The 72,089-nt window shown below is 31.5% G+C and overlaps 2 protein-coding genes across 2 annotated transcripts; both read left to right on the forward strand.

Moving 5' to 3' along the window:
• Positions 1-19,525: 19,525 nt before the first annotated feature.
• LOC127721099 (uncharacterized) lies at positions 19,526-30,069 on the forward strand. Its single transcript, XM_052227778.1, has 8 exons — positions 19,526-20,340; positions 24,047-24,206; positions 25,480-25,634; positions 26,451-26,621; positions 27,020-27,126; positions 27,623-27,771; positions 28,744-28,841; positions 29,939-30,069. The coding sequence occupies exons 1-8, from the start codon at positions 19,716-19,718 to the stop codon at positions 30,067-30,069; spliced, it is 1,596 nt and encodes a 531-aa protein (XP_052083738.1). The 5' UTR covers positions 19,526-19,715.
• Positions 30,070-31,672: 1,603 nt separating this feature from the next.
• On the forward strand, positions 31,673-60,052 carry LOC127721900 (leukocyte tyrosine kinase receptor-like). Its single transcript, XM_052228716.1, has 10 exons — positions 31,673-31,907; positions 33,087-33,177; positions 49,188-49,252; positions 49,643-49,772; positions 50,720-50,823; positions 51,169-51,261; positions 52,519-52,620; positions 53,219-53,353; positions 54,963-55,053; positions 59,856-60,052. The coding sequence occupies exons 2-10, from the start codon at positions 33,130-33,132 to the stop codon at positions 59,958-59,960; spliced, it is 873 nt and encodes a 290-aa protein (XP_052084676.1). The 5' UTR covers positions 31,673-31,907; positions 33,087-33,129; the 3' UTR covers positions 59,961-60,052.
• Positions 60,053-72,089: the final 12,037 nt, after the last annotated feature.

Here is a 72,089-nt window from a genome sequence, read left to right on the forward strand (position 1 = left end):
ATTATTTTTCCGGCCGAATCGATCGCCTCGCCGACCAAGGAGAGAACATATACAAAGGTGCTAGCTTTTCACCTGGAAGACAATTTTTGAGCCGCGAGTCGGGAATTTTTTAAAATCTAAAATATATTACGAATAGAAGAGAATACGTCAATGCAACACAAGGGAAAACTAGCCCAAAACATTTAGATATCAAAGTAACCAAAGGTAAAAACATCATTCAGTGAATATATACTGTCGTCATCAATAGTATATCAATACGTCAAGCTCTGAATCAATTGTTCACTTGATGCATTTACCTGACACTATGTTATGTAGTTAAATGGTTACTTAGTAGAACTACCGTTCAATTAAAAAAAAAACCAGCTAAGTAAGCAGGTGTTAGTAAAACAACAATATTGAAAACGGATGCAACACATGGTGCAGAATCTGCTTACCGATTCCGAAACCTGAAGTCAACAACTTTTTTTTTAGTAAGATCCATGTTCCATTTCACATACAGATATATATTGATGATGTTCTTTCCATTGACAATCCAAACTTTTTTGTTTGGATCCCATTAATATATCCTCTGAAACTAGAGATTAAAGAGCACACAGACAAAGCTTCCTCCGCATAATTTCTAGACATTTACCTCGCAAATTATCAGTACCAAAATCTATGACACACTATAAATGTTCCCCACCTTATCAGCAGTCATATACCAACTCCACTCGCGTATGGTGTTAACATATCTCAACTCATACTATATTCAAGAGCTTGCAGCTGCTACTCAGACTTTGCCAAACGTCATCGGTTAATTAATTTTTTAATAAGCTGCGTTGTATGTATGTGATGTATGTTTAAACCGTTTTGTTGCTTAATCCCAATTATTGTAACATTAGCCTATCATGTCTGTTTTTGTTGCTTACTCAATTAAGCTATGTAACGGAACTCTAAACAACTCTCATACAGAGGGAAGTTAATCTAGCTATACAACCAAGTTTATCTCACCATATTTTCGGAAAGTGCCTCTACCAAATTATTTTTAGTTGTTCCGTTGATTCGTATCGTTTGATATTGTCAGTTTTTATGGACTCCCCCCTGTTTGAATTTGCCTTGGAGTTCGGTATTTTTGTAAAATTTCTTGGCTAAGTGTTTAGTATTCTTCGTACTGTCTTCTTGAATTTTGTTCTGTTCTTTTCCTCTTTTTTTGCCATGGTTCTGTCGGTTGAATTCGGCGTATGATTTGTTATTGTCCCCTTTTTGTCTTCCGTCTTTTTTTAAGGGAAATCTCGTTTAAAGTATGTTGTATAGTTTTCTTTTTTTATTCTACTAAATTGAAAAAAAGCTTTTTTGTTATTTAATTTTGTAAAAGTGAAACCAGTGTATCATGCAGTCCCAAAAGTGAACAAGGTGTGTTTACATGTTAATCTGACTTACTTAAATGTAATAAGCATATGCCATGCCATTCTATAAGTTATATTAAGTAGAAAGTATAAATCTCTGAACCATAACAAAACTGGTAATGGGGTATAAAAATAGTAAATACAAAATCAGTATAAATTGTAGAAGAACTGTTTCATTATATCAACAGCCTATAATAATGACTTCTCATTATTATTTCATTGTTCGGACTGTACAGAATACTATTTCTATAAAACGCTTGCAAAAATGCCGAAACCTCGGTCTCTTGAATGGACAATCTCGAGGGGATTTGTTTGTAAAAACGAAAGCATATTTTCTGTCAATAGCAAGAACATTAAAATTTTTTTTTGAATTATTTGCACGGAGAAAAAGTGTGTAGCATAGCAGAAAAAATGTTTTGCACATTACATAATCGGAAATAATTTATCGCTATTCAAACTAAAACAAATCTTTATACATTGTATCACGTTCATTCAGTTGGATAGTCATATTTGATTTGACATTTTTCATGATTAAAACGCTTTTCTTGTATTGTACATGACCTGATATAAATGTCAGAAAAAGATGTTTTGAACATAATAGTTTACGGTTGCCACAAAAGATTAACTGCGTTATGGTTTCATAAAAGTATATATAAGTGATAACTTTTTGCAATACCAGCATCTGCACCCGTACGACAAACAGACGTTTTTAAATTAAAAAGTACAAATGACAAAAGTATTACATATCGAGAAAAGATAACGCTAGATATAGCTTGATGGGGATTTAAAATAAAATGAAAAGAACACGTTATAAATGTCAGACAGCCGAATCGTTGTTCTTGATTTACCTGAAGGAATGAAATAAAACAAGCTTTCAAATTAAAGTAAGGTCTAGTTAACATCCTTAAACTCTTTTGCAGTGGTGATGTTATTAAACCTACTATTACCTTACAATGTTTCATTTTAATAGCTTAGGATATTCATCTTTTATGGTGGAGGAGGACATGAGTTTTCATCTCGGAAAAACACATTATTTTCGAGACGTTATTGAAAAAACAAATTATTTTTCTCAATAGCATACAGGAACAAGACGTCTGTCTTGAAGATCAATGTCGTATTTCTTGTTACCACTCTTTTCTTTTAACAAAACCAAACTACTTTTTCTCTTTCATTCCCATGAAACAAACTATTTAATTTCCAATAAATATAGAATCCAAATGTTTACTTAAAAAGAAAACATGCACCTCCCCTCCCCCACCCTCAAAAAAAAAGAAAGAAGACAAAGACAATATGATGAACAAACGGTGCCTTACTAAATACTGGTAATTGTATTATCCTAACTCATAGCAAACGTTAGCATCTGTAAATCGTTAGTTTTAAAATGATTCAAGGGCTTTGCTATAAAGTAGTAAATGGAATGCAATACTTATAAAATCGTTGTATAAAAAATGATCTTTATTCGTACCAGCAATCTTTTGAATTGGTATTATGCAATTTCGTGTATCTGGTATCCGCGAATGCGTTTTATATAATATGTTTATCAATTACTTCAGAGTTAGATCAGGGTTACGAGAGATACCATTTTTAAATCATAAATAAGCTACTTCAATGTGTAATAAGCATTGATTGCATATCTCTGACCTAATTTCAAAGGTTTGTTTCTTTATAATATATTTATATAAATTCATTTGATCGGGATAACAATGGGGAAGGTTGAGTGCTTACGAACTTATTTAATCATTGTATATAGTTCAAAATGGACAATATCTTATATGCATCACTATTTTGCAATAATATAAGATATAATTGCTTTGTGATGATCAGTAAAAAGATGTATATGTTATTTTTTTCGTCAGCATATTGATTCATAAGAAAATTGCTTTTTTCGATATATGGTGTAGAAAGGCGAACGAAAAATTAGCTTACCTCCCAACATTTTGTGTCTATATCACATCTAGCTATCTGTAATGTTTGTTGATGTTTGTTTTTTGCTTGAGATTCTACTTCTCCGGAGAATTCGGATGTTGGAGGTTGATATGGTCTGTTGTACTTTCTAATTATTTTGAAAATTCTTAATATTCTTTTATGTATGATTTGTGGTTTGTCTTTAACAACTCTCTTATTTCAAATGTCTTCTTATATTATCAATAACGTTCTCCAGACATCTTTGCAACCCTTTTAAAACAATAAAATGTATCATTAATGTGTTTCTAATACAAAACCCTTTAAACATTTAGGTAATATAGTGAAAAAATGTCCTCTCATGTACAAAAAAGTATGCGTTTCTGTGTTAAAGTACAATATTGAAATTGTAAACAAATTAATTTGAACCTTGTGTTAACAATCTGTTCTAAGTGGGAATTATTACCGATAATAATAGTGATAACACAGTTTCGTGATAGTAATTAAAGTTGAATTGACCGCAATGAGACGAGAAATAAACAAAAGTATGACGATATCTAATAAGTCGGAATTATTACCATTCTTTATAGTTATAAAAAAAGTTGCTTGGTGGGCGTCCAAGTTGAACTGATCGCAAAAAACGAGAAATATATAAAAAAATCAAATCTTTATATGTTGACATATTATTGAACAATTTTCCTCTTATACATTTTCACATATGCGCTTCTGTGTTAAAGTACAGTATCAAAATTGTCAACATTTTAATTTGAATCACGTGACGACCTCCTGTTATAAGTAGGAACTATTACCGATAATTATAGTTATAAAAAGGTTTTTGTGGTTTGAATCCAATTTGAACTGACCGCAATTAGACGAGAAATATAAAAATACTAAATCCTATATCGGTATATTATAGAACTCCTTGGAGCAGAGTAATTACTAAGACATTAGGATTATTGGTATAATAAATGAGAGTTTTACATACGCCTGAAATTGGTAACAGAATACAAACCTTTTTTGTCAGACAAAAAAATAACAAAACGTTATCGATATTAGCATAACAATAATAACTTGTCTTGTGGTGAAGTAAGATTCAGTTTTTTTTCCATTTTTAAAGGTTACCTTTCTGTATATATATTTTATTTCATTTCGATAACCTGTATTCAATAATAACAAGTTATGGCAGTGAAATACTTTGATCATACTATCTGATTTGACTCAAACACTGCAGTACAATCAGTTATGGATTTCTGAATCACATTCAGGTTAACGGAAAAGACCAAGAACACTGGTAGATACTTTGCAGCTACACTACTCAAGTATGGAAGAAAACATGAAAAATTATGTTTGTTGCGGAAGTGCCTTTATTGTTGATCAACTCAAATAGTTTAACTAAAAAGGTAAAACTGATAAATTAGAAAAAGACTTCAATGAAGATAAGCTATGAAATATCTGAAGCAGTTAAAAATATAATATAAAAAGATTAAAGAGGTAAAGTCTAACAAAACATTAGTTTATTACGGTAGGTTCTTTTCTCATATCTAGGTGGTGTGATTTTGTCATTGATAGTCTCTCTTAAAGATGGAGGTATGACAATAGCTATTATTTGACCCCTTCAATCTTTTCAAAAGTATGTTATTTCTACTGATACATGAAACAGATGGCATAATCTATAAACACGAGTTCGGAAAAGTCCGTTGTAATGTCACTATGGCGTCACAAGCATGTTGCACTATACGTAATGATTTAGGTAGATCATCGGTATGAATTTTTTGTCCTATAGAATTTTCTTATACTTTGGCAAAACGTAGATTTAATCATGTTTTTTCAAAAATATAATGAAACGTGTGCATTACCGTGCTATTGTTCAAGGTAAGAATTTGTTTAAAGCTGTTTTGTTTTATTGCATCTGAGTGAATTGTCCAACTCATGTAGTGTCAAGTTTATTGAAGGTTATTCCAGAAATTTATGAGGTTAAAAATGAAATGGACGACAAACATTTGTAGATCCCGCGCTTTTCAGATACAATTTATCTGATCATAATTAGAGGGAAACCATAGATTGATTTGTATTCAACAACAGTTGTTTAATAGAAAAAGATATGCAAAACGCAGTTATTTGATATTTAATATTGATAGGAACATGTTTAAGAACTTAGTACACACTATCGCATTATAAATCATATAACATACAATTTCCGATTTCTTAATTACGTAACATATATAAAGCAAAAAAAAAAACACGTCTGTTAGAGCAACACAAAGGAATACAAATTAAACATACCCTGAAGACATTTTTTTTCATGGAGCAATTCAGGAAAAGCAATCATCCAAAGAACACATACTGACATTAATTATCAGGTCTATACAATATGTGAATCTCTGAATCAATTGTTTATTCTTATTACATATACCTGGCTTTATGTAATATGGTTGAATGGTTACTTAGTAGAAATAACTAAGCCGGTATTTAAACAAAAATGCAACAATATTGAAACAAGTCTGCTTACCCTTTTGAAGAACTGATATCAACCCCCAATTTTGGTGAGATTCGTGTTACTAAGAGTTACGATTTCGTCGTAGTGTTTAAATAGTATCAAACTTATTCATTCATTGTATATTTACTTGTTTTTTGTGTGTTGTCTTTTTGGTCGAGTTAAGCCATTTCAATTGATATTTTATTGTGTGTCTTTTTATGTTACACCACTGTTTCAGGATAGGATGAAGGTTAGCGCCTGTAAAAACGTTTAAACATGCTGCATTTTTATGCACCTGTCATAAGTCAGGAGCCTGTTGTTCAGTGTATGTCGTTTGTTGGTTAGGTTCATAAGTGTTTCTCGTTTCTCGTTTTCTATATAGATTAAACCGTTGGTTTTCCTGTTTGAATTGTTTTACACTTGTCATTTTGGGGCCTGTTATAGCTTGCTGGTCGGTGTGAGACAAGGCTTTGTGTTGAAGGCCGTACTCTGACCTATAATTTTCAATTTTTACACATTGTCACTTGGTTGGATAGTTGTCTCATTGGCACTCATACCACATCTTATTATTTATATTTATTTGTCTTTTCGTTATTTTTGCCATGGTGTTGTCGTTTATTTCCCCGGCTTATGATGACTTACTGTACTTTTCGTGTTTTCCGTCTCCTTTTTAACCAAAATTCTGTTAAAAGTGTGTCGTTTATTTTTTTTTACTTTTTTATTCTACTGCATTTACAAAAGTAAAAAAAAAGTTTTTGTTATTTAATTTTGAATTCAAACATGTCAATTGTACTAACACAATTTTCGTAAAACAAACATAAACCACTTGATGACATGCTTCTGGCATAGAAAATATTGCAAACACAGAAGGGAAGTCAAAGGAATCACAAGAAGTCCCAACAGCGAAACAAGGTGCGTTGACATGTAACTATAGCTTACTATAGTGCACTGTGCAATCGCCACACCATTCTAAAGTTATATTAAGAAGAAATTGTAAAACTCGGAAATAAAACAAAACCGGTAATGTGGTATAATAAAATCAACATAACAAAACAAGTTTTAATTGTAGCATTAAATTTTCGTCATATGGACATTCGTGACCTCTCGTTATGTTATTGTTTTATTGTTCTGCTGTAACAATGCAATTACTAGCTATCGGATGACTGTATAGAATGCATTCTATTTATCGCTTAAAAATGCAGAAACCTTGTTCTTTGAAATGGACAATCTCGTGGGGATATTATTCGTAGAAACGAAAGCATATTTTCTGGCAGTAACAAGTATAATTGAATAAAATCATCGAACAATAACAGTTTAAAAAAAATATTTGCACTGAGAAAAAGTTTATATCATAGCAAAAACAAATAGATTGCATATTACATAATCGGAAATAACTTATCGCTTTTCAAAATGAAACAAATATATACATCACGTTTATTCAATTGAATAGTCATATTTAATTTGACAACAGATAGAACTACATAGCTCATGATTAAAATCATCTCTTACATTGTACATGACCTAGTATTAATGTCAGAAAAAGATGTTATGAATACTATAGCATACTGCCACCACAAAAGATGAACTGCGTTATGGTTCCATGAAGGTATATATGAGTGAACACTGTTTGCACTACCTGCATATGCACCTATACGACAAAAAGGCGTACATAAATGTTAAAGCACAAATGACAAAAGTAATACATATAGAAAAAAAGTAACGTTAGATATAGCTTGACAAGGATTTGGAAAAAAGTATGAAAAGAACACTTTTTAAATGTTATGCATCCGAAGCGTTTTTCTTGATTTACCTGAAGGAATGAAATAAAAAAAGGCTTTCAAATTAAAGTAAGGTCTAGTTAACAACCTTAAACGCTTGTGCAGTGATGCCATGAAACCTACTGTAACCTTACAATTTTTCAGTATCATAGCTTAGGATATTCATCTTTTGTTGTGGAGGGGTACATAAGTTTTCATCTCGGAAAAACATTTTTTTTTCGAGACGTTATTAAAACTTTTTTTCTCAATAGCGTACAGAAACAAGACAGACATCTGTTTTGAAAAACAATGTAGTTTTTATTGTTATCATGGTCACCACTCTTTTTTTTTAACTAAACCAACAAATTTTTCTCTTTTCTTCCAAAAAAACCCAAACTATTTGTTTTCCATTTAATATAAAATCCAAATTTTTATTTAAAAGAAAACATGCCTCCGCCTCAAAAAAAAAAGAAAGACAAAGACAATATGATAAACAAACGGTGTCTTACTAAATTGTATTATCCTAACTCATAGCAGACTTTAGCATCTGGAATTCTTTAGTTTAAAAATGATTCAAGGGCATAGCTATAAAGAAGTAAATGAGATAACATTTGAAATTAAAGTTTACTGCAATATTTAGAAAATCGTATAAAAGAAAATAATCTTTATTCGTACCAGCAATCTTTTGAATCGGTACTATGTAATTTCGTATAGGTGGTTCTAGCGGAAGCGTTTTATATCATAAGTGTATCAATTATTTCGGAGTAAGACCAGGGCTACGGGAGATAACATTGTAAAATCAAAAAATGTGTTTATACTAGTTAGCTACATCAATGTTTAGAAAGCATTGTGTGATACAAAGAAGAGTAGGATAAATTGGTATTATAAACAGATTTTAGAGATGTTTAAAAGTTTAATTGCATATATCTGACCTTATTTTAAAGGTTTGTTTCTTTATAATCTTTTGATGTAAATTCAGTTGATTGGGATAACAATGGGGAAGGTTGAGTGCTTACGAACTTATTTAATCATTGTATATAGTTCAAAATTGATAATCTCCCATATGCATCTCTATTTTGCAATAATGTAAAACATAATTGCTCTGTGATATTCAGTAAAAAGATGCATACTAGTATGTAATGTCTCTGTTAGCATATTGATTCATAAGGAAATTCTAAAATTGCTTTACCTTTTTCGATATATGGTCTATAAAGTCGAACGGAAAAATAGCTTACCTCCCACTATTTTGTCACATCTAGCTATATGTATTGTTTGTTGATGTTTGTTTGCTTGATATTCTTCTTTTTCGGAGGATTCGTGCGTTGGAGGTTGATATGGTCTGTTGTACTTCTAATTATTTTGAAAATTCTTAATATTCTTTTATGTATGTTTGTGGCTTGTTTTTAACAACTCTCTTATTTCAAGTATCTTCTCTTATTATCAATCACGTTCTCCAGACATCTTTTCGATCTTGTTAAAACATAAAAATGAATCATTAATGTATTTCTAATACAAAACCCTTTAAGCATTTAGGCATTAAAATGAACAAATGTCCTCTTATGTAAAAATAAGTATGCGTTTCTGTGTTAAAGTACAATATTGAAATTGTAAACAAATTAATTTGAGCCTTGTGACGAAAATGTCTTATAAGTCGGAATTATTACCATTGTTTATAGTTATAAAAAAAGTTGCTTGGCGGGAATCCAAGTTGAACTGACCGCAAAAAAACGAGAAATATAAATAAAAATCAAATCCTTATATGTCGATTTATTATTGAACAATTTTCCTCTTATACCTTTTCAAATATGCACTTCTGTGTTAAAGTACAAAATTAAAATTGTTAACATTTTAATTTGAACCACGTGACGACAACTTGTTATAAGTAGAAACTTTTACCGATAATTAAAGTTATAAAAAGGTTTTTGTGATTTGAACCCAACTTGATCGGTCAGCAATAAGACGAGAAATTTAAATATACTAAATCCGATATCAAACTCCTTGGAGCAGAGCAATTACTAAGACCTTAGGATTATTAGTATAATAAACGAGAGTTATACATACGCCTGAAGTTGGTAACAGAATACAAACATTTTTGTCAGAGAAAAAAATAACAAAACGTTATCGATGTTAGCATAACAATATTAACTTGTCTTGTGGTGAAGTAAGATTCAAATCTTTTTTTTCTCAATTTTTAAAGGATAACTCTCTTTATATATATTTTATTTCTTTGCGAAAACCTGTATTCAATAATGACAAGTTATGGCAGTGAAATACTTTGACCAGACTATCTGATTTGTCTAAAACACTGCGGTACAATCAGTTCTGGATTTCTGAATCACATTCAGGTTAACGGATAAAAACCAAGAACACTGGTAAATACTTTGCAGCTACACCACCCCAGTATGGAAGAAAACATGAAAAGTTATGTTTGTTGCGGAAGAGTCTTTATTGTTGATCAACTCAAATAGTTTAACTAAAAAGGTAAAACTGATAAATTAGAAACAGACTTCCCTAAAGATTAGTTATGAAATATCTAAAGCAGTTACAAAAAAATTATAAAAAGATTAAAGAGGTACAGTCATACAAAATATTAGTTACGGTAAATTCTTTTTTCATATCTAGGTGTGTTTTTTGTCATTGATAGTCTCTGTTAAAGGTGGAGATAGGACAATAATCATTATTTCCCCCTTCAATCTTTTCAAAAGTAATGATTAAGGTAGATCATCGGTATATATTTCCGCAGAAAGAATTCGAATCTTCTTATACTTTGCCCAAATATGGATTTAGCCATGCATTTCAAAAATATAATTAAAAAAGTGTGCAGCATCGTGCTATTGTTTAAGGTACTAATTTGTTCAAAACTGTTTTTATTGCAGGTTATTGAAATTTCCAAATCATTTAGTGTCAAGTTTACCAGATGAAGGGTATTCCGAAAGGCATGAGGTAAGAAATGAAATGGACGCAAACATTTGTAGATCCAGCGCTTTTCGGGAACAATTTCTCATAACCACAAAACTAGAAAGGAAACCATAGATTGATTTGTATTCAACAACAGTTGTTTAGTGGAAAAAAATATGCAATGCGCCGTGAGTATCTGTTATTGATAGGAACATTTTAAAGAACAATGAATCATTTAACATACAATTTCTGATTTCTTAAACACGTAACATATATCATGAAAAGAAAAAATACGTCTGTTAGAGCAACGCAAAGGAATACTAATCAAACGTATCTCGAAGACATTTTTCATGGAGCAATTCAGGAAAAGCAATCATCCAAAGAACACATACTGACATTAATTAACAGGTCTATACAATATGTTAAGCTCTGAATCAATTGGTTATTTTTATAACATTTACCTGGTACTATGTAATATAGTTTAATGGTTACTTAGTAGAAATAAGTTAGCCGGTATTAAAAAGACAGTGCAACAATATTGAAACAAGTCTGATTACTCTTTCGAAGAACTGATATCAACCCCCAATTTTGGTGAGATTCGTGTTGCTTAAAGTTACGATGTCTTCGTAGTGTTTAAATAGTCTTTATTTGTCTTTTCGGTTTTTTTTCCATGGTGTTGTCGTTTTCTTTTCGTCTTATCATGATTTCTTGTAATGTTTGTGTCTTCCGTCTCTTTTTTAATCAAAATTCTGTTTAATGTATGTCTTTTATTTTTTACTTTTTTACTCTACTACATTAAAAAAAAAAGAAAAAAGTGTTTTGTTATTTAACTTTGTATTCCAACATGTCAAATGTATTAACAAAATTTTAGTTAAACAAACATAAACAACTTGGTGACAGGCTTCTGAAATAAAAAATGTTGCAAACACAGAAGGGAAAACAATGGAATCGCATGAAGTCCCAACAGTGAAACAAGGTGCGTTTACATGTAACTATCGCTTACTATAGTGCACTGTGCAGTCACCACACAATTCTAAAGTTATATTTAGAAAAAATTGTAAAACTCGGAAATAAAACATAACCAGTAATGTGGTATAATAAAATCAACATAACAAAACCAGTTTTAATTGTAGAATAAACTTTTCGTCATATCGACATTCGTGACCTCTCGTTATTGTTTTATTGTTCTGCTGTAACAATGCAATTACTAGCTATCAGGTGACTTTCTATTTATCGCTTAAGTATGCAGAAACCTTGTTTCATTGAAATGGACAATCCCGAGGGATTTTATTTGTAGAAACGAAAGCATATTTTCAGTAAAGAACAAGTACAATTAAAAAAATTAGCGAACACTTACAATTAAAAAAAAAGATTATTTGCAATTAGAGAAAGTTTGTATCATAGCAGAAACAAATAATTTGCATATTACATAATCGGAAATAATTTATCGTATTTTCAAACTAAAACAAATTTATACATCACGTTTATTCTGTTGGATAGTCATATTTAATTTGGCAACAGATAGAACTACATAGTTCATGATTAAAAGCTTTTCTTACATTGTACATGACTTTGTATAAATGTCAGAAAAAGATGTTTTGAATACTATAGTATACTGCTGCCACAAAAGATGAACTGCGTTATAGTTCCATGAAGGTATATATAAGTGAACACTTTTTGCACTATCAGCATAAGCACCCGTACGACAAACAGACGTTCATAAATTAAAAAGCACAAATGACAACTTTAAAGTAATAAATATAGAGAAAAGATAAAGTTAGCTTTCGCTATAGCTTGACGGGGATTTGGATAAATCATTAAAAGTACTATTCATAAATGATATGCATCCAAAGCACGATTCTGGGTTCACCCGAACACTGACGTAGGAATGAAATACAATTATGGTCTTTTAAATTACAGTTATGTTTGGTTAGCAATACTAAACCCTTTTGCAGTGAATTGGAAAAACATATTATTACCTTATAATTTTGCATTGACATAGTTTAGGCTGTTCATCTTTTGTAATGGAGGGGGACATGAGTTTTTATCTCTAAAATCCATATTGTTTCGCGACTTTATGAAAAAAAACTATTTTTCTCAATAGCATACAGGAACAACAAATCTTATTTAAACTCAGTGTGGTATTTATTATTCCCACTTTATTTCAACGGTACCAAACTACTTTTTTTCTCCTTTTCTCTTATGAAACATATTATGATATTTACAATCAATATAAAATTCTAAAAAGAGATGCCCCCCCCCCCCCCCCCCCCTCCAAAAAAAAGAAGGAAAATACAAAAAGATGAACAAATAGTGCGTTACAAAAGATGAACAAACAATTTACAAAATTGTTGTAATTTTATTATCCTATCTCATAGCAAACGGTAGCATCTGGATATCTTTTGTTTTAAAATGATTCAAAGACATTACTATAAAGTAGTAAATGCGATACTAATTGGAACTGAAGTTTACTGCGTTTCTGTGAAGATCATCGTATAACAAAACAAATAAACTTTAATCGTACCACCAATCTTTGAATTGGTATCATGTAATTTCGTTTATCTGGTTTCCCCGAATGTGTTTTATATTATACTTTTATCCATTACCTTAGGGGCGGACCAGGATTACGGGAGATAACATTTCAAAATCATTAATGTGTTTATACTAGTTAGGTACAATAATGTTTAATTAGTATTTTTGCAATACAGAGTTGAAATTATCTATGTTACTTGGAAGCTCAGGATATATTAACCGAAATAGTTAGCATAAACGGATTTTCGAGATGTTTAAAAGTTTCATTATTGTACCTTAGGTCTACCTAATTACATATTTTCAATGTATCCGTTTCTGTGTTAAAGTGCGATATTGAAACAAATTACTTTGAACCTTGTGACAACAAGTTGTCAAAAGTGGGAACTATTATTGACAATTATAGTGACAACAAAGTTTCGTGACTGGATCCAAGTTGAATTGACCGCAATGAGACGAGAAATAAACAAAAATATGAAATCCTTTTTTTTATCGACATATTATAATCTTTTGAGCAAAGCAATTACAAAGAAATTAGGTTCATGGTATAATAAATGAGAGTTTTTTTATATTTTACTTACGTTAATTGGTAGCAGAATAAAAATCTGTTTTTTCACAGAAAAAATATAACAATACATTATCGATTTTAGCAGAACAACATTAACGTGTCTCGTGTTACCAGGTTTAAGCAAATAGCTTTCATTTTCGAAAACCTGAGTTCAATAACACCAAGTTATGGCTATAAAATGTTCATGGTCACTTATTCTGATTTGTCTTAAACACTGTGGTACTACTAGTGCTGGAGATCAAATTCAGATTCACGGATAACGACCAAGACAATTGGTGGATACTTTGTAGCCACAGCACTTCACTATTGAATAAAGTTTCGTGTGTTAGTGACGTTCCTTTATTTGTTCATATATGACAAAATTTCGTTTGCTTATATGATGTTGTACCTTTACTGTTGAACAACTGAAAAATTTCAAACTTAAATAAATAAATTAGGAACAGACTACACTAAAGATAAACAATGAACTATCTTTAGCAGTTTTAGAATCTTTAAAAGAAAGAGTAAAATCTAACAAAGCATTAGTTTATTACGGGAGGTCGTATCTAAGTATGTGTTTGATCATTGATAGTCTATGTTAAAAGGGGATGTAAAATACTAGACATTATTTGCCCCTTTCGATCTTTTCAAAAGTAAATTATTTCTGCTGATAAATGAAAGAAAATGGCATAATCTAGAAACGTCAGATATGAAAATTTCGTTGTAATGTCTTTCTGACGCGTTAAACATGTTGAACTTTATGTGTTTACGTAAAAAGGCCACTTTGTCATGTTTAGTAATAGTTACTGGTAAAATTAATTTTTTGACAAGGCTTACCCAAAAAGATATTGTGCTCAACGTAACATCTGTGTATACGAAATCTTGAAAAAAAAGTGTTCGGGTAAAGCATTTGCTCATATCTAAATATAATTGACAATATTTCAAAAGAGACTAGTATTGGTAAATTTTGGAGTGTTGAAAAGGAAAATGTCATCGCAAGATCGAATTAACTAGAAGAGAAAAATAAGTATAGATCTGAACAAACAAACGTTTAAATATTTAAACTATAACATTTGAATACAAACGATGGCCGTTTGCTGATAACATTATTTAACAGGTTCGTTATTATTGCTTAATGAACAGATACAAACTAATCTAAAATCATTGACAATATCATGTCATATATATTTAGCTGCATCAATGCTTGTGTTGTATTAAACGGTTAATACTTAAACTTGATCAAACATAAAATTATCGATTCACAATTAATTGCTGTATGAAAAAAGATAAAACATTATTGAAAATATTACTATTTATATCTAGAGAAGTGTTATCTCAAAATATCTTATCTTCTAACTCTCATTTAAAAAAACACACATAGTGATCACAAAAGCGTCCGAGAGTCCCCCGATGATGTTCATATTAATCGGTACAAGATCAATAATTTTTTTTTTGGTTCTATTAAATTATTTCATGAACATCCCACAAGAACGAAAGAATAAGATCGTAAAAAATAATGTTTTTTTCTGCTTAAGATTACAATAAACCAAGGGTCATAACTCCTGTAAACGTAGTCAATCGGCACTTACAATCGAATTCTTGAAAGACCTCGATGATACAAGTTTCATAAAAATCAAACAAAAAGGTAGTTGAGAGGCTGCTTACAATGCAGTGTTTAATAAAAAGTACATTTCAAAGGGCAAAACTACTTTAAAAAAAAGCAGATTTGCACTGATTTTTTAACCCGTCCGAAACATATCTGATAGAGATAGTTGATAAAAATTTCAAAAGGATCTGCCAAAAAGTATAAAAATGATAACGTTTACAAGACTGAACGGATGCACAAACTCACCAACACGTGGACGGACGAATGAATAAACGATCAATCGCATCGAATTTTTAATTCCCCGCAACGCGTTGCATGGTTGGCAATAAAAGTAATTTATAAGTAAAACAATGCATGAATTATTCGAACTACTGAATTTGTACTCTTTTAGAAGAAAGCTGTTTGGAAGACGACTTCTGTAATGTTGTCATAATGTGTGTCCGATTTGGTTGTTATTCTTGTGTTTACAACTTAATACAGTAAATGCAATATTTCGTCGGTCATACGATTAATAATTCAAGCAGATTTCCAAGAAATGGGATAAGACTTCTTGATCAGAAAAAAACATTCAAATGAAATTGTAAACAATGTTTAATCGATGTAATAGGACTTATAGCACTGAATGCCTCGCACCTGAAATAATTTAAATGTCTGAATTGCTTTGTCCATAGACGGTATGCAAATGAACATCTCTACGCAAGGTTAAATTAGAAATATAATCAATGAACTGAACTTAATAGTACCAATATGTTAACATGTTTTATATATGTTTTAACTAAAGGACAATCATTCAAATATCCCAGCTGAAATAAAATGGCTTAACCAACATTTAAAATTCGTTCATCATACTTCTTATGTGAAAGATTAGCATGGAAACAGATTGTTTAATGTTGAATTATTAAAACAATATGATTAAAGTACAAGCAAATCGATAAAACAATAAAGAAGTACTTTGTGTTTCCTTTAAAATAAAATCATACATGAACAATGTTTGTATACGATAGTAATCTTGAAAAGAATTAAGAGTTCAGAAAACAAGATATCTTTGTAAAAGATGCGTGGATTGTTGCTTAGTACATTACAAAAACCTAGTAAACCGCTGGTAAATGAGTTGTTAATGTGGTTTATAAGGTATGCAAATGTGCTTTATATTTGCCTGCAAAGACTATTCGAACGTTGCATATTCGTGTTCACTATAAATACACAACTACCAGTATCGCATTGTAATTGGATTATTAGTAGTAATTCTATATGTGGAAATTAACCAATAACGCACATGATTTAACATACAAGATTACATCACGGTCTTTATTATGCCTCAATTCATTGCATGATTATATGTTATCATGGACAACCATAAAAACGCAGGTTATTTGTAATTTTGTAATATTTCATGCACCTGTTATCTAATGTACAACGAAGCCATCACTTTTCTTTTTAATGGTATACAATTGGAATGATGTATCATATAATCAGATGGAGTTGCTGTATATAGTCAGTACAACAGCAACACAGAACAAAATTAATGAAGGAGATAAAGAATGAAACCAACATTTACAGTTTTTACCTACATCCAAGTGTCTATGCAATAGGTCAGCTTTTAATCGTCTGGGGTCTAGAAAGAGAACAGCTATTAAAAGAAACTATAAAACATCTGCCAATAATACCAAATTCCATAAAAAACAAAATCATTAAAATTAACATAAGGCATTCATTGTTCAGAATCATATATTTGTATATAATATTAAAATAATTATTTAGAAATTTGCAGATGTTGGTTTGTTGAATCGTTAATAAAAACAAAAGGGAACACACAAACACATATTTAATTGTTCAGATTTTATCAGAATTCTCATGGAATCAATACTGCTGCACTTACATTGTGTTAGTGTGCTATGGCCATTTTTTTTTGTATTCTTGTCTTTCATTTTGGCTAATGTGCTTTGTCTTTAGAATGTATTTATGCCATTCTTTTTTCTTTGTTCATATGGTTATTTGTTTATAGTTATTAAGATTATAACACAATGTTGACTGCTATACCCTAATTTGTGACATTTTGTAAATATTGTGTCTGTTTGGTTTGCTCACACATTGTTGTCAATATTACTGAATTCTATGCGACTGTCATATAAGTGAGAGGTTAGCTATAAAATCAGGTTTCATCCACCATTTTCTTTACATAAGGAAATGCCTGTACCTAGTCATGAATATGACAGTTGTTTTCCATTCGTTTGATATGCTTGAGGTTTTGATTTTGCCATTTGATAAGAGACTTTCCGTTTTGAATTTTCCTTGGAGTTTGGTATATTTGTTATTTTACGTTTCTTTATACTGGTTCGAAGAATACAATCGAAAATTGCTCTCCATTTGACAAGTGATATTTGTATTCAGCATTGTTTATAAAACGTTGGATATTTTTTTATTTCTTTTTATTGTGTCATGTACCCAAAACACTAATTAAAAAGGAAGCCATCATGAACAATTAACGATCGATCGTACATGCTTTGAAATTAGAACATTAAACGAAGTAATAGCTTCATTCACACTACAGGATAACCAAAAAAGATTAAAGTCTTAAAATTCACCGTTATATAATTCAGCATGCTAAATGCACAATAACACCTCTTTCTTACTGTATTCAATCATCTATCAAAATTTGGAGTCAAAACAATTTTAAAACAAAATCCGCAAGGGCGATTTATATTATCACAAAATTGTTTTTTAGATTAAATTTGCTCTTACAGCAATTTCTAGACTCCATATTTACTGTCCAGAAAATTAACAAGGCATTGCATGCTTATTATTTGTTTTATCAATACCAGCGATAAAGATCGTCATGACTTTTATGGATATTTAGTTTAATAACTTCTATGATTTTTTCAAAAATAAAATATTATGATATGAAAATTAAGAGTGTTGCAATATATTTAATCCGTTACTTAGATTGTGTTATGCTCAGGGTATCAAGAGTTTCTTATTCATCAGGCTTTTCTAAATTTTCAATTTTCCAATATCTTTAAAAAGTTGACTCTATTCTTAATATCGTTAGAATAGTATTTTTTTATTTCATTTAAAGTAAAGGTATTTATCTGTCTATCATGTATTATATATAAAGGCAACAGTAGTCTACCGCTGTTCGAAATTCATAAATCGATTGAGAAAAAAAAATCCGGGTTACACTATAAAACTGAGGGAACACATCAAATATAAGAGAACTACGACACAATAGAAACACAACATTAAAATGTAACACACACAGAAACGAACTATAATATAACAATGGCCATTTTCCTGACTTGGTAGTAGACATTTTCGAAAAGTCATCTACACGGACACTTATACCGACACCGATACCTACACTGACTAAAAAATTAGAGGGACCGTATCAAAATGTCAAAATACACTAAAAGAATTTAATTTAACATTTATAACTATATTAACGAGGTAAATTATATTTAAAAATAAACGCATATATTTTTAATATGGCGACCCTGCAAATAAGATGGATATCCCAAAGAAGAAAAAGACTCCCCTCGTAAAACTTTGTTTGACTCAGCAGAGGTAGAAAAAAAATGTAAATTCATTATTCGTTAGTTGGTTTTTTATCTAATTTTTAATTCAAAATCTGAGCTAGAAACACAAAAAAATGTCGACTGTTCGGCGCAAAACAGCAGTAACATGCATGGATACATGTCAGTAGTTTAGTATATTGAGTGTTGGCAGTGAAAAATAGTCCTTATTGGTTTGATTGCTATAAATATTACTATCGTATAAAAGATTTTAAATGCAAATGTAAATTGATTTCAAATCTATTGGGTTAAGCTTAATCGCATAGCATGTCGTCTACATGCCATTTCGGTTAAATGTCGTCTCCATATCTTCTGTAGGGATGACCCGCGCTGTCAGCTTAGCTCTTGAAAACCGATAAATTTATCCACTTGGCATAATTACGATCCGTACATGACAGTTGTGTTTTAAAAACAAATTTTTCTACTAGCTATAAAGCATCTTATGTACTTTTATGCCTTTTGTCAACTAAAAACTATTGTCTGGTTGGTTGTCAGGGGGAAATTTTGAAAGTTAATAAAAACATTAAAAAAAATCTATTTAAGTATTATGTGGAAGGGCAGACTAAACATTTGCAGAGGTTGAAGAATAATTAACCTAGATTACACACACAAAAATGTTTTGTACGATCAACTATTAAATGTATGCATAATAAAAAAGCAACAAATCAAAGTTTTTGTACCAAACAAGTAAGAGGTCACCAATTACAAAAGTTACTAAAATAATCAATATCCACCATACCGTGGAATATAATCAACTGTCAATTACTTTTTAGGTTTGCTGATTGGTATCTTATTAAAGAAACGCCAATACTATAACCAGTCAATTTCTTTTATTGAAACTCAATGATAACCGACAATCAAGTTGTAAGATTTAATTGTAATATTTAGCCGTTTTGATGGATTAATTTTATATGATAAATTATTATTTAATATTGGTGTCAATTTGAAAGACGTTTTAGGTCGACTTCATACGAATTATATTTTATCCTTGTGAAATAATTATAATTTGTTATCAGATTTATGTGATACGGATACATCCGTGAAAAATGAAATCGTTTAAAGTAGCGTTGATACTATTTCGTTTAATTGTTATATCAGGCAGTCAAGGTAGTAATCGGACAGACCGATTGAAGGACAATGCCAAAATAAATCTGTCGGATGTAACAACGAACTCTGTTATAACACTATTGCATTTGGAAGAGGAAAAAACAAAGAATACGAACAAACCTACATTGGTGCAGACACTAAATTATATAACTGATAGCATGAGTAAGGTTTACATGGGGGAGGTTAAAGTTCATAATGAAGCAGGTGGATTGACTTTACGGGAAAAATTTGATAATGGAATTTTTCAAGTTAGATGTTCACATTCTGGCTTTTATGATACGTTAAAAAATACAAAGCCAAAATATACACACAGGAAGAAAAGTACAAAGGAATGTGACAATACTGCGAAGGAGCAATGTTATTCAATTATGACTGCAACAAAACAAGTTAACATTTTAAATGTGTGCCGACAACATTTTAAAGGATTATCTGTCGTATGTTTCCGAAACTATCTAACAAGTTGTGCATTCCCATTTGATATAAATGTTAATGTAAATGAGATGTTTTCTCAAAAAGCAGCAAATACAGCTGTGAAAAGAAATATAACGGCTGTGACAATTGAAGGTAAGCTTATACGACTTTTTATTTTTGGATGATATTGTTGAATTATAACTTTACGAATTTATAACTGCTATGTCGAAAAACAACTTACACTTCCAAACATTCAACATTACGAGTACAAAAAACTTTAAAAGAAAATCATTCTTAACAAACCGAAAGTAATGTACGTTATCTCTTTTCTGTATCAAGAACACCTGGAGAAATAAGTTTGGAAGCAAAAACTATCAATAACAAGATCTAGAGTAATATATATTCAACAATTATTTAAGCTGTATTGCATCAGGAAAAAATAAATTATGGTGCTCACTCAGTCAATCTTATCGTCTTAAAACAATACTTTCTTTTGGTTTTTTTTTGTTTTTTTTGTTTTACTTTAAACATATGTTATCATAAAATTCCTATAATATATGGCAATCCTTAGCAGTACAGGGACACTTGCTCTGGAACCATGTTAGTATGTATATGCTACGGTACAAGTTGGAATTCAGTAGGATCTGGAATCCCCCTAAAACAAATTGGAATTCAATTATATACAAACTGAAATTGGAATTCTGATTTAAACTAATCAAAATCCAGTGTAATTACGATTTTTGCAAGGAGGATTCTGGTTCATACTGAATTCGACTTTTGTACGGTAACATAAACACCAATTACTGTTTGCCAGGGAACATACAAGAAGAAATATTTTTGTATATGTTTTTACACTTAGAATTGCAATAAGTGTAATTGTTTGTCCTCTAACTCGCCATTTTAATTAAGATTGAAATAATAGTAAGTGAAAATAGTTATAAAATACAGGACTATTAGTTTTCTGTTTTCGCTAATAATATTTGTGCAGTGCAAACACATTAAAATTTAATAGATTACAGATGATCATATCCCTTTATGATGATTAATGTTAACCGTACCGTTTGAATGGCAGGTATGTTATGCCACGAGTGCTTAAACAATTGAGTATTTTTGTAAATAAGTTAAACATGTGTATTAGACTAATTGTGGTGAGTGAAATAGTTTTATTTCCAATAGCATTATATATCTTATTTTGTTGGGAATGTTTCTATACAACACAATACATAACTGTTTATCAAGTAGTAAATATTTGAAATGTTTAAATAAACGTCTTCTATTATTTTAATTCTAATACATGGAAAAAAAAACTCTGATTTCATGTTTTCCATGCACACTATTTCCGATTTAGAAAAAAACCCACTTTCCTTGATGTTTGACATCATTCATAGTTGTCCAAAATTACCCATTAGAAGTGCAATATCAGTTATCATTATGTTTACATCACGTTTGATATTCATACCCAGGACTATATTCTGAAATATTGCTTTCTGCAGAAACGAGTCTTTCTATGATATTTGAATATATACATAAATAACTAATTTTATCAATATTATAATATTTGTTAGTTATGCCTTTCATGCAGAATGATTCAGAGTTTGAGGAAATGATAAATGTTAACGTGTTGGACAAATTCAGGGTCGCTCTGAAGAGATTGTGCAGATAATCAATAAGTTAAGGCCAGTTTTCGTAACTAGAATTTTTTCACCTTATTAAGTTTTCACATAAAATTCGTGATATTTGAATTATTCTACTAGTATAACATATATTTATTATGTCTTGTCCAACAAGCGTATAAAAAATGCCTTTAATTTCGTTGATATTAATTTCGAGACTGGAGATAAAAAATCGCTATTTATAGTGTACCTACATGAAATATCGAGGGTTAAGTGAATATGTGTTTCAAGTCACAGGAGTAATTTTTAAACTCAAAATCTACATCTGATGCAGGTATGATAGGAGACGTTTACTCTGTCAACGCACCCAGTCAACTTCCTCTGGAGTTCATGAAATGTCATCGGTGTTTTTTTAATCATGACTTGTATCTTATCTTTTTGGTTGATTAACAGGATTTGAATATGAGTAAACTTTATCATTTCTTTTGATAACTTAAAAGTGATAGTGATTACATTCCTTCTAGTGTTTGAATGTATTGGTTCTCTAATTATTGATTCTAAAATATATCTTATAGCGTAAAATTCTCTTTATCGTGAACAACCTGGTAGATTTTAATCAAATCTAGAACTAACCTTTTTGAGGAGCATGATATAACAACGTTTTAAGTTCAAGTACTTCTAATTCTTTTTTCATCCCAAGTTAGTTTCATGATATGTATTGTTGCTTGAAAATTGGCCACTATTTATAAACTAGAAAAGCATTTGACGAGATCAACAAACACAGCGGATAAATGCATTGAAATGAAAATAAACAATCAATGACGAGAATGAGACTTTGGTCAGACCTACATATGCGACAGGATCTCAATTATTCTCCAGAGCAATCAACCCTTAAACATAATTATATCAGTGCACTACAAATGTTATTCATAAAAGACAGTACAATAACAACCTTGATAGAAATTAACTGTTCCTTGGACTCGCTGAAAAAAAAACAACAAACAAACAAAAAGACGTTCGGCAACGAAATATATTATGCCTTTGAAAAGCCAAGCAGTGACCACAGTACTCACAAAAAGCTCTCACACATAGGTGTCGTCAGCAGTGACGAAACAAAAGATGTTTAGCAATGCTTTCTGTAAATGTGTGAAGGCAATTTAAAACAGAGCGTAAAACAAGTTAAACATCTAGAACTGGGGAGACATGAACTTAAAAAAACACAAGAAGCAACGACCTATTTGAAACAAGTATTCCTATTATATTGTAAATAAAATCACGAACTATTTGCATTCGAATAATTCGTATAAGTAATCATAGCCTATTTGCATATTTGTATGTGCCATAAACATAAAAGTAACAATACACATATATTCATAACAATAACATACAATTCAAACTGCGTTTATGTCTGTAACAAATGTTGACATTAAGGAAACTTAATTCAATGAATTTGTAATACTTTGAAAGTTATTGTTCAAACAGAAGGACGGTTTATTTACGTTTAACTGCTCAATATACAGACATGTAAATTTATTAAGTTTATCAATTATCAATAAACTATGTTTAATGTGGTCTTATTTGTGTATGAAATTCTAAATATCAATAATTACATCTCAAAAATAATTATAAAACAGATAATATTGAACCTTGACGATTGTAATTAATATCATTCTATGTCACAACACCATATGTTACACTGAAGATAAAAGGAATTTCAGTGAATATAATAAAAGGTTACCATAATTGTCCCCTGATTTCAATTCACATACATTGATTTCGTAGGCTGATCCACTGCTTGCTTAAAACAAAGACAGTGACATGTTTATTTGCTGCTTATTCTCTACGCCATCGGTATTTTTGGTTTCATGTAAAGACTATTTTGTTCAGGGTTTGGATAAGGCTCCATGGTGTCTGCTACTTTGTGATCTGGTACAGTTTAAATCACAAATAGGGTAATACTAAAATGTTAAGAAATAAGAATGTGTCAATAGACCAAACAAAATAATTAGTTGTAAAAGCAAACACTGCAGCATAGGCAAACAACATTCCACAAAACACAATAGAAAACTTAATTGCAATTAGGAAAACTTTTAAAACTTGATGTACTACTGCGAGGGTTAATACACTGATACTTTGGTGAAACGATTTTCACTCAAATTTAGAAGTATTTATTCGCAACCTACAAAGGAGACAATCACAAGAATCTGTTTGCATAATCCTTTTAATTAGATATTTCTTTATTGCAGGAAAGCGTAAGAAATTAATCCTGACAGTATCATCTCCAAACTTTTATCAAACATCATCACAGTGTATGTTGACATTTCAAGTATATGGTGACTTCGACTATGAAGTATTGATGATTCTTAATAATGAGACGACAGTACTTTCAAAAGGCTATGATATGAGGTATACACATAACAAGTAGAAAACACTGATCAGGTCCTTGGTACCTTAGTTTATGATAAATTTACAAATGCATTCTTGCAAACTCATTGACGTATTTCCGCCATCTTTTATTCATATATAGACACCTGTTAGATTAAGAGCCTTACATGTTGTATATACATTTGATAATGTTTGAGAATTATATTGACCTGTAAATGTCTTTTTTTTGTTTTTTGGATTACTGTCTCATTTTCAATGACTTTACACATCACATGTGAATGTGATGAAAAGATAATGTAAATCCAGTGAGAGATTACTTTCTTCGAATAATCTACCTGAAGCTTCTAGGAATCAAAACTCCATTTAAAATAACAAGAGCTGTCAAAAGTTAATCAAAGGGTAAAACTAATAAGCTTCACACCCAGCATCCAATACATTTTCTAATGATCAAAGTCGGCAATGAGTAAAACTTGGTAACGGTTATAATCAACAATTGGACAGAAGAAGATTTATTCATTTATTTATTTACTCATTTGGTAACGTTAGCAAATCATTCATCGATTGCTATTGATTAATTTTAATTCGTAAGATATATTTTCGTAGAGTTCATGTGTATGCCGGAACCAAGAATTAAAGTGTTAATGAACAAATCTCCTGTCGACTTGCATGCAGTGTTTCGAAAATTTATTCCGATCAACTGTCTACGAAACATAAGTTTTCGTTTAATCAAAACAAAATGGTACCAACTAAAATAAATGAATCCGCAGTAATCTATAAAATCTCTTTATCACAAGAAAGAAGAAAGAACATAACACAAACAGAATCACTAGAAAAGTACTTTGATATTTTAAACGAAGTCAACATTTTCAATAACTGCAATCGATGTCATAAAACATGTTGAATAGACAGTTCTAAAGCTTTCTTTGAAATCTTTGTTTACTACATACAATTAAACTATTTCAATGAACAATCATATCAAAGACTTTGGTCAGACATTGCATATCAAGTGTCTTTAAAAGAAAACTATGTCCATGTTTTTCATTTATTAGTTTTCAGTTTTCTTTTAATTGGATATATCTTAAATTTGTTTTATCATGTCACTATGTTTGTCGACAACACTTATCACACTTAATTATGACCTTCTACTGGATAAACTGATTTCGATAACCGTTGAGAAAACCGTTTATGTGATGAGAAGCTCAATTGTATTGGTAATTTTAAAGAGAAAACAGCTGTGAAACCTTGTTATATTAAGCTCTGTACTATTCTGAGAATAAGTCTTTTGTACTTGTAGGGACAGTGTTATCCAACAAAAAATTGGTTACATGGTAACACGATTCCGGATTTTAATCAGACTTAAAATAAGTGGTAGCCAAATGAAAACAAATGCTCTCAACTTAACTGAAACAATGATGAATAATTGTTCCCAGGATTATAAAAGAAGATTAGGTAAAAATTGACAAACAACAACACTTTATAATCAAATAAAATGAAAGCGTACGACAGGCGGTCAAAACAAAACATAATTTGTATTTGTCGTTTGACCTTTTTGTATGAATAGAAAATATAAACATGTCATGTTACAGAACATAATTCATCTTGTGAAAACATAGGAAGAATTGTCCTGTAGCAGTTCATATATAGAAAAAAAAATAGAATATGCGACACAGTTATTTGTGATTTTTACACATGAATCAACCCGCAATCAAAGAACATGTCAAAATGTCCTGTCGAATAGACATACCCCACAAAACCCCCCAACAACATATTGTTCCATTATACGACCTTTACTGCAATTATCTATAAAAAAAGAAGTATAAAGACCTTAATAAAAAGTTTGTTTTGTTTAATATTCATGATGTTTTCATTTCCATTAAATCTTTGTGGAAAACGATACTTTTTAATACTGGTTGCATATCATTTGCCTTTCGATTTATTCAATGAGTTAACGTACACTCGCGATTTATTCAATACGTTAACGAGTGTAACATCGCGATTTATTCAATGAGTTAACGAGTGTAACATTGCGATTTATTCAATGAGTTAACGAGTGTAACATCGAGATTTATTCAATGAGTAAACGAGTGTAACATCGAGATTTATTCAATGAGTTAACGAGTGTAACATCGAGATTTATTCAATGAGTTAACGAGTGTAACATCGTATAAGCAAGAATCTCTAATTTGGTCAAAATGTGTGATTTCTAACTATATGCATCAAATATGGGTTATCCAGATTTATGTACGTACATCTTTTAAATATCAGCGGAAGACATAAATATGAAATACAGGGGATGTAGCTTTGAAGATGGGTTATGTCCATGGATAAATACAACAACCAGTGACGAAAGCTGTGAATTCAACGTTGTAAATGGTCTATATGTAGCAGAAACAAGAATAAGAGCTCTAGCTGACAATAGTCTCAATTCTTTTGTAGGTATGTTCTTCCAAATTTTATAAAACGTTTTTGAAAGAGATATAAAAGATACCAAAGGGTCATTCAAACTCATAAGTCGAAAATAAACTAAAAACGCCATGTTTAAAACATGAAAAGCGATCAAATGACAAACAGCAGTATACAACAAGCTATAACATTACAACTTCGTTCATAATATCGTATGAAATTTTGAAGCACCGGAGTGCTTTCTAGTACACTGTGTAAGTAGTTTTTGATTTTCCCTTAATACTTTTATGCGTGAATTATTGATTATCAATTTGTTTAATGCACAAACATTCATAAATATACCGTAAAGCGTACAGTGTACATATCGTCACGTTTTTAAACGTAATTCAATAACCTAGGAATAACCTGTAAAATATATTTTTTTTTTCCAGGACACTTTCTTTATGTTCATGGTTGGACTATTTGTGAAAGAAGAAGTGCTTCTTTTAATTCAGTAGTAATGAATTATGTGGCAGGTGTTATACATAATACTTGTAAAGTATGTATACCACATTTTTTATCGTTTCTCTTTTATCAGACTTGAATTGATATATATATATATAAAATAGAAATATGATCATCCCTAGACTTCTCCCAATCAGCGATGAATTCTATGCTAAGAAGTGGTATCTGGTTGACTTTATAAGTACACAGGCAAGTCCTGTATGTGCGTTATAAATTCCTTTCAATAAGACTTTGAAGGGTTCGTAGTTGGAATGTTTCAACTAATCATTTATACACCTTCCGAAGATATCCTCATTTTCATAGGCAGTCAAAAATATAAGCAGTAAGGGTGTTTTTCTACATCACAGTTCCTTCATACAAAATATCTTACTTCATTTTTTATAATTTTTTTTCTCTACCATTTGACGCATTCAACTCACCATCAAAAGTAACCATCATACAACAAACATTTTTCAAACATACCTATCCCTAATCGTTGTTCAAATGGAAACCAAGAACATGACGCTGACATCTTTTCGTTCAATTTTTAGGTACAATTTGCTGTCATTGGAACATTACTGTTGAAACTGGCGCTGATATTGCCGTTAACAGGAGAAAGAATACATATTTGGAACCAAAGCTTGACAATAAAATATTGGACCACCATCTCAGTTCAAATCCCGGCTACAGAAAAATCTATGTAAGTTTTGTACAATCAACCATCCCAATAAAAAGAGGAGGTACAATCTAAACAAAATGGAAATAAGGTACTATCAAGATTTCCCAAAAGATAAATCTTTTCAAGATATCGACCACCAAGAGTCTTATCGTGATGGATAAGAAAGCCTTTAAAGAAACGGAAATTTATTTTTGCATTTTTTTCCAGACGTTTACTGAATTTAGAGAGGAATTATTGACATTATATTAGTCAGGATTTTCCTGAAAATAGTACATTTATTGCTAGAGTGAAGCAGTTAAGTGTCACTTTAATGAGATTTTTTGCTAGAATGTATGCAAACACAGTTTTTAAAATAAATATTTGTTGTTAAAGTTAATCCAACGATTGATAATTTATTGGATGTGTTACAAATAGACCGGCTGATTAAGACATGAAGCTATTACAACGTAGTTTTCATATTCATAAGGATGATTGAATGTTGGTTGCTTAACGTCAAGTGATAAATAATTCATGCATGTTCAGGACAAGATCAAAATAACAATAAATACAATAGGTAGGTCATGTATTTGACGCCGTCCGGGATAACGTGGGGAAAATTTCGACTGCGACAGGAAAATGAGGGTATATTGGATAGGGACAAAAACTTGGCCTTGCAACAAGTTACTTACGGACCCCTCGAAGAGTTGTTGCAAAGGTTTTTAACGTGCAGAAAGCGTGACACTTTCTCTACACCGAAGCATCGAATTTAACGTCCTCATTCTGATCAAACGTGGCTGCGTACTTGATACATCCCGCACAGCCAAACGGATGCAACACTTCAGCGAGGGTTTTACTGCCAGCCGGAAGAAGACCAAAGCATAAAAAGGATGAAAAAACAACATATACATTGTCGACGTGTGTCTCAATTATCTTATTATAAGACATTTCGTTCGAATGCCATATTTTGTTTCGTCAGCGTGTTTTTGAAAAGAGCCACAACTCTTTATTTTTCAGATTTTATTTACAGTTTGAGACTGTAAGGTCTATTGATCTATATAAGGACTATATTGCTATCGATGATGTATCATTTTCTCAAGGATGTACCTTTGTAGGTCAGTATTTGTTTAATGTAAAACAGTTAACAATCATTTAAATGCACACATAGCTTATACATGAATAATGTTCATATTAACAAAGCGGCCACACTAGTAAATTATTAATTTTTTTCAATTTTGATTTCTGTCTTATTCACAAATCACAGCGAAGATTCTTATTTGAAATAATACATGAGTTGGTTTCATTGCTAGATAATACAAGCATCAATGAAAGTTACGAAACGAACCACCTTACGTAATTGCTTTATATTGTTATGTTCACCAAGGAATTACCAAAGTGAAATTGTACTAGAACTTGACAAGTTTCAACTGTTGAACAGTTGAACGCAATTTCATTATAAGTGTACCATTGGCAGCGGGCAGGTGTGTCAAAGTAGTTCGAAGATTTAAGGTTAATTTAAATGTCAAGTAAATCTAATTTGTGATGTTTGTAACTCATTATTTATTCAATATATATATTACAACCTTGTAGAAGGAAATCTGTGTATGTTCTATTAGAAAATAAAATAGCTCTTCATAAACTTAATGCATTAGAAGCGTTTTTTTTATTAACCTTCATCAGGAACGTTTCAAGCCGAATATTTGATGGCCAAGAATGAATAAGAACAGAAAAAGTTGAAGATTTATATGACCAAAAAGGACCTACAATAATAACCGAATCCATCTAAGGTCAATAGTTTAGTTTCTTAATAATTTTGTGATTCATAAAAGGACAGTTTAAGAAAGGTATGTTATAAAGCATGGTAGTACCGAATTAATTAGTGCTTAGCTGACGATACTCTCGAGAACTTATGGTCCACCAGTAGCAGGATCGACCCAATGCTAATAAAATTGAAAATTACACCTTAAAACTTGAATACGTCGGAGGTGCTTTTCTGGATCTACCTTCTTAAGAACAGCTAAAAATTTCGCGATTTAAATTTGGGATCTCATTATTTGAATGCCCAATTTCCAAAAATCGAAGATCGAAATAATTATTATTGTATTGTTGTCCATTTTGCACCAACCGCAATAATAAATGTAATCAAGCATTTCTGAATTAACAGTAACGGATAAAATGTATTAATTATTTAAATGTATACCATATATTACAGATTCATCTAGCGTCGATATGATAGAGGTTAAAGAAAACAGTGATGCATTGTCCCTGGAAGTAATTATCCCCGTGTTTGTGGGTGTAGCATTTACCACGTTGGTTTTAATTACAATAACAGGCATGTATTGAAAAGTGAAGTTATATAATTTGATTTTACATAAGGATTAATCTTTGGGGTTTAACAAGAAAATTATGGGGTTAGAGAGGGGGTTACACAGACTGTACCAGACTCCCTGCCACTGGAAGAAAATACCTGATTTGAATGACTAAAACAATACACAGATTTTGCTTCACCAAAAAGTCAAAGTGAACGTCTTGTATCAAAGCGCTTAGCAGCAAACCAGAACAAAGTAAAACTAAATATAGTATATGTTGTGTTTGTGTCATGTTGAAGACTGCGTGTCGAGATGAACAACAAAATTGACAGCGCTGAGTCTTAGATTTAATATTTGTCAAGAGCGTGCTAGTGTTTTGCGTCGAGAATGGATTCACGATACAGTCAGACCTTGAATAAACCAGTTTACTGTCCATTCCATCCGAAAATTGAAGTCCCATCATTTCTTCTTCAAAGTTTTTGTAAAAATACCCCCTGTTAACCGGACCCTGTGTATACTCTTAATTACATTGATAATTACTTGTCAATACCGGTTTGTTTAATGAATTTTACATGATAACAGTACAAATGTATTAATCAATATGCAATCAAAACATATTTGTTTATACAAGATTTGGTTTTTCAGGATACTTAATAAGCAAGGTGTTAAACCGCGAACATACTGTAGTGAGCTTTATTATTGAAACACTATTTAGTTTTAATTAAAATAAACCTGAAAGAAACGCCGAATATGTCTCTAATAAAACTTACGTTGTAATTTTGATACATTTTTCAAATCGCAGGGTAAGAAATTTACATCGTGTTTTCGGAATGCTTCGAAAAGGTTTTTTTGAACCCCGAAACCAATGACCCTGAAAATGAAGAAAACCCGGATGACGACATTTCATTGTCGAGTGTTTCGATCACGATGCAATTTTGTTTGATAAAAGTCTTGCTTTTTAATCGGCTATACCAACGTAGAAAATGAACGATGAAAGTAAAACGAAACTCTCGTTGAAAATTTCAAACAACGCGAGGATTCTGATGCAAATGGAAACAATGAACTCAAAGTGAAAGTGAAACTGACAAGTCGGAGAGTGATGCTATTGAGGTCGATTTGACATACGAGGATATGTAAAAAAAAGTTAAAATATTTTTTTTTCAAATTCTGGGAACAATCAATTATTGAAATTTCTAAAGCCAATGAATACGAAGACTCAAAACAACGATCGTGCGGAGTTACATAGTGAATAAGCAGGGAAGAGTTGTAATGTCCTTGTCACAATATTTTCAAACAAATCATGACATTACTTTTGATAAATATATTATTACGGTATTTGTATTTATTAGTTTGCAATTTACAATGAGTCAGAACTTTTACATGCAAAATATCTGACGTCACATGTCAATAACTTCCTGTCAAAACGGAAACCTGAATAAACCGACTTACTGTCCAAACCGGCCCTGTTTTATAGTCCCATAGCCAGCCGGTTTATTCAGGTTTTTTTGTATGTTCCTTTTTATGTTTATGTATAAGCTGTATAAAATGGGACATTTGTAATTAAAACAATGTTGTGATAATAGACATATTAGTACACCTGTGTCTTATAATTGAAACCATCATGTATTTTCCAGTTGTAACCAAGTGGTATAGGAGGAATTCGTTTGTTAGAAAAGGTCAGCCTTTACATAAAAGCCCAGTTAAATGGACAGCTCTAGAAAACTCCACAACACTATCTTCCATTTCACTCTCAACTTTGTGCAATATTGAAGAGTTTCTTTCAAAGAAGAATCCAAATTATGAGTGGTACAATGGCCGCATTCTCAACAATAAACTTATTGAAATCCCTCGTGAAAAACTGACAATATCGAAGTAAGTTGAGCTAAAATTTACATTCAACCATGACCTACACAATGTTATATTCTGTAGGTTATTTGAGTACTTTGCATTCCATTGTAATGTGAATCTTAATTAAGAACAGTCTAATCATTACATCTGTAATCATTCTATTCTTAACGATTTCAAACACCGCAATACGAGCATTTATTGTTAACTAGAAAGTTAGTATACAATATTGCACATGAGAGCAGTTGTTGTGTCTTAAAATATGAAAATGTAGCGAATTAAACCTTAAAGGATATTAGCATTCAATATATTCATTTAAAGCAGTGTTCCTTGATACTTAACAATTTTGAAGATGTTATCAATGAAACCCTTTTAAGCACTATCTTCCCAAGACAAAAACATTTCTAATGTAAAGACAAAACACATATTTTGCAGTGCATGCGGAAGATTTTTCATTCAATCCCTCATTCTTAAAAAAAATAATCCAGTGATTGTGACATAAGCGATTTGAAATCAGTGTAAACAATTATGACATTTTTAGAATTAAGATTGGCATCATATTGTGAATACTTAAATGATTTTCGGATGTTGTTTTGCATATCGTATTCCATGTAGATAGTATAATTCTAAAACTTGAAATCGTAAAATTAAGTAAACCATATAATGGTGTATGACTAGTATATTTAAAGATAATATATAGAAATAATCCTTAATATAAAAATAATCATTGTTGTTGACTGAGTACAATGACTTATTTATTTATTTTAAATCTTCCTTAAATTCTTCCATACAATAAAAGAACACCAACACATCTTTTAACCTGTCTACAAATACTGTTGAGTTGTTTATAAAATGTTTAAAAAATGTGACCAAATAGGACATTTAACCTCATCTTACCTCATTAATCATTGATAAGGACAATAATATTTGAACTTCCCACAGCAAAACCATAAAATGCTATATTTTCGTAATATGATAACAAGAATGTGCTATAAATCTTGAATTATAGAAATCTGTATAAATATCACTTGTTTTCTTTTTCAATGTGTGTATATGCAGGCATATTCAACAATAATTTGTAATATGATTTCGACCACCAGTATTGTACATTTGCGTCTAAAAATTCTATGATTTCAAAGTGATTATTTAATCATATTAAAATATAAAAATGTTACTGTCCACTGTTATACCTTCTTGGTTTTATAGTAAAATAGGGAGTGGTGCCTTTGGTGAAGTGTATAGTGGTATTATGGTTCAAGAGTTTCCTACGAAAAAGTGCAGACACGTGGCTGTTAAGGTAACATTAGAAATATATTCACTACTTTTATATAATTAGTAATCGAGGCGATTTACAACATTACAATGTTTAAACACCAGTCAATTTTTGATATGATTGGAAAAAGGTAAGATAGAAATAACTCAACGAGACAACAATTACACAACTTTGATTATCAAAAGCAAACACGAAGATCATCATAAATTGTCACACAGCTTCAACAAGACCGAAAGCCCTAGTTAGTGTCAGCTCTCCTCACCACATTTGTTTATATAAAATTCATGAGTCATATATGTCATGCACATACAAGTATCTTTCATGCAGACACAAGTATATATCATGCACACACAAGTATCTTTCATGCAGACACAAGGATATATCATGCACACACAAGTATCTATCATAAACACACAAGTACAGACATGAGACAGTTAATGTATATGCATATTTGACGATACAGAAGAACCTTTGTAATCTATAAATAAACACCGGACACTTTTAATTTGCAAAACACTCATTTGCAAATCCTCCGTCGCCTTTCTTTTGAGCTACAGTGCCATGTATATAACCAAAATGTGCAGAATTACATGGGATTTAATAAATTCATTGCTGTTTTGCTGTTATTATTAAATATATTTTGCAATCTGATTAGGAAAAACATGGGAATTTTAAAATCCCATGGGATAGAGCAAAATTCCATGGGATTGACCATTATCTCATGGGATTTGTGTTAAAGCCCATGTGATTTTTTTGGGTCCCATTGAATAATTGTAGTCCCATGGGATATTTGTTGATTAATGGGACAAAATAAAATTCCATGGGATTCAAATTATAAATATACATTAATGTGTATGGTACAATGAATTCTGTTTGTTAGTAAACTGTTATAAGTTTATAATATAAGGGTTAATGTAGAATTAGAAATGCTAATCACTAAACTATAATATAAAGGTTTGAAGGATTCTATTTGAAGTCAATTAAATAAAATCCTTTAACTGAAACAAAATGACTAACTAAAAATAAGTATTGCTTTGAAAGTTTGGTTTGTTTATTTTATTATGAAAACTAGAACTGAAAAAAATATTCCATATTCTGTACGAATAAATTGACAAAGCACAGTTTATAGTCTACTCTTTTCACGAGGAATAGTTTCTTTGTTATTGTTGCATTGCAATACATGAATATGCAACCGATTTGAATTGTATACCATTTGTGGTGTTTATAATATTATGTTAATATTTGCAAATTTAATAAAATAAACACTTTTCATGTTAAGTTTTAGTTTTCTTGTTTCAGCTTGCTTTGTACAATTATTCAATCCACTATATAAGACTCAAGTAAATAAATTATTCCATCCACTAGAATTATTCCTACAATTCTTAGAGAAAACATTTTTGCATTTTTTTCTTCAAAGATCTTCCTCCGTACATCTTTATTGGATGGAGCGATGTAAATGAGTGGACAAAGCAATTGTTCATTTGGACAACAAAATACTCATTTTTTTCTTCATTTGTCCCTTCTTTCAATAAATATTTATGTTGTTGCATTTACACGATTATGTTCTTGTGCATCTATGCTAGGACTCCTTTTTGTTTATAGTCATTTGTTTTAAATTTCCTATTTCTTTTGGAGGAAAAACACATTTAAGTTTTCTCTTTAGTATTGACGTGCTGATGATCATGAAAACCAAGATGTCTGACCTACAAATACATGAAACTCACAAATTGTTTTAAATGGAGAGAAATACAGCAATAAAAAAGGCTATTTTATCTTGTTTATGAACATTTTGATAAACTTTCATTTGAATATTAATTGTGAATACTCTTATGTCATTGCTTTGTGTCTATGGTCTTTATATGAGTTGATTTGGTGCCTTGTTGCAATCTTTTGAGTTGAGCCAATTGTAACAAATATTTACAGTTTGTTCAAGTGTTGTGCTGTTATTAAAACTACTGTCCCAGGTTAGGGGTGGGTTGAGTACTCGCAACATGTTTTTTTTATTAGTTGTTATTGGCTTTGAATTAGCTGTACGTAACTGTGAATACTAACAAACCTGTACGTTGAGGTTTTTTTGTTATAGGGAAAGAATAAATTTCCAGCCACGTCCGGTCTGTATTTTTGGCAGCTGTTTTTCTTCTTTGTTACATTCTGATGAGTTAATAAAACTGAGAATGGAAACAGGAATGTATCAAAGAGACAACAATCTGACCAAAGAGCAGAAAAACAGCCTTTTTTAACTGATTTTGAAAGTTTTTATATTGAACTGACACCTACATCACTGTTCTTGGTTAGGGGAGGGTTTGGCACCAGCAAACATGTTAAACCATGCCACATTTTGTAAGTATCTGTCTCAAGTTAGGGCCTGTAATTCAGTAGTTGTCATTTGTTGCTATATATCATATTTGTTTTCCGTTTATTGTTTTGTGCAAACATCAGGCACTTAGCTTTCGCCTTTGAATTGTTTTATATTTGTTATTTCATGGCCTTTTATAGTTTACTTTGCGGTATAGGTTTTGCTCACTGTCGAAGGCAGTGAACAATATTTGTTAACTTCTACGTCTCATTGGCAATCATACCACATCTTTTTTTTTTATATCAACCCAGCCATATTCTGCCTGTCTAAAATCAGGAGCCTGTACATAGTTCAGTGGTTGATGTTGGTTCATGTCTGTCATATTTATTTTTCATAAATTGTTTTGTTATAAATTAGCCTGCTATATTTGAAGTTTGAATTGTTTCAAATTTTGTATGTGGTGCATTTTATAGATGACTATAACATTTATAGGGCATGGTTTTTCTCATTATTAAAAGGTCATCATTGGCCTCTTTAAGTAATTGCATTGCTTACATCCACTTAATAGAACTCTGGTGGATAGTTTTCTCATTTGTCATACCACATCTTCTTATTTTCTTAATAATCATCATTCAAGGGCAAAAACTTTTATAGACGTGGACTTACCCTTAAGGCTTTGTTGACTTCTGTAAATCTTGTTTTGTTGAAAATTTATTTTGTTTATAGTTTCCCTTAATCTTCTATTGTTCTTGCCCTACACATTAAAGGCTAAAAATTATTTAATGACAATAACTACTATGAGTAGGCAACAGACAATTTTGGCTCATTTGTATATCTTGTCTTGTTCATCATTTTTGCTGTTAAATATCATCAATGTTCTATGAAAATGAGGTCACAGTAAAATTAACCTTGGCAGACAGACATCTTCTTATTTTTATATGACACCTTGCAGTCATTCCATACACCAAAAAGTAGACCTATGCTTATAATATCTGATAAAATGACAAAACAAAGAAAAACGTAGCATGGACCAAAGAACCATGAAATGCGGTCATGGTTATATAAATCTGCAAGACGGACATGCACACCTTACAATCGTTATATACACCAAATATAATATACCTATTACTTAAAGTATATGATAAACTGACAAAACCATGAAAACTTATCATTGACCAATGAACCATGAAAATGAGGTCAAAGCCATATAAAACATGCCAGACAGACATGTGCACCTAACAATCATTCCATTCACCAATAATGTGGCCTTATTGCTTACAGTACATGTACCTGAGAAATAGACCAAACCACAAAAACTAAACATTGTCCAATGTACTATGAAAATGAAGTCAAGGTAAGATGAAACTTGACAGTCAGACATGTACACCTTACAATCATTCTATACACCACATAAAGTGGCCCTACTGCTTATAGTGTCTGAGAAGAAGACCAACCACAAAAACTAAACATTGTCCAATGAACCATGAAAATGAGGTCTAGGTAAGATGAAACCTGCCAGTTAGACATGTACACCTTACAATCATTCTATACACCACATAAAGTGGCCCTATTGCTTTATAGTATCTGACAAATAGACCAACCACAAAAAATTACCTTACCTGGACTCATTATTCTGACTCCGAGCCGACCAGTCTTTGCTCTTACTCCTTAATACCGCGTGCTTAGTGGAGAAGCAGTAAATACCAATTTTAAAGTCTTTGGTTTTACCCGGCCGGGGTTCGATTCAACGACCTTCTGCACTCGAGGCGAACACACTACCACGAGACCACCAAGGCGGTATATATATAAGGAGTAGACCTTTAAGAAGATTTAAAGTTTCTAAGTTTTTGCAAAAACCGGATCAAAATCATCATTAAAAAGCAACAACTTCTTAATAAGATTTAAGTTTCTCTTTAAACATGTTAAATATTATAGTTTTCAAGATAAAAAAGCAAATTCAAGAAATATCAAGAAAACAAAATTGGTAAACATCTTTATTTAAGGCAACAACTCCTATGAGTCAGCTGCAAGTTTTGGTGCAAATGAACAGTAGAAAGATTTCAACATTCTGAACATTCCTGCCCTTGTCAGATATTGTCTATCTATTTTGGCCGTTTATAGCTTACTATGCAGTATGGGTTTTTAGCCCATTGTTGAAGTCTGTACGGTGACCTATAATTGTTAACTTCTACGTCCTTAGTCACATTGGCAACGATACCACATTTGTACATGAATATGTTTTAGTCGTGCAGGTGTAAGGGGACAATTCTTTTGATTTTCTGGTGGGATAAAAGGGGGAGAAGGATTTTTTTAATGCATCATCAGGCCTGGTAAGAGTTGACCATAAATAACCTTGCATAAGATAGGATGGACAGATGTACAATAGTGAAAATAATGTTCGGGAAAAAAAGCATGCATAGCCACTATACGTCTCTGCAAGGATTTGTCTCCATATATACAAATCCTTGGTCTCTTGTAGCAAGTTGAAAATGAATAGCCAATCCACAAAAAATCCTTCGACATTCCCACCCCACACCGTCTCCTTTCACTGCCTCCAAATATCAAATGGACTGGTCGTCATCTTAGACTTAGTGCGACCATATTTGCCAAAAGATGTACCTTTATTCTTATTCATGTTATTTGTTTGGAGGAGAGTAGTCCAAATAGTTATGATGTCTTGAAAGGCTAAGGAGAGGGGTTTAACCAACCCCTATTAAATCTAAATCAGTGAACTGAATTGTTGTCTGTTTGCAAGTAGTCCGGGGCAACTAGTCGACATATGTAATCATGCAAATTGATAGTCAACAGTATACCTTTTATAGAATGTCAGCTTCTTCTCGTCTTTACATGAGCATGTCTCCGTTTGTCAGCTTACTGCAAACGGATCGCTGATGATAGGGGAATGGAACCAAAAAATTTATCAGATCAGATAAGATTTTTCCAGTAAAGGAAAACCATTTCTTTGAGTAAATATAAATAGCGTCGGTGGTCTCACAAATAAAAATAAATCTGAATTACAGGTTCATCAATTGGGTCAATTATCAATTTTGCATATTAATCTCGCAGTTCTTTACGGTTAATTTATAGCTGTATATATCACAAGGGCTTTAAGGCTGACCTGTGCTCCTGAATTAAGGTATACATTTGTACATTTTACTGCTACAAGATATTTAATTTGCTAATCACGGCACCAGATGCTGGGCAGAGTACCATACTTACAAGCCAGGGACAGTCTATTACTAGTATAGAACGTCCCTGTTACAAGCCAGGCAAATACCGTGGGCAAATATATGACTGTGAACCTGACAGTACAGTATATTAATATTACATGTTTATCAAGTCCCAGCACAGTTAGCACACCGGTATGTGTCAGTCTTATTACATAAAACTGCGAAGGTTCATATCGTTTGAATTCAACGGTTTTTTTTTCGGATATTATTTTTAGTATCAATGCTGAACCACGAACGTTCAGCATTGATAGTAAAAAAAACCCACTTTGCCAATATAACAAGCTCTTTCTATACCTAAGACTAAAGCTATAGGACCGTTGTCAACATGGTCAAATCCGACCTGCCACTTTGCAACATGACCTGAAAAAATACAATTTGATTAAAAAAATATGACAGTCAAAATTGCTTTATGAGACTTGGCGACCTGAGGAAGTTTTAAAATATGACCTTGTTACCCTACTAGAGCCCCACCATTCATTTGTATGTGTGTGTGTCGGTGTGCCTAAAAAGGGGGCATTGATTTTGTTCTTGGGACAAAGAACTTGTTTCCATCTGTATTAAAAGAATAATTTATTTTTTCAAGACCAATCATAAAATCTTGTTTCAAAACTCAATGTCGTATTTTGTTGTTTTCCCTCTACTTTTCAATAAGAGCTAAATGTTTGTTTAACTTCCCTTTGACTTCCCTCCTGATTTTTTCCCCCAAGAAATTATAGAATCAGTAAATGTATAGATCTTATGAATGTCTGGGTGAGATCCATTTGATGAGATCAAAGATTTGTTTAGAAATCCTCGATGAGACCCTGTATAAAAGTTGCATACCATTATCATTAATGATACATTAATTTTTACATTGGTCACAGCAGAGACATATATACACAATTGTATATATGTCTCTGGTCACAGCCATGCATTTAGAAATTCCAGTATGCATCATCAAACAATCCATGTGTATTTATCTGTAACATTAACATAACTGAAACATTATATTATTTCCCAGTATTTATGTAAATCATTTTGATTTACAATTATATAGATCTGGAACTAATGCATTTATCTATTAGTCCCATCACAGAATAGATAAATGTAATTGTATCTTAATCTTTGGAATAATCCGATTTTAAATTGTTAAATTCTTTTACTTCATAATTATGTCAAAGTAGATTCTTTGAAGTTTTAAACTTTAAAATTAAAATGAATATTCCATTTTGATCCAAAGAAAAACTTTTAAAACTGTACTGACATGGTCAGTCAACTGATTTGTTGCATGGCTGATTACAGGTAAAGCATGCACGACAGTGCCTGTACCTTGTGGTGTGTATAACCTCTAATTTCTAGGGAACATCTTGTCTATATGTAATACAGATTGTAACTGATGACATTACACAAAGTTTCTTCTGTTAAATGTAATTAAGTATCTATGTCCATTACCTATTGCAACACTACAAATTGTCTCGATGAAAAAAAATATTTAATAAATTAAGAAAAATATATATATATGAAAAAAAAAGAAACAAAAAGTAGCAAATAAACTTCTGTAACTACGCATTGAGTAAACTTACTATACAAATCCTTGAGTAAACGTATAGATGTGTTTGAAATGGATTTATTTCACATTAGGACCGGAGATAACTAAGTCCATTGAAAAAAGTCTTCCAGTCTGATACATGTATACCTATTATGTACAAAATTATGAATAGCTTCAAATATATGCCTATTAATTGAAGATGTACCATTTGTATCACGTTTTGCTGAACATGTAATCTATTGTAAACGCAGAAAGCAGAGCTCTGCCCAGAAAGAAGATTCAAAACCGCAATTTGTTTTAAGATATCTTTTCCCAATCCCAAAATAGAAAATGTATACTGATTAAATGTAAAATCCAGTGAGAAAAATATCATTCTTTTCTACCGAATTAAGTATGTGAGTGTATTGTAATAAATTGGTAATTTTACTACCCCCATCCCCCCCCCCTATAAATCACATTATGACGTTTTATTTTACAAAAGACCAATTAATCGATTTAATTTCCAAATTTGTGTTTGCTAGGATTGACACTTAGAACGAACAAAAAAAGGGAAACAAGTAAAAAGTCACGATTCAGATTTTGGATATTTTTTCTATGGATAGCAGAAGACTTATTTTTAAAAACGTTTCAGTATTTTTCATAAACATTTTTAAAGGGAAACGGATTTGCTAAAACAAAATTTATTCTTGAATATCAATATTGAACAATGATTGTTAAGAAAACAATCCGCCAAAGTGGTTTGGTAATTAACTGGCTTCATGTTGTAAAAAATGTCTCCTTTTTATAAGTAATTGATAAAAAAAATATGAAGGCGAATTAATCATTTCCTAAACTAAAATATATTAATCTTATTATGATAAATACCTCAAGAACTTTCTCTCATATATTCAAACAATTGTAAAATAATTTATTTAAACTATTGTATTGCGACTTTCTGTCCGTTTACCAATAATTAGGTTATTCCTTGTTAAGTGTTTTCATATCCATTGCTCATTATATATTCGAATACTTATAATGTGATAATTACTAGTCACAACTTTTCTGGATGCTTTATTCAAATTTTCATATAAAATAATCATGTTACCCGTAGAATGGAGTTAAGTACAACTTAAGGAATTTAGTACTAAAAATTTTCAACAACAAAATTCTACAATTTCATTTACCTGGATCTTTTTTTTCTCCGCTTCGAAGCCGCAACCCCGTATCAAACATAGTCAACACCTCGCACATGCATGGCGTACTCACGATGTTGAGAGATTGGCAATATACACTCTAAGTTAGCAATATACAGCAAGTAAGTAATTGGAAGTTGAATGCCAGTAGATCTGAATTTATAAATTGGTAAATTGAATTTAACCTGATGTTTAACACATAATCTGGGCTGATATGCATAAAACCACTTAAGTTCTTCTTCTTTAGATATAGAAGACCCTCTAAATTTTGAAGATGACTCTCATTACTTTCCGGCACATGCCTGAGTGAGGTTGCTTTAAAGTAAATGACATTTTTTCTTTTATTTATAAACTTTTAATTTTTACCTTATATATATATATATATTTCATATTAAAAAGTTAAGAAATCCAATAGTAGTACTAATTTATCAGAGGACATGTAGAAAAATCCGTCCGTTCGGAACAAATATTAACTTAAGTAGTTTTATGCATAACAGCCCTGACTTTTAATCGTAAGTTAGGCGTATCGGTCGTTGGTATTCATGAAACTGGGTTTGCGTTAACAAAAAAAGACTTATCACATAATACCAGAAACCTAGTTGCAAATCTTTACAAATTATTTATTTTTTCTATTTTTTATTAGACTGTCTGGGTGCTTCATATGTGTTTTAAGTGTTAGCGTTTTGTATGCTATAGTTGTGTTTTATAAACTGTTGTACGTCATTTAGTCGTTTTCAAGTTTTTGCCATGGCGTTGTCAGTTTGTGTTCGACTTATAAGTTTGATATAATCTGCATCTCTTTAGCTGTATTATAAAATTTATTTACACGAATGCTGCATCTTTACACATTCATCAATACACCAAATTTGGATAAAGTTTTCTTATAAAAATAAGGAGATGTGGTATGATTGGTAATGAAACAACTATCCGCCAGAATTCAAAAGCCTGGTATAAGCTAATGTGACCTACTTACTTACTTTAGTCAGAGAGATCATGAATCTGAATTCAATCAGATACGAGGCGGGAAGGGGGTAGAGGCTGATTTAGGGATGAGGGCCGGGGGCCCGCCCCCTTTTGAAGAAAACATTTGGTAGATTATGTAAGGAACCACTGGAGCGGGCCACTCTTTATGGCAGTCAGTGCCCCCGTATGAAAATTTCTGGATCCTCAACTGGTGAGGACTTCATAAAAAAATAAGTAGGTTTTGTTTTGGTGATAAATAATGTATTTACAGTCACAGAGACAAAAATACGATAAAATAAACTGCCGAAACTTCAATCCACATAAGAGGGTGTGGATCGGGGTTTACAGATTAGAATATAACGGCCAAAAATATAAAGAATAGAGAAAAATGGACTCCCAAAAAAACAAAGAATAGAAAATAATGAAATGCTAAATAACAAAGTAAGAGAATAATGAACAAAAAATGTAAGTATGTAGAAATATAGCCTAAATATTTAAAGAATAGAGAAAAAAGGCCCTCACTTCAACTGGTATTTAACGCTTTAGGGATATGAACAAAGTCTGAGACAAAGTGCATGTATTAGTAGTCAGCTGCAAACCACTAAGCCTTATACATCCTTATGTTTTTAATCGGGATACTGACTGCATAGTAAAATATTAATGTACTAGTAATTTTAAAGTGTATTAAATGTTCTCGAAGTTTCCTTCCCCTGCATTCCTCGATCGTACTTGTAAACAGCACAGTGGTACACTGTAAGTTACAACACTAGACGTCAGTACTCAAAATTAGAAAAATATTAAATAAGAAGGCACAGAAAATTAATGCACACACACAGACATGATCTTTATTTTTCTCAATTTTTCACAATAAAAACTTACGACCAAGATTTATCGTAAGGATACTGAATTGTTCATGACTGACGATCAATTTAAATCGTAAGTTGTTTTGTGAAACCACCTCCTGAATTGTTCATCATGTTCATGACTTACGATCCATCTATGTCGTACGTTTTTTTGACTCCAGGGTATCGGGTCTGCTCGCCCATAGAATCTGTTCGCCTAACTTTTATCAAAAATGAAATATATTGATATTAATGGTATATAGGTTAAATAAATTTATTCATATATTTTTAATTGAATGACTAGAATTATTGAGGAATTTGAACCATTCCTAATTGACAAAAATAAAATTTATATATATCAGGGTGATACAAATGACAGTGGCGGATCCAGGGGTGGTGTTCCGGGGGTTGGAACCCCCCTTTTTTTGGACGATCAATGCATTTGAATGGGGATATATGGTTGGAACTCCCCCTTTATCCTGGGTTGGGACACCCCCCCCCCCTTTTTGATAATGGCTGGATCAGCCCCTGAATGAGAAAAACTGAGGAAGTTATTATCAATAAAGATAAATACATGCAGTTAAAATGGTCTTCAGTTGTTTTATATTAAATACCTTTATACAGTGCAAATCAAAGGATAATAATTTATATCATCAGGTAGTAGCAATAGAACATAAATATTCAGCAAAAGTTTTACATACTTTACCATACTCTATCCATGCTATTCAAAAATAAACATAATACATCAAGATAACAAAAAAAAATTTAAAATCAGGGCAAATATACCCAGGGCAAACAGATATTAGGACTAACAAGTAATTAAGGGCGAATGTGAATCAGTGCGAACGGACCCGGATTCAAACTCCAGTAGGTTAACTGCTATAGATCAAAAAGTCATGTTAATAAATTTCGTCAGGTCACCAGTACCTCACTAATTAAAATGAATTAACATGTAACAGACAATTTACATCTTTAATTTCATCATAATTTTGGTTTTGGTTATGAATATCTTTCTTCTTCTTTTTTGGATAAATACCCATAATTCGGCAAATTTCCAGTTTGACCATCGTCAGTAGACCTATCCCCACCAGAGACCAAATGATGCACAAGTTAGGTATATGTAACGGTTTGACTGTCAACAATGAGCTAAAGCCATACCATCTAGCAAGCCTTGAAATGATAAATGTTAAATAAATCAAACAAGAAATTTAAAGGTCTGACGTTTATAATTAGGGCAACTGTTTAGAATTTAAAAAAGCCTTAATACTGTAAGTTTTTGTGTGCATTTATTATTGCTAATTTTGAATAACGGACAAAAATGCGAGATTGATTATTGTGATTTCAGGAAAATCTGCATATATATAATATATGTATCAGATATAAAAATGCAATACAGCTCTCAGTTGCATTATTTGCATTAATAAAGACCCCACAATAATTTCTGAATATACAGTATCGTAAGATTCTCAAAGTGTACACATGGAGCTGTGAAACTGTGACATTAATCTTGCTAAAAAACATGTTAAAGATTGACAAACAATTTGGAGTAGCCCTATGGCATTGTATAGTGTAATGAATTCAGGGGATAATGGCACTACCTCTTTGATTTTAAAGTCGTCGGAATCAATCTTTAATAATAATTTTCATGTACAAACGCATACACTCAGACAATAGACATATGGTCTTCAAAAATATGAGGTATCCATGATATAAATTTGACAAGATCTTAATCAAGTATTAATTTTGGTTTGTTTAAATATTTCGGAGATTAGTATGATGTCCATTTTTTGCCATGTTTTCGCCAGCCATCATATCTTGAGTTCCTCTGAGTTAACAGTACATCATTACTTTGATTAAAGTTGGAAAAAAGTGTTTGTACCAACAACAAAAAAAACTTGCCCCTACAAAAGACGAAGGATCCATGCCTTAATAACTAAAGTTAACCTAGAATTATGTGTTTATAATTTTTTTATGTAAAGGTTGCCAGCAAGATGAAAAGAACAATGCAGTTCAAAAGTCAAAATGTGGATACGCTGAGGTACAAGGTTCTACTTGTGCAGAATTTCATATATTGCATAAATGCATTTGAAGTTTATATCATGGAGGGCAGAGAAAGAAAAGACACACTTCAATTTTCTTGCTTCTGAAGGATAAGTGAAACTCATTTTGTTCGGTAAGTTTTTATGCCCTGTTTTGATAGTTTTTGTGCATCCATCTGCCCAGTCCTTTCTCGGAATTGTATCCGTTTAAAGTTGTTGGTTACAGTTCACCATGAACTTCAGTTATTAACTTGTGGTTTTAAATGTATATAAATATGATGTATTTTTTATATGCCAAACTAAGATTTTGAGCCTGATTACATGATTGACTAAACATTGACACATGATAGTGTTCGCCGGGCATGGTGTCCTGTACTAGGAATTTGAAAAACATTGGAGTTTTTGTCAATGTTTAATAATAGTGGGATTTTTGCATGACATCCTGACAACTGCTTGATAATCATGTTAATACATGTATTTAAAAATTAATATCTGACACATTGGTGTTTTGTGAACTCGGAAGTAAGTTATTTGATAGAATAATAATGTTTTGAGATTATCAAAATCAAAAATATCCCATTTTTACTATTAACAATTAATATTAAAAAAAAGAAGATTTAGTATATATGTATAAACATATATAAACATGAGACAGCAACCGAACAACACAAAAATAAGAAAAAAAGAACAATATCATTTTTTGTATCAATGTTATAATGTCCAAAGAGTTCAAGATATTTTCTCATTGAACAAAAACAGAAGTTGAACTCTTACAGAAGCTTAAAGTATTGCTATTTCTGTTGTTGGCGTTTTGTATATATTGCAAACTCTTGTGAAAATGGGATGTTATTGTAATTGCTTAAAGTTTGAACATTGATCTATATATATAACCGGGAAAAATACCCAAATGTTATAGATAAGAATACATAAATTGATTGTTAAATAATATTAAAATAAGAAGATGTGGTATAATTGCTAATTTGACAAATCTCCAACAGAGTCCAAAGATGTAGGAGGTTAGCAACTGTTGACACTGGACGACCTTCAACAATCAGCAAAATCCATACCACATAGCTATTTTTATTGAAAATGATATTTTCTTGCTACATGTATGCAATTTTGTTTTATTATCCATAACTTAGAATTTTATTGGTTCTTTTTCAGAAGAAGGATTGAAATGCATCACTTAGAATAAAGGGAGAAAACACAGAGACAAGACCAGAATAAAGTCAGATCAGTTATTTTTTTCATCAGTCAATGAACTGAAGTTCTATTAAATACCAATAGATATTGAAACCATAATAATGATATTGTTCTGTGCTGAATGGCCAACAAATGGACTATACATTACGATCAACAAATGTTGAATAACAGGAAAGACAACAGACATTGATGAAATAAACAGTAGCAATTATTAACTAATGAAAAATAATCTTTACATATTTTCATACAATTTCTAATAAATAAAATCAAGACTTAAGACAGTTTGGTATTATACAAACACAAAAGTGCAAGCATGAAGTCTTTAATAAAATCATAAGTAGTATAAGGTGCCAGATATGTCACCTAATTAAGGATGAAACTCTCTTGGGCATATTGAAAGACTTTAACATCCAAATTTAAGAAGCTCTTTTTAATTTTAACATGTTTTTTACCGGACTTTTCACAAATCTATTGACATATCACTTCTAACTTGAAATAAAATTGCATCTGTCAAACATTTTGTAAATTGACTTCAAATAGAATTCCTTAACCCTTTAGTACTGTAGTTTAGTGATACTACTTCAAATATTTTATAAATTAATAACAGTTTACAACCAAATAGAATTCATTTTAGCATTCACATTACCTTATATTTGGATAGGTATTATTTGGGTCTCAAATTAACAGAAAAGAAATCTAGAATCTGCTTGAATTATGGTAAATCGCATTTTATAAGCTATTAAAGTCTTATATGTAAAGAAAAAAGTGGGTGTTATTGGGCAAAATATTTTATCCTGTATCGTAGGAAAAAAACCAAGGAGTCTGAACATCTGACACAAATTTCTAAACCTGACCTAAGTACATCCTTAAATTCATTTTCTTTAAAATAATGTAAAGAATTAGATATAATATATGGATAAAGGTTACAGTATATATTCATACTCATACTATTCCAGTTGTTTGATTAAACTTTGAGGATATCCCTTGTTATATTTTATTATTCATATACTTACCTTTTCATTATCATATGTATTTTTTATCTATATAGTTTGTTTTATCAAATTCATATATCATTAGTCCTATGTTAATACTATCAGTAAAAGAAAAAAACGTGTGAAGAACAATAATAAATGATAAGATGCAAGCTATTTGTATATTTTTTTTAATTATGAACCTAAATTAAAAGTGTAATGGTCGTGATAAAATTTAATGGTTGTGATTGTGTAATTTACTTGTGTTTCTATTACAACCAACGTTATGTGTATTAATGGGTATTTATTATCTTTATAGATAGATATAAAATATTTGTAACAGTTTATTCAAAGTAGTTATTTTAGGTTAAAAGTTTAATATTTTTAGCAATAGGTAATACATGTAGTTTGATGCAAATTGCAACTGACTGGCTTCAAAGGTATTTGAATTTACAGAATACACAAAATGAGTATATTTTAAGCTTTGCAATTCCTTCTTTTTTTATTGGTACATTGAATAAATTTTTAAAATCAATACGAAGTAGCAAAATATGTATTCATAGTATTTTTGATAAAAAAAAATGTACTAATAACTATGATGAATAAACATATATTGATATGTGAACTTTGACGTAGACAACAATAAGGACTTTGCTTCCTTTGAAAAAGTATTCACAATTGCATTATTAAAAGTTGTTATGTTTGTACATATTGATTATTTATTGTTAATATAAGTCCTTTAGAAATCTAAAGTATATGGGTCTACAAGATAATATTATTTTTTTGGGGCAGGGATATCCTGAAAAAAAAAAAAAATATGTAAATAGCTTTGTTAAGCCTAATTATACAGTTTAAGACCGTTGATCATATTTATAGATGTTTTTTTTATTGATTTCAAATGTTGTAAATAATTGTGTTTCAAAAAAGCATTCTAGAATTCATAAATAATAAAATTGAGAATGGAAATAGGGAAACATATATTGATACTTACATTATCTTCTTTGTTTAATGTTTAGTCTTGAACAGTTATAGAACAATATATTGCATTAACATATCCAAGGGAAAAAAAGATATTTAACTAAAAAGAATCATCAACCATAATAACAATACTAGGAGATTAATAACTAAAAAAAAAAAAAAAACTGTACTTAATTATATAAATGTTGATAGGAAATCAATCATCCCATGGGATTTTAAAAATCCCATGGGATAAATGTAGTCCCATGGGATTTTTTTTTTCTGAATCAAATTGCAAAATATATTAAATAATACTAGCAAAAAAGCAATGAATTTATTGAATCCCATGTAATTCTGTACATTTTGGTTATAAACATGACACTGTAGCTTTAAGGAAAGGCGGCGGCGGATTTGCAAATGAGTGTTTTGCAAATTAAAAGTGTCCAGTGTTAATACATACATATACGATTTCATTAATATGTAATTTTTTTTGCGTTCTGAAACGTGAGAGTTTAGTTATAGATATCGATAAGATGGCAACAAACAGCTAAACAATAAAACGTAATGTCACCTGAAGAATTAGCATCTCCCAACGCAAGTTCTCTAACCTTTACTCAAAATCGCTCGAATATGTGAACGAACATTTTACTTGATTTGAGCTTTTAAATAAATGACATTCGTTTTAGTCTCCGATTATTCAGAATTAAACATAATATAACATACTATGATAGTTATTCCTTAATAACTCAAACTTAGTGAAGATGATATTGAATGTATGGCTTGCATAGACTGTTGTCATTGAATAAACTAATTTGTGTTTTTTTATATTTCAGTCAGTATTACAAGGGTCTTCTGAGAAAAATAGAGCCGACTTTTTCCTTGAAGCTTTAACTTTAAGGTACAGTTTGCCTCTTTTTAATTTTGACATTTATACTAATGTTACAGAAGAATCGTAGGAAAAATATTTGTATATCTGAAATTAACGATCTATAACATGTTTAAAGTAGACGATTATTTAAAAATACTCAAAAAAAGTGATAAAGTATTAATCGATCAAAACAAGTAAAAGTGAAATTGAAAGTAAACCAGCAAATTATTATTTAACTTTGACAGACAATATTTTAAGACATGTAAACAATATGTAGCTGCATTTGTTCAATTCATACAGTGCATACCTTAACAAATATACAGGTTGATAACATACTGTTGTAGCATTAAGCACTGAAACATTGTATTCTTTTGTCTGACCATTGTCATAATTATTGATTATTTATTTGTTTTCTTTCAGCAAATTTTCTCACCAAAATATAGTAGAGTTTTTAGGAGTTTCAATAGAGAAAAATTCCATTTTGTTAATTTTAGAATATATGTCAGGAGGAGATTTGAAGACATACTTGAAACGCTTAAGATTAGATTTGGTGAGCATTCCTTTGTTTTCAATCACTTATTGTAGTATTGGACACTATGACATTATATGCTATTTCATAAAAAATGTACAATGTTCTCACTTCGGCTCTTTGTACCGACCTACTACAATAGTATATCGTACAACAAATAGCTGATGCTTCAAACACAGCATTAGTTAAGTTATACATTTTGTGTGTAAGTTTTGGTTCATGAATTATGCAACTGTACTCAAACTTTGGTTGCAACTAAATATTAAGGCAAAATTGACAGAATTTCTTTTGTTTCTCGTCCGTTTAGTATAATAACATTTGATGATTTGTTTTTAATTTTTGACTTTTGAACGGTTTGTCCCTCGAGGCATTACTTAAGATTATATCGAGAAACATAGTTCATTCGTACGCATGTCATCATATTTGTTAAGGTTTTTCTACTCTGTCTTCGAGGGTAACACATTCCTAGTAGTCATTGATTAGTGCGGACATGGAAATGTAAATTAACTTATCATCAAACTTTAAAATCGTTCGAAATTCAAAGATTTTCTATTACTAGGCAATGATTTGTTTTTTCCAGAGATGGCACAAATTATGGAATTTTTGGTTTTTTAATAAAACGATATTTACAAACTAATTTCAAAACTAAAAAAAATATTCAGCACTTACTTGCTTCCTTTGTAATAAAAATCATCAACATGAGTGACATACGTAACGAGGTATAGGATTGTGTTGATTTTATGAGGAATAAAATGTATCTAATATTTCAAATATGTGTAACCTTTCGGAATGTTAGGTCCTGAATGCCTTTCAACTTCGTACTTTATTTGGCCTTTTAACTTTTTTTATTCGAGCGTCACTGATGAGTGTTTTATAGACGATACTTGCGTCTGGCGTACAAAATTATAAGCCAGGTATCATTAATGAGCTTTATTTTTCTTTTATGACACATGTCTCTTTTACAATAGTTACAGAATGACGAGTCAGACCTTAAAGCAGTTGATATGTTGAATATGTGTATTGATGTCGCAAAAGCCTGTACATATCTAGAACAAATAAAGTTTGTACACAGGTAGGATTTTGTGTACTTGTTTATGATTCCAAGAGTTTGTTATGATTTAATCACATACAATTTATTGAAACTTAAACAAGTAAATCCTGTAACTTTTTATTAACTCTTTCCAGAATAGATTGTTGAGACACCTTTTGAATAATTTACAATAGTGTTCTATTTTCAAAAAGTTTTTTTCTCAATCGTTGCTTTAATCAATACGAACCACTAATTTGTTAATGTGTAATTATTGCTCAACACCAGTTCTACGCGATGATTTATATATACTGATTTGAGAACAACTAAGAATCTAATAATAAAATCGGAATATACCACCGTAGACAGGGGCACTTAATCTTTTTTCAGAGATATAGCAGCACGTAACTGTTTATTAACGTCCAAACAGACAGACAGGCTTGTTAAAATAGCAGATTTTGGATTAGCAAGAGATATTATCGGGTATAGTATTTTGTATTGATATATAAAGCATGTTTTACTTCCTATACAATAAATATAGCTTATAAGTGATTTACAATAACAAATAGACATATTAACATGTTTAAGTAAAATGACAAACGACCATAGTTTTGCCGTTTAATGCAAGCAAATTAATATTTTGAAATTCGTCGGCTAGGTCTTCAATAACTATCATGCTCTTTTTTGCATAGACTAAGGTTTTCGTAAATGCAAATATATGTTCTGGTGATGAAAAGAAATAAAAAAAACTAGACAAGATTAAAAGTACATTAAACTGGAATTAAATCGGCTTTGAAAAGTGAAGATGTTTAAAGAACAGATACACGTTAAAATAAAAATAAGAAGATGTGATTAACTTGCAAATCAGACAACTCTCCACCACAGCCTAAATGACGTAGAATTAAGCATCTGTAGATCACAGTACGGCCTTCAACAATGACAAAACCCCATTCTGTATATCAAGCTATAAAAGGCTCCGAATTTACAAACAATTCAAACGAGAAAACTAACTGCCCGATTTATAAACAAAACAAAAAACGAAAGACATATATTATATACAGCAACAAACGCAACCACCGAATAACACGTTACTGACTTGGGACAGACACATCCAGATTGTAGCGGGGTTAAACATGTTTGCAGGCGCCCGACCCTCCCACTGACCTAGGACATTAGTGTGAAATAGAGGCGAAAGATACCAAAGTCGAAAACAATGACTAGCAAAAAAACGAAAAAAAAAGACGAATAGACAAACAATTTACAAAACACATCATAGAAATCCAAATAACATCATATCAGGAATCGCTTAAAAAGTACTAGGTTGTATACAGAGATTGAGACCAAGACAAGTCACCAATGAAACGGGATGGTATGAGTGCGTCAACCGCCATTTTCCATTTCTTCAACATGTATGAACCATGTACAAATGATACTGATCTCTTTTGACAGATACCAAAACCTCATTGCCGAAAGGAAAAGACAAAAGTCGCAAAAGGAGAAAGATATAATCCATCAAAAACAAATTAAACTAGAACCACCGGGAAATCCCTAGAAAAAAAAAATAAACGTTACGATGTTTCTCTTGCAAATAACTAGATGAAATGAGAGGAAACTAGTACAATAAAACGACTGATTGTTATTGCTTAAAGGTGGACAATATTTCGTTGATATTCAGGACGAGAAAAACCGAAAAAAAATAGAAATTTGTATATGAATATATTTCAATAATATTTTCTTTAGATCCAACTACTACAGAAAGACTGGTTCTGCAATGCTGCCAGTTAGATGGATGTCGCCCGAATCTTTTTCTGAAGGAATGTTTTCAAGTAAATCTGATGTTTGGTAAGAAAATATGAATCATATATAATCTTTTCAAAAACAGAAATAGTTTGCTAATATTCCTGCTGAGAGAAAGAAAAGCTGTAACAAAGGGCGCTTTGTAAATGCAGACTGCTTGATTGTTGGACGCTTAAAGTCCAGTGGCAAATATTTGTTTCACCAGCGAACATATGGATCTAATCAATAAGAAATTGAAATTTGCTGTCATAAAATTTTAGAAATCATTGAAAATTAAGGAATATATCTCACTCTTGGAAAGCTCTGATTCTTTTTTAAAAGATGGCTATAATTCGGGCCTTTGTTTATTTGACAGTTCTCTAACGTTTTTATCAGGATTTGGATTTTAAATATTTTGGCCTTGAGCATTACTGTTGAGACATTGTCAAAAAGCTCATTTGGTGCAGTAAAATTGAAACCGTTAATGTTGTTAATAATCTCCATCATTGGAATCAAGAATGAAAATTCAAATGGATATCACTTTCCACATACATTTACTTGTTGTATGGCATATATACTTTACGCATTTTATAATATATAAAAACACATGTAGTTGGTTCTTATTATTAATGTAATAATTTAAACAAATTAAAATATATTGCAGGTCTTTTGGTGTGTTGATGTGGGAAATATTTTCGTATGCACAAACACCGTATGGAACAGATACCAACACAACTGTTGTCACACTGATATTAAGAGGTCAGCGATTACAAAAACCGTCCGTCTGTAAGCTAGCCATGTACGTATACAATATCCCTATGACGTTTCTAATTTGAAAGCAATGCATAGATAGTCAAGCTTTCAGTATTTTTTTTCAAATAGAGAATTTTTAATAAAAAAAACCACATTGTGCTAGAATGCACAAGCAATAATGTGAGTTGTTTGATACGGACATCCCGCAAATATGATAACAAGTTTTACTATGTGCTTTTTAATAATCTTCGAGTACACAAGTGGACCATAAACCGCTAACCCACTCGGAATACGTGGTATCAATCTTTTTTTTTCTAGGCGGATTGATCAATTTCGAATTTGAATAGTTTTGTTTATAGCTTCTGTCGATATTTTTGTTTATTCGATCTCGTTTTGAAATTATTGCATGTGTTCTCTGACGTCTAATTCTGTTTGTTTTTTTTACATTATGCACGTTTTTGTCTATTTTTAAGTATGATTCTAAGATTTCGTAGACGATCGTATCTGATGTCAATGAAATAAGGGCTAACTTCAGGTAAGAAATATAAGTTCTGTTTTTTTTTTTCGAAACAGTTTGCTATGTGTAAAGAATTTAGTTTTGTAATATTAAAAGAAACATGTCTTCATCGAGCCCCTTATGACTTTGGAATTTGTTTAGTTAAGGTTTAAAATATATTGATTGGTACATGTATAAAGAGACGTTTGAACAACACATCCCTTTTTGACATATGTCTAATCTAAACAGGAATCAGTTAAGACACTTGTTAGGATATAACTTCGTCAGGAAAATTGTTACCAGGTGTGAATCAATTCAGAAAAGACTTTTTCTAACTGATCTCAAACACCAAAGACCACAATGATGTATTATGAAAATATGCTACTAAGTAAGATCAAATACACACACTATTTTATTTCATTGTCTTGTTTGAAAGATTTAAAACAATATTCGCAGTATTTTGATATTCATTACAAATGTAGATTCCCTTTTTATGTTTCGACTTTATATTGACAGTTAAACGCAAAGAGGGTTTATACGCATTTTAATTATCTACATGAAGTTAACGATTTATAAAAGCACTGATTATTTGTAGAAATGACTGCACATAATCATCTGCTGACATTTTTCATCAAAATATACACAAAGAGTTTTGATAAAAAAAAGGATGCAGTATGGTTGCCTATGACACAACCATAAACCATAGTCAAAAGGACGATAATGTTAGCAGTATTTTTGTTACCGTATGATTTTCAGCATTGGGCAAAACCCATACTGTATAAAAGGCCCCGATATGATCAAAATTGGAAACAGTTTAAATAAAAAAATCAACGGCCCAAATTATAGCAAAACTATTTACAAAACACTAATGTGACCGACATGAATCATCAACAACCACTGAATTACAGGCTCCTGGCTTTATACAGGTCTATAACGAATGTCTATGAGTTAAACATTTACATGCGCTCAACACTCCACTTACCTTTCCCAGTAGTGTAACAGAACATAAGTATAAACTGTAAAAATCTGTTGAAAATGACTCGACTTATCAGATTAGAACGAAAAAGAAAACGAACTGCCATAAACAGAAATGGAAAACAAGATATATGCAAAGCTATATTCCAGGCTATTTGGATTTATGTTATACTCTCTTTTCCAGCTACGATGTTATGTGTTCATGCTGGAAAACAGATCCAGTTGAACGTCCGTCCTTTAAAGATTTATTGTCACAGTTGGAGACATTGAAACAGGTATGCAAGTTAACACAACATGTTGTACAAAGTGTAATATGGTCTATAATAAGAAGTTTGTAAGGCTGTAAATCCGGTTGAAGCAACACGTTTCTTTTGAGTACGTTGCAGTTGCAGAGGAAAGGCAATATATACCAACATGTCACATAGAAAGAACACATCTTTTTGCAGATCATTCGAAAAAGAAGGAATAAATTTGCCTGCGTATTGTTTGAAAATCATTAGAGAAACAGATTCCACCACCAAATCTCTTGTAATACGATATTTATCCACTCTCGACAGTTAAATTTGAAAATTTAACTGTCTCGAGTGGATAAATATCGTATCACACTCGATGCAGAGGTAGAATCTATATGTATACAATGGTATAATCAGTAAATTGTGAAACAAACTTGAAATGGCAGTATAACGGCATCCACCTATTGAAATTGACATATTTAATCTAACATGGTGGCTTTATATAAATTTTGTGGCAAAATATGATTTCAACTGAAGCCTTAATTCAAAACGATATCTTATACACATCTATATCCTGTATAAATCATAAATTTCAAAATGTCTTGTTGGTTGTTAAAGCATATCAAAGCAAAATGGCTATTGGGTAAGACCTCGTGTTTAAAAAAAATCAATGGCAAGGGCTCAAAATGAAACTATGTGTGCAGTTCATCTTGTTATATAAGATACATATAGTTTGAAAGCCTACAAGAAATAAGTACGACACAGTTTAAAAAATAAACAAATATCTATTAGAACTTATAGTATGACGTTTGACTATTATTAAATAAATCTATGGTACATTTTGATTTTGAAATTCAAGGAGTTCTATCATGCTTTCACCTTTAATCATATCTTAAAGTACATCACATACAGAGCATAGAGTGCTAGCACATCTATGATCAATTCAAACTCTAAACTTCTTCTGATTCCATTGAACATGTGACTAAACCATAATATTGTATAAGTAATTTGTGTTTCAAAGTAGCAATACAAAATATATTTTGATATACTCTTGTTACTTTCGAAAAATATATCTGGACTATGTCGAATTGTCATTTTAAGAATTCACACAGACAAACTCATGATATGATTAAAAGTATAACAAAGATTCTTACTTCCAAGTTAAATTCAAAATGGGCTTACAAAAATCAAACGTTAACATGGTTAACAACAAACGGAACAACTAGAAAACACATGTAATATTCCGGACTTGGTACAGTCATTTTCGAAGAAAATAATGGATTAATCCTGGTTGTATAGCTAGCTAAACCTCCCACTTGTATGACAGTTTTTTATAGTTCCGTTATATTGACACAATTGTGTAAGCAACCCAAACAGATATAATAGGTTAATGTGACAATAATTGGGATCAAGCAGCCAAACTGTGTGTGTACATATTTCACAGACATACAACACAACTGACTAAAAAATTCAAACAAACATACACATAAAGCTAACAAAGACGCCAACAAAAAGTTATATTTGATAGTAAATTTAACAATGACGTAAACAAGCATGATATTCATTTCAAGTGATTGCAAGTTTTCGTTTTTAAATTCCTTACTTGATTGTCGGTATTTGTGTGATTTACTGACGATCAATTTCGACACGATGTGTTAAACTTCCACCTTTGGTTATCATTACATGTCATGTATAAATTATGTTATTTCATATCGGTTAAGAATTACCTCTTATTAGATAACAAGAGGCCACATGACATTCTTTATACTTAAGTAAAAAAAATCATCGGTCTTTAACAGAAAAAAACGGACCAAAAACCGGTCGTTAACGGACTTTTACATGTTAATGACTAGTGGGGCGTGGTTTCTCTGTTTAGAGTGATGTCCTTTTAATAAAACGCGATCGAGATTCAGACGTTTGAAACATGGCTGAACTGGAAGGAACGTCTGCTACAGACAACTCAAATGATCGTTGGGTCGTACTTTCTGATGCTGATAAAGACAAACTACTCAGCAACAAGGAATATAAAATTATAGAAAACTTTATTTTGTATTCATATACTGAAAAATTGCACTTAAATGAGTGGCAGTGACTTATAGTTATCACTAAGACTGGTCTTCACTCTTTCCTATAGAAATCGTACAATAACTTGAGTTTGCTTTGAACAATTTGAATTTATGAGAATTTTAAAAACATGGTTCCTCAATGAAATAAACATAATAGTTGTTGAATAACTGGTCATTATTGTAATACATGAAATGCCCGTAGGACAGTGGTATTGACTGCGACAACGATAATGACCTCGCCTACGGCTCAGTCATTATCGCTGTCTTAGTCAATACCACTGTCCTGTGGGCAGTCCATATATCACGATAATGACCAGTTCTTCAAAAACTATTATATAACCATGTAGTTGATATTGGAAGCTAACGCATTTTACAACTTCAATCCCGATGAAACCAAAATTCATAAAAAAAGTGAAGTGAAAGTTTTTTCCTTTTTACCTTTGCTTCTCTTTCATTGCGGAGTAAATCTTAAATTATGTCATCTTTCACAATTATTATAGACTACATGCTACTGGGACGGTCATTCCTAAATGTTAAATTGTGAAATAATATCAAAACGTGTAGTGTAATTTGTAAAGAATACGTATTCATGTTATTTGAGACGACAAACTTATTAAGAAATATCAAAACACGGTAAAGGCTGTCCAAAATATATTTTGCACTTACTACAACCAGTCTTTTTTTTGACAATCATTTCATGAACATGGTTTTACAGCTTTTAATAAAATGATATTTGATAAAGAAATAAAATAGTTTTGTGGAAGGAAAATAGTTCTAGATTGTAAAATGTACACATTCATTTGTTTTTAATATTTTTAAGAGAGAAACAAAAGGTTGTAATTATAAAACTTACAAAATAATTTTGACACTAACAACTTTGAAAAGACATGTCAAAAATCAGCAATACTAAATGGATAGTTAAAATATTGGTTCATATATGTACATTGATGGGTTCTGTCGATTTAAAACATGGTTGTAAAACGTTCCAAAATGCTCATAAAAACAGTTGATGTTTTAAGTTATTTTGGAGAGGCAATTTGTACAAATTCACATGTTAGCTTAATCATTGCGTACAGTTTAGCATTTTGTCAAAGAATATGTTCAACATATGAATTTGAAATATACAAGTAGCAGAATTGATTTGCACCATTTTATTATGAATCCATAGAAATAAAAAAAAAGAATGCACATAATAATCGCAATATCTAAGGATTAAGCTAAACATGATTAAGATTTTCTCTGATCGACATACAGCATTGATAAATGATTCAATCTTTTCTCAAGATTGATGATTTAATAATGTTTATTGATAGTAAGCTGTGACGGAGTGTTAGCCGATTATAAATGGCTGGGAAGCTGAATAGCTCCTGGGAAAACAGTTTCCCACTAAGTATCTTGGAATGAAATATGTTTATTTGGCTTACAATTCCTTTAAAAGTACAAATGAAATAAATGATACAGAGCGTGCACATCAAAGCTATGACCGATAAACAGTTCACAGTTACATGTGTTAATGTTTTAAATGTAAAGGGACAAGTCACTGTAATTCTTTAAATAGATTAACCACGAACCTTCTTCTTGTAATTTGAAACATGTAATATTGGCTCTTATAACTAGACAAAAGTGTCAGATTATACACTTGTAAAACGTTGAAATCATGCAGATGATTAACAACAACTATGTTTTTTTACATTAAACTTGTAATGCAACAAGCCATTGCTCAAAGGCATAACACCTGTTAAAGTACAGACGGATGAACATTATAAACGTCTCTGTTTGGATGATCGGTTGCATTATTTCTAGATAAATATGATTGGTAAGATAAATCAAAAGTTTTTCTATCTTTTGGTGATGAAACTAATGATAACAATAATTATAATCATTATTTGTCTTTGATGTAACTGATACTATTATTGATTAACTCATGATGAACACTTTTAAATTGTCCAAAGGTTGTTTGTTATTGAATGCTTTGTTTAATTTACAATCAATGTTACTATGGACAACCCGATTACAATTAAAACTCAAACTTTCACGAGTATAAGCAAACTATTTCGTATACATTTTATGTTTTAACCAAAACCATTATGCTATGGATGTCAAATGTATTTTCAATAGATATAAGAAGATGTGGTATGAGTGCCAATGAGACAACTCTCCACCCAAGTCAAAATTTATAAAAGTAAACCATTATAGGTCAGTTCACTTTGTTAGATATCTATCAAGCAAAACGGAAGAATGTCGTGTTTTTCAGACACATTAATTGTATATGTCACCATCATTCAACGCTGCAGTTAAACAATTGAACAATTTTACGCTCGAAAACATACTCCAAAAAACTCGGCAACATTTTATGCGAGTTTAGTAAATTATATGACTTTTATTTAGGGGCGTTACAAGGTACATTTACTCTTGAAAATTGTTTAGCAGTACCCAAAACTTTACAGAAAAAGCCGAGTTCTTTTCGTTTCATTGAAATAACATACGTACAAACTGAACCTATCTAAGTTAGATAAATCATCCCCTCATTCAGTAGAAAATTCTCTGACTAGATTCTTTACTGCATGAAATCAAGAGTTTCATTCACCTTGGTCATATTGATTTTCGTGGTTTAACTCCTAAAAAATTGACAGACACTAATAATTAAATGACACACGATTTTTGTTTATATAGAAAAGATCTGAAACTGTTTCGTATGATGCTTAATTCAGAAGTGCACGTTGACTGGTTAAACAAAAATTTACTTGAATACTATATAAATACATTTTCTCTTTGTAGATACACCAGAGTGAAATCAACAAGACTCCAAAAATATATGTCCGGCAAAAGAAGTATAATACATATACCAAAGATGAGTTTGAAGGATCGCCTTTAACATCATGAATTTCAAACTAACTGACATATTATAAATGGAATAATATACTTTTACCATAAATTGTATGTCGAACTAGAGTTTATTAAAATTTATATTCATATTCGTTGCGTCAGTTCTAATAATTGCCGATTATTGAAAATAGGTTCCCTGCTTTTGTTATTTTACTACTCAATATAAACATAGAATGTAGTAGCACTCGCATGACTAACTGAAACTTGTCACATGCACAAACGCGAAACTGGAGCCTCCATGGTTCGCTGTTGCTTCTCTATTGAGACTAGTTCGTACTTTATTGTCATTTCTAAATTGTTTGTTATATATTATGTTATAATGATATATATTATTTCATTGTTGTTGTTCATAGGCAATTATTTCATGAAAGATCATGATGTCAAACAATTGACAATAAATGTAATATGTAGGTCTTGTAATAATTGTCGACAGAGATGAAGGACGAATTCCTCAAGAAGTTGTTGCAAGATTTCTAAAACGTGCAGATACCATTACACTCTACTTACACAAGCATAGGATTTAACTGCCCAATTCTGACCAAAAGTGACTGCGTATTTATACATCACACTAAGCCAGACAACGCCCCACTTTTGGCATTGGTATCACTGTCGGTAGGAAAAAGACCATATTTTTTTACTCAAGTTACCCTTGGGATTATGAAAATCTCAGTTGAAGATATATACCAATGCGAAACAAGTAAACGACAATAAACAGCAAGACACAACTTGAAATTTAAGCATTTCCATATGATATGAAAAACAATCTAAATCTGCAGTAATATTTCATTTGTTTGATTGAATTGTATTTTTTCTATTGGTGGTATTCATAAGTCTTTTGATACATTTACCATGTTTACATAAATTGTGTACCCCTTCTATTTATTATTTACCTTAACAGACGGGTGTATTGGTGTCTATGCATCAGATTAACTAACCAAGAGACTCAAAACATGTGTTTATTTGTTGCTGTAATTCATAATTGTTTTTGCTTATCGTTTTGTACAGACATCAGGCCGGCATAGGTTTTGTTCATGCTGGAAGACCGTACACTGAACTATATGGTTGCTGACCTTCTTGTCCTTTGGTCTCTGATGGAGAGGTGTCACATTGGCAATAAAACCATATCTTTTTATTTTACAGTAAGGTGTTCATCAATTATAGTAAATTGTCTTCACAATATGCAAACTCTAAATTGTTGAGTAGATTTGTTTTTTAAATGACGGCCATCAAAAGTCTATCATCAACAAAGTTACTTAGATCAGCCAAGTTGTTATGGAAAGACAATAGACTTACAATGTATACAGTAAATAAAACGTGTGGATAAACGGAGACAAGGTAGCAACACATAATGCAAGTTAATAACACAATTATAAGTTTAGATTCGGTCTCCAGTAATACATTGGTGCAGGAACAATTTGTAATGCTCAAAATCAATAAGATGCTTAAAAAGTTAACAAATTTGACTTTGACTAGTCACAAAATAACAAATATATTAAGATATAACTGTAGATAATCACTAATAATTTTCTGGCTCTCCGTCTTTTAATCTTGATCCTTCCGATAATAAAAGATCCATAAACGATCAGACAATACTAATAATTATAAGAAATACACTTAAAAGGAAACCAGCAGTGTGTGTGTCCGAATCGCAACTCTTTAACACATCTTGTAACGATTGCATAATAGAAAGCAAAAATTAAATTCCATGAAAAACATTTGTCTATATAAGCATACAAAAATTAAAAAAAACTTATATAAATCACCTAGATAAATTATTGTAAAATACTTGATGTAAAATTCCTAAAGGAAAAGCCCGGTTATTAATTTGGTGAATTACGGCTGGTGGTGGACGGTGGTCGACTGCGAACTGTTTCCGTCCAATAACTTATGAACTGTTCAACCAATATTTTGTTTTCTTCAAGTTTTAATATATTGCTACTGCTGACAAAATTGGCGCAAAGTTCGATATTATAGATTTTCACTTTTACCGTTTAGGACGTGTCCTTGATATTATATAGATAACACTTAGCTGAGAGGGTGATAGATAAGATTGTTACCCGAAGAAAACATTGTCAACGGAGGCGAAGACAAGGTTGAAAATATTTATTTGAGGGGTAATTACCCTCTTAGCTATTTGTTATCTAATTTATTAAACTAAATGCCATTACTATTTTATAAATTTTAAATTGAAGGTAATTAACAATGACGTCATGTACCTAACAACGTTACAAAACAGGAAAAGTAAAAAAAAAAAGGTAAAATGTATCTTTTATTTTGACATTCTATGAAAACGTTCTGAGACCAAAACGTAGAACTTGAGCATTGTATTTAAAATCATTGATGCAACATTAATTCAATTTCTCTTGAATTGTCGATTTTGATTGGTCTGCTCTAGAGGGTCATATTGAAAAAAATATCTCCCGCTGAGCCATTGGATGGAGTAAATTATCTCCCTTGTATTAGCCAATCAAAATCTAGCATTTTATCGTGAGTGTAATAAATTGGAAAATGCCACTTTATGTCGTGTGCATGTGATATCTTAAGAACCGTTCAACAAATGCTTTCATATTTTGTTAAAATGTGAGTAATAAAACAATGGCGGTCAAGTTCATTTTTGACGTTTTCACTTTTATGGTTCAGGAGTTATAGTCCTTGATAGTTTAGTAAATGACACTTTATGTCGTTTCCGTACACTAACATATAAACCGTTCAACAAATGCTTTTCAAATTATGACATGATGTTAGTGATTACTAAATGGAAAGTAAATTTCAAAATTGACGATTTTCGCTTCTACCGTTCAGGAGTTTATATAGTACTTGATAGATACATTTAATACAATTACACTTTGTATTGTTTCCCTGTAATAATCTTTGAATCATTCATCCAATGTTGGTCAATTTCAATTTGATGCTTTTCACGTTTGCTGCTCACGAGTTTTGGTCGTTGATAGATTGGAAAATAGGTAGAAAACGTGTCAGGTCAAACAAGCCTGAAAGTGCCAACTTAAGGTGGTACCCAACACCTTGACTAATATTAATTTGGCTCGTTTAATTTTCATAAAATTTTGACAAAATGTTCACTTTGACCCTTTGATAAAAATATAAAAATTTCAAAAAATTTGAACCAACCACTTTATCAGAAAAATTTCATTGGTTATATAGCAGTTTGACAAACACTAATTTTGATCATTGAGAAGCTTAATATTTCCTTAACAATACAACGTATTTAAAACGTTTAGCTGATTTTTACAGAGTTATCTCCCTGTAGTGTTAGGTACCACCTTAATACAGAAAACCCGGTTTGTTGACAATATGACAGCTCATTTATTGTTGTTATTCTCTAACTAATACTTCAATGATACAAATATAGTTTTGTTAAATACTTTTATTGCGTATGTCTTTAGAAGAGTAACTATAAATGTTATGGATACAAAATAATGCCTTATCCCGTTGATTTCTTTTGCATATTCCTGCATTGTCCAATTTTGTATTTAGATATACCCAAACTGCAGTACACATTAAACATTGTCATTTAAAAAAAATATGCTATAGAAGTCATCCACTAAGTTATACCAATAACTACCCCGTCCAAGTTTTCATTTCGTTCTGTCCTCTTTTAACTTGTACATAAATAATAAGTTTGTTAGCGGGAGCGCCATGTGTTTCTTTTGAAAGACATAGAATAAAGATTTTTTTATGAAAGAAATTGAATTCTTATTCCAGTCAAATTTAGTTTAAGTTGTTCAAATTTAGTTTCAGAGAAAATGTTCAGCATTTGTTTTTTATTATAACACTACAAATATAATTAACACATTTGTTATCGATCAATTACATAACCAAGTTTATATAAAGTTAATTATGTCAAGTTAAAGAAGCCAATGAATTAGAGGCAACAGTTTTCCGATGCTGAAATCTGATAAATATAAGGAAGATATAAATCAAGGTAAAGGTGAAAATCTGAGGAAATTACATGAACTCATAAAAAGAGCGACACCGGATGCGTCGACACGGTAAACATCTCCTGCCGTTCCTACATTAACAATCATCATTCGAATCCATACTCAATTAGAATGTCAGTATAAAAATAATCAGTCCATTCACAGACCTGACGACTATGCTTGTATCTAAAAAATTAGGTCCGCGAAAATATAAGTAGGATCCGCAGACGTCGTTTCGGTCAACTATTTTGTAATTTCAATCGTTTGGGGTAAAAAAATCCGTTATGTGAGAACAGACACGACCTAAACGTATTAATTGAGATATTTGAATGCCATATCAAGGGCTAAGTGGGTACTACTGCTGCTAAATAGAATGTTGACAAATTGGAGTTTAAATCAACACGTTTGTCGGGTTATAATCTAAAGTCATCTATATGTACATCACGAATATATATAAGTCTAAATTGAAAACAACGTTCAAACCTATGATTGCGTGGGATAAAAACCGCAATTTTTATACGTGTGCATGCAAAACAAATTTCTTGTAGAGGGGTCTAAATACAGCACAAACAACATTTTCCAAAAGATCAAAAAAGTGAAAAAGTATATTTAAACAATACGCATTTGACTAAAAGGTCGAATAACGGATGTTCTTAAACCCTGCTGACTGCCAATGGCGATTGCCAAATAAACGGATCAGAAGATGTAACAAAATGGATCTTTATTATAATTCAAAATACCAAACAGAAAACAAAAAGTTTACGGAAAAGATGGTATACCGCAAACATGGGGAGCAAACATTTGTACACCATATCCGGATTTCGACAATTAATGTCTCTTCAGTGATGTTAGGAATCAAAACGGTATTTGGAAGGCCATATTATTTACCTCAATTAAGGATAGACTCTTAAATTTTGAAGAGTCGAAATAGGTTGAACGGATCATATAAACCCGAAGGCAAATATAATACAAGCCCAAACGAAAAAATATAAATAAGTCTAAATTAAAAACAACGTTCAGACCTATGATTGCGTTGGATAAAAACCGCAATTTTTATACGTGTGCATGCAAAATGAATATATGAACACATAAATGGCATACATTTTGACTAATGCGTTTTTCTTAAATATATCCCATCTTCTGACGGACAGATCAAAACAAAATGGCATATAGATTTAACAGGCATAACACATGCTATTCTTATCAAATATTTTGTTATTTACACGTAGCCACATTAGTTCAGAGAGGAAACAGAGAAATATAATTCATTACGTAGATGCCAATAGAACATATTTGATACATTACTGTTTGTATAAGCAAATAAATTACAATCGGTCGTGCTTCTATTTATATAAGTTATGATATTCATTTTCTGGAAATGGGTCAATACTACGGCTGACATGAATGATAACGTAATGTATTCTTTAAATCTCCGTTAGTAATATTAGACAGTCATATGAAACTTAAGTTCCATCATCGTCACACAAAGCTGTTCTCTAATGTTGGCTTTCTAATGTTTTGGTTTGAGCGATGCTGATGTGGTAGGTCATTCTAGAAAACGTATTCGGACAAATCGAATTTTTAAAGTGTTGTTTTCATTAAAAAATGCGTAACACATGTTTCTATGATACACGAAAAGGTATAGTACAGATCGGATGAATACAGATGGGTGCGGTCCTAACCTGTACAAAAGTTAACTTTGAGCAGACTTGTTGACTGCTTTTCAAGTTAACTTGGGAAGTTTTAAGCAGACAAGCAAGTTAACCTTGTCGTTGGTAGAACAGACCTACGGTCTGCTTTTTAGGACTGCTGCAGACCTATTGACAGGTCTGCTCCAGACCAGACCTGTGGACAAGTCTGCTTTTGACCAGTCCTGAGGACAGGTCTGCCCCAGACCAGACCTGTGGACAGGTCTGCTCCTGACCAGACCTGTGGACAAGTCTGCTATTGACCAGACCTGGGAACAGGTCTGCTTATGACAGATTACCGTGTTTATGACTTTTGATATCAGACCTGAGCTTTTAATATGTAAACAATAATCGCATCGTTCTTTTTTCCCAGTATAGCAAATTTCTTTACTCGTTAGACTCTATCGATATTATACACATTAAAAAAAAATCTTTTTTTCATTTCATGTATTCTTATATACATTAAACAATGGCTATAAAATTACACACTTGTGATCACATACAGCTATCATTAAAGAAAGGAAAGTGTTTATTTAACCAGAAGGCGGATAGAAAGGTTACCCAACGCATCGGAACAATATTTTCCTGTCATGGGATATCAACATCATTGTCGACGTTGCTTCGTTCCCCATTTTTTACAGTCTCTTCCTAAATTAAACTTTATGCATTACATGGATATTTCATCGTAATTCACCTTGTTTGCCTTGGATTTACGATTCTGTTTTCGACCAAATATTCTAACGAAAATTGTACCGTGTCCGGATACATAAGGTGTTGCATAATTATGAACAATCTCGTCAATTTCGTCAGATTTGTCTTTACGGATTAAAAATAATGATATGGGACTTCCAAAACAATATACTCGTTGTGCACATGAATGAAATAATTGCCACTTGAGGTTTAGCTACAAACAAAATCAATCAACCGACATAATGTACCAACAGTATACTAAAATTTGCTATACCAGTCAGCTTGAGGTATCAAAAGTACTGAAATTTTGTTACATATCAATATATTGAGCAACAGGAGGACATGCTGGCACTCTAAATTTATGCGGACAAAATTTTGTATTCATTGTGTTCCAATATTACTGTCATTTGTATTATACATTAAATCCTGACATAAAAATATAACTGAATTATTATGCGGCTATAAAGATTTACATAATAAAGTGAAAATATGGTCAGTTTCGGTTGATGCGGTCTAATAATTCTGCTATACAAGTCAGTCTTGGGTATCAAAACTACTGAAATTTAGTTACGTATCAATATATCATGTATATTGACCAAAAGGAGGACATGCTGGCATTCTAAAGATGAGCTCTGCATGAACCCGTGCGTCCGAGGAACGCTTCCTGATAACACTAGCTGGGTCTAGTTATCATATTAACTATCCCTCAGCTATCAAAAAGAAGCTGAAATAATAAAATTTAGAATGGAAATGGGGAATACGTCAACGTGACAACAACCCCACCAAAGAGCAGATAACAGCCGATAGCCATCAATGGAATCCATGCAGCGAGAAAATCCCGCACTCAGAGGTGGGCCTCAGCTGGCCCCTAATGGGCTGAATAGTGAAATCTGTGTTTTAAATTAATATTCCTAAAGTAATGAACATATAGATGTTCTCGCTCGGACACACACTCCATGAAAACATGCTTCTAGTCAACATTTTTTACTGGAAATTAACTTTCATTATTCATAATTTCATTATCATAAATCCCGAGCAATACCAAAATAATTATGATCACTTACACTAAGTTGATAAACACAGAGAAGACCGTAATCTATTTACATCAGCACATTTACCTTTTTGAGCAAAAGACAATTTCAACTGGGACCCAGATCAACTATTTGATGTAACACTCAATTTTTAGAACGTACGGACAAGGGTTAAACTTAATGCCCCCTTCACTACGACGGGGGCATAAAAATGAAGGGAGGTTATTTCAATAGATATACAGCAGTCAACAAAGTTTAATACTATTCAAAGCATTTTTGAATTATTATCTGCAAACTGGGAAATCCCCCCTTTTTTATGAATAAAATCCCATAACTCTGAAACCTAAAACCTTAAATTCATAAAATTGAAACGGAGCTTGCATCAATAAATATAAACAATTAACCAAAGTTTCATGACAAATGACAACTGCTTAAAGCATTTTTGAGTTTATATCCGAAAACATGAAAATCCCCATTTTATGATGAATAAAACCCTATAACTCAATAATGTAAAGTCTAAAAATCTAAAGGGAGCCCACATCAATAGATATAATCACTTCACCACAGTTTCATGCAACTGGAAAATTCCCCCTTTTTAATGAATAAAATCCCACAACTCTGAAACGGAAAAAAATCTAAAATTAAAAAATAATCAATTCACCAGTTTCATGCAAATTGGTGAAAGCGTTACTAAGTTAGTGAACAAAGCATTTTTAGAGTTAATGGCCGAAAACATGAAAATCCCCCTTTGTTAATGAATAAAACCCCACGACTCGAAAATGTAAAATATAAAATTCCCAAAAATCTAAAGGGCGCTCAGGTCCATAGATATAATCAATTCACCAGTTTCATGCAAATTGGTTAAAGCGTTACTGAGTTAGTGAACAACATGCTGGCAACAGACAGATCAGGGCAGACAGACGGACAAAGTTATACCATAATATGTCTAATGAACAGGCGTATGAAAACTACAGGTGCCATACCAGGTGTGAAAACTGCAGGTACCTTACCACGCCAAAACCCTACGAAGGAAACACTATAAGGGAGCTTTCATTAGATTTTTACGACTTGTTTTTACATAAAATGTTATCCTGACTTTTTTTTTGCAAAGTGTCTCATCCTGCCATTTGTTTACTCAAACTCTTGTCCTGCTTTTCTTCAAATTACATCCAAGCCCCTCCCCTCCCCAATTCAAATGATAGCTCCCATATCAAAAAGTGGATATTTGCCGTCCAAAATGGATGTGCTGCTTTATTGCTTCTAGAGCTGACTGGATCCATGTAAATCGGGCCTCAATTAGTTCATTTTTCATTTATCTCTTCATTTATGCAAGTTTCATCTACCTGCCACCCTTTATTTTATCATATTTGGACAGTTTTCACAGTGACCCATCGATTCTGGCATTTTAACTTTCACTTTGAAAGATTGTCACGTGACCAACCAGAAAAAGTAATTTACAATGCATTATGGAAACTGATTCATGCATATGACCCTGGGTCAATATGAATACATAATCTAACGCCTCGTTCATTTACGATGCAAATAAGCGTGATGGCCGAGTGTGTTCCGATTGTTATCGGGGTTGGCTACTAAACGTTAAAAGCAGAAATAAGCATACTTCAGTCTCAAGGCTGTGTAGTCTCTCGTAACTTGACATCTATTTGGAAAAAAAGTTAAAATGTCGGAATCGCAAAACAGCCTTTGGACATCAGAGTCATCTCGTACTATGAGTTTTGGGGAAAGGGGGGTAAAGGGGGGTGTTCAAGGGAAGCAAATGATCTTTAATATTGTGCGCGTTTTAAAAAATTGAGGAAAAAATACAGGTAGAGTTGTCATTTTTCACAGAATTAGTTTACTTACCTTCTAATTCTATAAAAAAAATTCACAACTAACTGAACAGCAACGTTAGTATCGTTGGTACAAAGAAACTATGACTTCTGATCTGCAACACCTACTAACATACACAGAAATATCATCAAAAAGTGAAATATAAGTGATTGCACCTTGTATGGATAATTCCGACACGTGTTACACGAGTCCGTTTGTTTACAAATAATAATGTCACGTGATCACTCACTGACGTATCAAACTTGTATCGTCCGCCATTATACACCTTATCACTATTTGTCCGCCATTACTGGACAACACAAAAGTTCCCGTAAAATTTTGACGTCATAATAGAAAATATCTGACGCCACAATGGAAAAGTGATTGTTGTATGACGTCAAAAGTTCAAGCGGGACAGATTCTCGGGTCAAGCGGGAATAGCGATAAGGTGTATTGTTACATGTATTACACATACATAACATACACAACCCATTTATCTTGCAGAAATGCAAAGGGTATGTGCACGGTTAACAAAAAAATACAAAAATGCTGCATGAACAGTTATGAAGAAATTATTCCATCAAATAGATAAGATTTTCAATCACGACACAAATCGACTGGGTTGCCATTTTGCATCGGGGATAATACATGATAAATGGGATTAAATTGACCGCTAAGAAGGTCTAGAGAACCACCTCTGGAGAACCTTAACATTAATTAGTAATACTTACCAACATTTCTCTATACTAAACGCTATTTTCTATTGGAAATTTTCAGAAAGATGCTGATAAAGTTATGTGGTGCTACAGGTTATTTTCTTGTTTTGGCGCGAAATATTCTTACTCTTAATGCTTGCCGTAACAAAATTTGGATAGAATTATATTTAACTAAAGATCAGCGTAAATATGCAGAAGCATGACAATACATTAATGATAAATGTGTAAATATTTCTGTAAAAGAATATAATTTTACTTTACCAGTATACTTCACTTAGAACTACATTTGAGCGCAAGAAAATCTCTTTGCAAATCGGCTGAATCCCGGGGTCGAAGTTCAACATATCAACGGAAATTTTTGCGTGTGCTTGCGTTGCTTAACATCGAGGCTACAGCTTTTCAACCAATCGGGGAATGTTTACTTGGGTCATACATCTATTTTTACTACAGGTTTTGACATGTTTGAATGGGGATTATAGAAAAATGGAATGTTGTTGGTTGATACAAAACAGAAAATGATGAACACTTTTAGCAAAAGATAAATTGGATCGGGGGTCTGTGTATTCACATTATTTGTACAACTCTCCTTACTCTTGGGAAGCGTGTGCTTTACATCGAGGCTTGCGTTGCTTTACATCGAGGCTTGCTTTGCTTTACATCGACGCCATAGTAGTTCAACCAATCGGGGAATGTTTATTTGGGGCATACATCTATTTTTACTGCAGGTTTTGGCATATTTTAATCGAAATTAGAGAAAAATGGAATGATGTTAGGAGATACAAAACAGAAAATGATAAATATTTTTAGAAAAAGATGAATTGGATCGAGGTTCTGTGTATTCACATTATTTGTACAACTCTCCTTACTGATGGCAAAAAATGGAATTTCCGTGACCTAAATGGTTCGCGAAAATTAATATTTTTATATATATATAGTAACAAGCAAAGTTTTTATGCGTACTTTATTTACAAATAGATCACTTCAACACGGAGCTACATGTATTTAATCATGTTTATATCACGGAAGTATTAAATTGACTTTATATATACCAAGAAACAAAAACATTAAAAGATATTTAAAACAATCGATGTAGAGCGGTCCTGGTTACAAGTTAACTTAGTGTTGAGCAGACTAGACCAAAAGTTAACTTGAGATCAGGTCTGGTTCGATCGGAGTTGTCAAAATCAAAGTTAACTTGTGTTAACTTATGACAGAACTGGTTTCGAAGTTAACTTATATCAATAGCGGACCTGTTTCCTAGTTAACTTTTTCGGCAGACATAAAAACAGTCCTAGGACCAAGTCCGCTTTTCAAGTTAACTAGATTGTGCTCCTAGGACTGGTCAGAGTCAAACTAAACAATATCTTTTTTGTAGGATCTTTGCATCGGAAATAAACATTTATTCTAAAACCAGTTGTTGGCATGGTACGGGTTATTTTCTTCTCATATAATTTAAGATGGTATGATACTAAACCCCTAATGGAAGAGATTGTGCTTGAATTTCATATGATGAAGACATAATCTTTCAATTAGTTTGATTAAGGTCTGGAGCTGGCATGTCGGTAACTGCTAGTAGTCCGTTGTTAATTTATGTATCATTGTCATTTCGCGTAGTTTGTTTGTTTGTTTATTCTACATTGACAAGAGGTATAGAGAGAGGGTTGACATCTCACAAAACTTGTTTAAACCCGCCACATGTTTGCGCCTGATTTTACATAAATAAATAAAATAGTATAATAAAAAAGCAAAATGAGGATGTTAAATTTGATGTATGCCTTTTTGTGCTTCTTCGTTACATTGTTTGTTTTTATAGTGATTAAGATGATAACACAATGTTGACTGCTGTACCCCTATTTTTGACATTTTTACCTATTGTGTCTGTCTGTTTTGTTCACGCATCGTTGTCAATATAATGGAATTTGATGCGACTGTCATACAAGTGAGAGGTTTAGCTAGCTATAAAACCAGGTTCAATCCACCATTTTCTACGTAAGAAAATGCCTGTACCAAGTCAGGAATATGACAGTTGTTATCCATTCGTTTGATGTGTTTGAGCTCTTGATTTTGCCATTTGATTAGGGACTTTCCTTTTTGAATTTTCCTTGGAGTTCAGTATTTTGGTGATTTTACTTTTTGTTACCTATTCTGACATCGGACTCGGACTTCTTTTAAACTGAGTTTTACTGTGCGTATTGCTGTATGTTTGTTTATTCTACATTGACAAGAGGTATAGAGG

The sequence above is a fragment of the Mytilus californianus genome, unplaced genomic scaffold (assembly GCF_021869535.1).
Source record: "Mytilus californianus isolate M0D057914Y unplaced genomic scaffold, xbMytCali1.0.p SCAF_12, whole genome shotgun sequence".
Classification (NCBI taxonomy): Eukaryota; Metazoa; Mollusca; class Bivalvia; order Mytilida; family Mytilidae; genus Mytilus; species Mytilus californianus.

Bases quoted from the DNA above. Each gene is read 5' to 3' on its own strand.
- LOC127721900 (XM_052228716.1), top strand. From the start codon at position 33,130: ATGGTTCAAGAGTTTCCTACGAAAAAGTGCAGACACGTGGCTGTTAAG. The intron at 33,178-49,187 runs GTAACATTAGAA...TTTATATTTCAG, and splicing joins GCAGACACGTGGCTGTTAAG to TCAGTATTACAAGGGTCTTC. The intron at 52,621-53,218 runs GTAAGAAAATAT...AATATATTGCAG, and splicing joins TCAAGTAAATCTGATGTTTG to GTCTTTTGGTGTGTTGATGT.
- LOC127721099 (XM_052227778.1), top strand. From the start codon at position 19,716: ATGAAATCGTTTAAAGTAGCGTTGATACTATTTCGTTTAATTGTTATA. The intron at 20,341-24,046 runs GTAAGCTTATAC...TCTTTATTGCAG, and splicing joins AACGGCTGTGACAATTGAAG to GAAAGCGTAAGAAATTAATC. The intron at 24,207-25,479 runs GTATACACATAA...TTGTACTTGTAG, and splicing joins TCAAAAGGCTATGATATGAG to GGACAGTGTTATCCAACAAA.